Source organism: Ailuropoda melanoleuca, chromosome 19 (genome assembly GCF_002007445.2).
Source record: "Ailuropoda melanoleuca isolate Jingjing chromosome 19, ASM200744v2, whole genome shotgun sequence".
NCBI classification, from domain to species: Eukaryota; Metazoa; Chordata; class Mammalia; order Carnivora; family Ursidae; genus Ailuropoda; species Ailuropoda melanoleuca.
Window position 1 is genome coordinate 10,123,417 of NC_048236.1, and position 71,560 is coordinate 10,194,976.

The following is a 71,560-nucleotide window of genomic DNA, read 5'->3' on the forward strand; positions in this document are numbered from 1 at the left end:
ATGCCCACGTGCTCAGTCATTAGGCTGTGATCTCTGACACTGCTATGATGTCTGTACATTTTAAGAGAAGAGATGGCCATTTTGCAAGCAAGAATGTCTTCATGCTCAAATTGGAGTCATCCTTTTTTAAAAATGTAATCTTAGTTTCAACATATGTTCTCTTCACTGCTGAGAAAAATTCTCAAAATCGGCACCCACTAAGTGCTGTGAGTGAGGCAGTAGTACTTCAGAGTTTTCAAACATTTTAGGGTCAGGAGGAGCAGAGGGAGAGAGAGAATCTAAGCAGGCTCCATGGCCAGCATGGAGCCTGATGGAGACCTCGATCTCAGAACCCTGAGATCAAGAGTCAGAAATCAAAAGTCCAACGTTTAATCCACTGAGCCACCCAGGCGCCCCAGTACATCACAGTTTTTAAAGCACACACTTCACATAGTCCCTATTATAAAATTACAAGACCAAGTTCATGCATCTGGTACTAGTAAATAGATATGTGTTTCTGGAAAAGCAGTGAGTAGTGGATCTCCAATGTTCTCCGTAAATCAAAAGTTAATCTTGAGAACTTCCAGTGACCTATGTAAGAAACGTAATCATTCTTAATTTTTGACAGAAAAAATCCAGTGAAGGTGTAAGTACTTTGTAACTTACCCAACTTTACACAGGTGGACTCATGAGATGATCAGGCAATAGGGGGTCTTCAGTCCAAGAGATGCAAGTTTAAACTTTGAGTCTAATATTTACTAGCTCTTGTGAACTTGGGCAAGTAATTAATTCCTCAGTTGCCTCATCTGTAAAATGGGGACAATAATCTTTCCAAACTCATGCCATGTGAAGACCAAGATGCATATAAAACAGCACAGTGCCTGACACACATAGCCAACACTCAGTATGTATGAGCTGCTATCATTGTTATGGATCTGTCATTGAGTTTAGCTCCCAGGGCCACATTAGTACTCCAGACATGAAAAGTAAGGTTCCGTCAGGGCACCTGGGTGGCTTAGTTGGTTGAGCGTCCAACTTTTGGTTTTGGCTCAGGTCATGATCTCAGGATCATGAGACCAACCCCTACATTAGGCTCCATGCTCAGCGGGGAGTCTGCTTGAGATTCTCTCTCTCCCTCTCCCTCAGCGCCTCCCCCTGCTTGCACACGTACACCCGTACTCTCTGTAAATCTTTTTAAAAAACAAAAAAGAAAAGTGAGATTCTGTTGCAAATGCAATTTAATCCTACCACGAACATAAGAAGATGCAGAATTATGACTTGGTAAGTGCAACCTCCCTGATTGTCCTATTCATAAACAAAAGAAGCAAATGAAGGAAAATCCTCCACAGATAAATGTTTCTCCTCGCTACCATTGGGAAGACACCCTACATCTGATTTCTCTCTCTAACTGAAGGGATTCTGTCTTCTTGGGTGCTCAGTAAGGAGGAAGGACTGGGTTTTTTTAGTCTTTTATGACACTTGGAGAGGTACAAACAAGGTTCAGGAGCTATCACTTTTTCAGCAATTCTTTTGGCACCAAATAGGGTGCCAAAAAGAAAGTCTCAGTGTTGGATAAAATGTATGTTCTTTTGTACCCTGAAAGAAGTCCAGCAACGTGTACAACTCCTGGGGCTTATTGGACCAAAAAAACCGCTTTTCTTCTAATTTATATGGGTGTAGTAGGCTACAGTGAACATTTGGGGGCCAAGGGGAATTTTTTTAATGTCTTATATCTATAGCTTCCTCTATTCCTGTCAAATGAATTTAAAGTAGATTAAACAAAAGACCTATATAATAATATTAACAATGTATAGATCTTTTGTTTAAACCACCTTAAATTACATATGTGTGTATAGAGAGATTAAATGGAGAGCATAAACTTAATGACCATGAGGGATAATATAGCTGTGGTATTTAAGCAGAAAAGTTGGTTGTGAGTTTCCTGAGGCCAAGCAAATGGGAAACATAAGTTCTGTACCTCTTGGGATAAGGACTACCAGGTACTAAGTATCTATCATTTCCTGGGTACTGTATTAAGTCTTTATGTTTTATTTCAATTACTTTACACTCTACTCTTTAAAATAGATATCATTCCCCATTTAACATATGAAGAAGCTGAGTCTCAGAACAACTAAATTGCCTAAATTCATATAACTGGAAAATGGTAGAACCAGGATTCAAAGCCAAAAGCTGTTGAAGTATTAAATGCATTTTTTTCTACCACTTCTTCTATTAGAAAAGAAAAAAGAAAAGAAAATCAATTTCATAACCATTTTCCTCACTGTAAATTACAAGTGAAATTTCTCCTGTGGAGCATTACAACCATAGGTGATTTTTATCTGGATATGGGAATAGGGGAGAGAGGGAGAGAAGAAGAGGAAGGGGAAGACAGAGAGAGAGAGAATATATATTTCCCCTCAGCTGAGCTGCCATAAATAAACTGGATATCAAAAGAAAAGACTATATGCTTTCAAGTTCCATGTGGAAAGAGAAGTGCCTCTCTCTACACATTATGATGGCAATGCAGTATTCGAACATCTGGACTGCTCAACGTAGACAGTTTCTCCTGCATTCAAAATAAAGGACCTCTGAGTCCCAGGAAGCTAGGCTCAGCGCTGAAGAACACAGGTTGCTCCTTCCGCCTCAGCAGTGTCTCCAGTGGCTGCCAAAGACAGACTCCCGCTAAGGGAGCCATTTACCTATGGGCGCAGTGTGCCACCTTGTGAGCTGGAGACAATGTGCAATTTCCTGAACGACAGCCAGCCTTCAGAGCAAGCTGTAACTCGGGCCCCAGACGCCAGGGGGCACCACGTGCAACGTAGTTGGAGGTGTGGGATGTGCAGTTACTTCTGTACCTACTCCCAGGCTGCAAAGAGAAATAACTGATATGAATATTTACTGGAAACATTATCTAGTGCGGCAAATCCAACATAAAAAGTCATGAACTTGGAGTCATTAAGCCCCTTTCTGCCACAAACTACTTCACGCAACCTTGAGCAAGTCACCCCACTCCTCTGGGCCTCATCTGCAAATGCGAAAGTTCGACCAGGTGATCTGCAGGGACCCATCCAGCTCTAACAGTGTGAACCTACCACAAGAGAGAAACTGTCACCTCTCTGGTCTCCTAACTGGCCTCAGCTTTCTGATCCTGTTTGTTCACTACTGCCAAAAGGGTAAGATACAGCTATGGTTTTATCACATCTGTAATACAGCACACGAAACCATTCATAAGTGGGCCATTTGCCTACTGTTCTTTGCCTACCACCACATTCATTCATTCAATCGCTCTTTCAAGAAATATTTATTACATGTCCCCCGCCGTGTCCACGCTATCCCAGGCACATGGAACTACTCGCTGTTCCCCTAATATGCCAGGCTTCTTTGTGCCTCTGTGTTTGCTTACACTGTTCCCTGTGCTATGGATGTGGATGCCCTTCTCCCATTTTCCACTAGACCAACTCATCTTCATCTCAGCTCAAATCATTTCCTTTCTGAAATTTCCTGGATAGCTACCATCCTCTGTGGCTTCTTAACATTTCATACCTTGGTCATAGTATTTAGCATATTGTTTTGAGATGGCACGTGTACATGCGTAACAAGGTAATATCTTGATACCCTCAGAGGTGTAATTTTTCCCTCTACAATTTCCTTCCTCTGTGTACTTCTCCTGCTACTGACACAGAGGCTTTATATATGTACTATCCTCACGTTAGGGCAATTGCTGCCAACATCAATAGAGAAAGAAGGATTCATTACACAAATCTGAGCACCAAAATGGACTTGTGAGATTTATAGCAAACTTACGAAGCCGATAGCTACTACAGAAAATGTTTTCTAGATTTCAAGAGCTGACATTTAAATATCAATATTTATACCATAAGCAAAAGATTCTGCAGCCAAGAGATAAAGAGCCGGCCTACCCAGCTACACCATTCCCACTCCCACCTTGACTAGAAAAAAGTTTCCCACACTAGAGTTAAAAATGGGTGTTGGGCCTCTGCCAGCTGCCTCAAGCCAAGTGTCAGGTGGGAGTGAGAACCTATGCCCCACTTCCTCTCTTGGACCTGGAAACCAGCGGCAATGTAGAGGTATTCTGAGCCAGTGGTAGCATGAAGGAGAAAATGTGCTGTGCCATGTAGAAGCAAGGGAGAGATGAGAGAATCTCTGAGTTTTCCCCAGAGTGGCATGAAAACCAGAATCTGGAATCTCCTGTTCCCCCAAGAGGCATAAGATATTGATGAAAGACAACCAGTAACGCTAAAGGTCCCAGAAGTCAGAATGAGGCAGATACAAAGAGAATGCATGTCCCCATGACCAGGGACTCTGCAGATGGCCAGTCCCAACACTGCAGTCCTTCCATATGCATTTCTTACTTGTCTCTGTATCTCTAGCGGCTAGCACAGTGGCCAATAAATGTTCATTTTGTAATATAATAGAGCCAGGAACATGGAGCAGTAAAGAGTTAGCAGAGAACCTGAGTTCTGTTCACACCATTTTCTTTAATTCTTCATGTAACCCCCCCAAGTACCATTAATAAAAAAATAACTATCTCATAGAAACAGAGAATAGAATAGCAGTTGCCAGAAGCTGGGGGGGGCAGAGAATTGGGGAGATGTTGGTCAAAGGGTACAAAGTTATTTATAAGATGAATAAATCCTGGGCATTTAATGTATAGCATGGTGACTATAGTTACCAGTACCGTATTGTATACTTGAAACTTGCTGAGAATAGATCTTAAATGTTCTCACTACACACACAGGGGTAACAATGCGAGGTAATGGAAGTGTTAACTACCTTATTGTAGTAATCATTTCACTATATACGGAGAGACAGAGAAACAGTCATCATGCTGTATGCTATAAACTTACATAATATTGTCAATTTATCTCAATAAAGCTGAGGAAAAAAGTCCCCAAGATCACACACATGCAGTAGTAGTAGTAATAATTATTTTTTTAAAATAATGCTAACTAATCCTCAGATGAGGAACTGATGAGAAAATATGAAAAACAAATGACAAGTATTTACAATTTCGAAATCTTGAGAGCTCCAAGCTCTGTGAGTACAAGCCGAGACTGGAAACAAACACCAGAAGTATTTTTCAATCATTAACACTTTATTATATTAATACTCAATATATTAATTTTTCTCCTAAAACTTTATATAACAAACATCATAAATAGATGGACAGTTTCCTTACAAATAGGAGCATCAGGCCAACGTCTCTATTTAGCAAATCTTAATAAACATGTGTACTAGATTCTTATCCCCATCCTTGCCACCCCACCCCACCCTGCCCAGCACCTCCCACACGCTCATATTGTGGTTACATTTTCTACATTTTCATCCACATGGAAGAGAATCTACCAACAGAATTCCCCGGGAATGGCACCGAATCACAGTGACGGCAGGGCTAGAAAGTGGTCGTCACTGCACACAAACAAGCGGGCCAGCCATGCCTTCCTTCGCATCCATCCATTTTCAAGGGGTTAGGGGCAGTGGAACAGCTCAGGACTAGGTTATGATTCGGAAGCACCAGAAAGTTGACACTATATCTAATACAGAGCTTTGAGAATTCCGGACAGGTCTTATCAAGAGGCCGATGAAGTGGAGAGAAGTGGGACCACAGAGGACTTGCTGCAGAGCGCTGGGGAAGGAGTGGCATTTCGGGGTTTCTTCAGCCAAGCTGACGTTCAGGCGTGCACATAGCGGACAATAGGAGTGACACAGGTGCAGCCCACTGTCACCAGCACTTTCTCCAGCCGGAAGGAGCGAGAGCAGCCCTGGGGTTCCCTCCGCAGGACCAGGAACTCCTGCTGGATGGGTACCGAATTCATGGAGCTGTCTTCCTGCCCCTCAGCATTGATGCAGCCCGAGTACCTGCACTGGGCCTCCGCAATCTCCGAGGGGAACCGGTGGGGGTCCCGGGTGATGCTGCAGGGGGAGCGGGCAAAAGCAGATGGTGAGACAAGGGAGAGGGAGATAGACAAATGTGGGCGTCCCACCGCACTGGGCACTTACCTGTAGAGGGGCATTTCCCAGCAACCCAGGGCTGCAGCCAGATGGCCTGGGTTCAAACACTACCCTCTGGCAGGTGCTTAACTACCTAAGCCTCTTTCCTCCATTCTAAAATGCGGGTTCTCACAGGTCTCTTTCATCGGACTACTGAGGATATTCAGTGATACAAAGGCACATGAAACACTACATGTTGGCATTCAATAAATGTCAGATCTTTTATTTTTCATTACACTGTCATAATTATTATTCATCCTTTGCTAGATATATAAAATATCAGTAGAAGGTCTCCTAATTATCAGTCTACAAAGCCTGCTGCTTGGAAAGGAAAACCAAAGCCCCAGAGGTCTTTGAATCCAGCACATTCTCTCAGTTTCTTCCTTCATAGCCCCCTCTGCCAGGAGGCACAAAGGCAGCAAAGCCATGCCAGCCAACTTGCCACCATACACACTCCCTTCCTTGTAGGAAGCCATGCAGGAGCCCCAGAAACACTTCTAATTGCCCTGGAATCTGTTTTCATACTTCTATTTGGAGCATATAGATGAGTGCTTGGTATTCCCAGATCCGACACATCAGACAATATCACAGGACAGTACCCTGAACACCCCATCCCCATCTTGCATCCCCTCTCCAAACTGGCCTTCCTTGTCCACTCTGCCCTCCTCCCCATTCCTTGAAGACTGATGTCTAATCTGAGTGGATCACTCCACACTGACTTTTCTGGTTCCCACTTATCCCCATGCAGAGATCATTACGGGGGCTGCTTTAAAGAGCCCTCTTCCAACACAGAAAGGTTTGTCAATTCCAACCTAGGGCTTCAAGAAGCAGGAAAGCAAACTAGCAGGACCTCTGACCACATAGGAGGACCTAGCCCAAAACAGCAAGAAAAAAATGTGAGCTCCCGGGCAAAGTGGGATTTCTGTTTTTAAGGGTAAATATTAGGGCTTTAATTTTTTTCTATATTTCCTAAATTTTCTACTTTATGATTAGAATAAATTAACATATTTTTCAAAAGAATGTGAAGATCAGTCTCATTTACACTTACTTGTAATCCCAGGGGGAGCTGGAGCGGTTCTGGAAATCATTTGAGATGGGAATACCCTGGTTTTGCCTGAGGATACGGATGTCAACCCTCACACTATTATCCTCCAGAGGAGGGCACAGGGCAGCATCCCCTGCTTTTGGGTTTTTCCGAGCTGCCACCTCCCTCAGGAGGGTGAGCCCCAGCACCACCAGCAGCAGGGACTTGACCTAGAAAATAGAGAAGGTTGAGTTGGTTAGGGACTCTGGTGTCATTTGCTGGCAAGAAGCACCCCATGCGCTAGCTGAACTCAGAATCCCTGGTATTTTATGAGACCATGGCTTCTTTCTGAACCTCAGGTCCTCATCTGGAAATGGGAACAGTCACACATGAAGATATCAGGGTGCCAAACTGAGTAGTAAACTCAGTAGCCTCGTGATTGAGCCTCCCACGGTCTGACAGCTCCTCAACAGTGGGACAGAAAGGTATCAGGATCTGGGACTGGGTTTAAATCTTGAACTGGCCTCATCACTGAACCTCTGGTTTCTCTTCTTTCCAACTGGATTATAATACTTGCTTTATAATAATATTCCCAAGATTAAATGTTATATTCTATGGAAAGCACCTATAAATTTATCTAATAAAAATAAAGGATTAATAAATGATAGTTTTTGTTTTTATTTCCAACCTCATATTTCATGAAGTCTCCACAAAATCCTTCCTCCCAGCCATCCCTCCACCTAGAATACACTGCCCTACCTCTATCTATCCAAATCCTACCCTTCCATCAAGGACCCACACAAAGGTGGTCTTCTCCAGGAACTGTCTCTAAAGTCATTCAATTTGAAATATGTTCATTTTTCTTAAATCATAAAGCACTTGCCATTTGGCATTGAATACCATAGCATTCAAGTGCCATGTCTTTATTGTCTGGAAATGTACTATTTTTGTTCAGGTCTGACAGACACCTATTGGATTGTAAGTTCCTGCAGGAGAACATATCACAGAACAGGTGCTCCACAAATACTTTCTGGATGAATGGAAGAGCAGGTGAGTGAATGAATGAACAAAACAATACAGTTAAATTCAAAGCATTAAGAAAAACACTGCACAAAACCAACTACAGCAAAGTTCCAATTATCCATGCTCTTTGAAAGAAGCAGGGCCACTAATGACACACAATAACAGAGAATATGGAAACTGTCTTTAGCTCTGGAACATATATTTTTTATACTTACATCGATATATCGGTCTATCTGATGTTACGGGAATGCAAGAAGAAAGAAAGTTCTCTGTGAAGACCTAACTAAAAGAAGAACTAAAAATCTCTCCAGCTTCCCTTTGTCGCAACCGCGTTCTGCTCACCCCACCATCACCACCGGCCCTTACTGGGGACGGACAAGGCCCATCACCAACTCTCAACATAAAGCAGGACAAGAGCTGAAGTGCACTTACTTTCAATCTCTGGGTTCAATGCTGTTCAGGCTCACACCCTTCATGGGTTAAGGTAGGGGTGGCGATTTAAACGTGTCTGTTTAAAGGACCTCCTTTTTACATTCTACAGATGCTGGAGGCAAGCAGTGACAAGAGTATGCAGAAAGGTCACGGTGTCAGTTTGCTGTACTAAGGTAGCTGATACTAAAACGAAGTTGAAATCAAGATTGACTCTGATAAGCCTGAAGTAGGCTGATTTGTCTTCAGATAATCAGCACTTGTCTACTTTCATCTGCTACAATCATTCATTCATTCAACTCTGTTTTGACTCCATATGTGGTGACTCAGGACACACGCTCTGGAGTCAGATGTCCTGGGTCCGTAACTCAGTTTCAGGACTCTGACTAGCTGCGATTCAATTTCCTCCACCAGGAAATGTAAAGATTAAATGAAATGATCCACATAAGGCAGGAAAAGCACTGCCAGCACATGGTAAGGATTCAAAACAGGGGGCTATTAAGTCGACCTTGTCTGAAGACAAACAGTGGACAGGAAAGATGTGGAATTTGCCCTCATGCAGCTTCTGTCTAGACAGAGTGCTATGAAATAAGTTCTAAAAAGTTAAAAGATGCCTACTGTGACCACAGGGTCCTTGGCTTCCCAAGCCTACCAATCACTTCTTTGGTTTCTTAAGAAAATTCCTCCTGTGTATTTCCTCTTTCCTCTTCGGGATCAAATTCACTGAGTCACTTCTAGCTTTCATTATCAAAGCTTTGAAGTCACTGTATCTTTGGGTTATATGATTCAGCAATCATTTCCATGCTTCTAACAAATCATTATATTTGCTTATATTCTTGGAGTATTTTAGAACACACCTTCACATCTCATTGAAAACTGGATTCTCACAACCCCCTCACGAGGTAGGTAGAGCTAGTATTAATTATCCAGTGAGACTGGTGAAAAGAGTCATGCCTGAAAACTAACAAACAACTTGGTTGTGTTCACCAGCCTGTTGGTGCCAGTCTGGGGACTCAAACCTAGCAGTGGTCAGTAGTGTTGCCATTGAAGTCCGTTATTATTATCAATATATAGCCACTCATGGCGTTTAATCTTAGCTTTGTCCCACAGGAGGAGCCAAGCTTTGTAAGCAATGTGATAGCTGTGTCAGAACTGCATGAGCGTTGGAAGTCACAGAGCTCTTTATCAGGAAATCAGATGATGCCTGCAAATCACTCTAGTTTGTTCCACAAAGCTTTTGATCTGCAACTATAGATTTTAGTGGTTATGCACCAGGGGCTTTGATATGGCTCTTGCTGATTCTTAAGAATGACATACACAGCACTTCTTCTCTGAGAGGTTCAGAGCATCTTATAGATTTGAATTCTTATAGGTCACCTCTGAGGCAGATAAATAGATATCACTCCTACTCTGTACAACAGGAAACGGAGGCAAGAGAACACACCAGTGAAGGTGGGCAGTATCAGGACATTGACAGCCCAACTCTACTGCAAGCTCACCTGAGACCATCTGAGTATTTGTCTCCTGAACTTCTCTGTGATGTGCACTTACAGGAATGTTCTCCAGAGCCTGGCCAGTTCCTAGGTCCACAAGAATTTGCCTCAACTGCTTATTGAATATGTCCTACCTGCCTGTACCTCCCAGCTTCTAATCATATTCTAATGCCCCTTGTACCACCATGTTTCTTGCAGATGGCCCAACAGATTACTTCAAACAAACAAGAAATAGAAATGGCTTTGGAGCACAAAGCCATCTGACAGATTTGTTTAGACACAATGGCTTCAAATTTAGAAATATTGCCTCTGAACCATTCATGGAAAAATGTACTGTACTTGAGGCTGATAAACCTAGATTCATATGCCAGTTCTTATGTGTACAGTACCCAGTGATGTTGAATCACTTGGCTTAATTGAGCTGTTTTTCATCTGTATGATGGAGAAAGTGGTCCCAATCTACTTCCCTGGGCTGACAAGAGTTTCAGAGGTAAAAATAATAATATTATTGATATTAATATTTAACATATTGAATGCTTTCTCTATCTTTACTGGTTAATATATTAAAATGGCCAATTTAACTAAAATCTAAGCCATTTCAGAGTACAGATTAAGTCATTCTCAATGATATCAATTAATCTCCCAAGAAAACCTCTGAGGGAAATGCCATCATTATTCCCTTATACAGTTAAGGGAATAATTATGCACAGAGCAGCTAAGTCATTTACCCAAAATCCCACATTTAGTAAGTAGTGGAGCCTGGTCTGTCTGACTCCAAAGCCTATGCTCCCCAACTATTGCACTTTGCTGCATTTCTGGTATTCTCTAAAACAATACATAAATATAACATAGCATTTTCATCACCACATGCCATGACCTTTTATGAAATCCAAGCTTTTTTAAGTTACATGGCTTGTAAATGGAGAAAAAAGAAAAAGAGGGCTTATTTAAGCATTGGCTTATATGGCGTATAATTTCCCAAAACCTGTTTTCAAGTTCCTCTACATTATATTCTTCCCAGGTTTTACCTGACTAATGCCAGGCAAGACTGCAGACCCAGAAGAGGTGGATCTCCATCACACTAACATCTCTCTCTCCTCCATGAGGAATGAGGCAATGCAAAAATAATGAGCTAAGACATAGCAAATTCCCCTCCTCTGGGAGCTATCCAAAGTTCAATACTGAGTGGTTTCACTTCCTTCATCCTGGGCACTCTTTGTCTACTACAATTGTAGTCTTAGTGGAATCATTAAACCTTTTGGGCCCCCACTTGCCTTGGCTAAAATACGTGTGCACGTATCCTAAAAGGCTGGAAGTCCCCATGATGAGATAAGAGTTTTAGACCAATGTAACTCTATAATGGTGGCCACAGGGAAGGTCATGTTCAGCTGTCTGTGACACCAGAGGTGAGCAAGCTATCAACCACCTATGCAAAAGCCACCATATGAGAAGCTATGCTTTGCACCCCATTATAACTTCTAGTAATTTGTTCTTTTTCTCCACCAGACAGGGCTCAAAATTAAAATCAGTTCTGTTCTTAAGAAATATTCTCAATAAAGATGCCAATGAAGCCTAATTCCTTAGAAATCTGCTCTCCTGAAATCCTAGGGATGATGGCTACAAAAGAGGAATTATTTGTACTCACCATGGCCGTGTTGCGCAGGACAGTCATTGTCATTTTGCTCTGGTTGCCTGCTTTGCGTAGTAAATTCTTCCTGTGTGTGTGTCACCCTGTATATGCCTGTGCTGTGTCAATGAGAGTACCTGTCAATTTTATAGCAATCACTGTCCTTATTTCGATTGACCTCCTTACTGTCTTAGTTGTGGTTACCCCAGAGTTACTGACGAATGTAGTTTTTTTTTCTATTCCACTTCCTGAAGGGGAATCAGAGAGGGACCCTAAAAGGGGATGACGGAAAAAGGACCAAATCTTCCTTTTCTTCCACCCCCTTGCCCTCAAATTACAGCAAAATTCTTAACTAATTTACTACAGAGATGAACCAAATTACAAACTGCTGTCATGATCTTTTATGTTCTTCCCCAAACGGCTAACGATTCTTGTCACGCACCATATGTTCTACTTTCCAGTCATGCAATATGAACCATGATTTAAATGGGAGATATGTCATCCTTAGAGGGTCCTTGGTATTAAATGAGAGGACTCTCTTTAGCTCCATTTTATGAATGGGAAAACAAAACCAAAGAAATTAATGACATCAGTAAGAAATTCAGAATTATATCCACGGGTAGTTTCAGAGACTCCCTGAACAAATTCTATTTTAACCCAATGTTTAAAATCCTACTGATGCTTAATAAATAATCATTTTCATAAAACATATAATTGAACATTATCTTAGCTATCTCTCTCCTTTTTTTTTAAGATTTTATTCATTTATTTGACAGAGAGACAGAAAGCCAGTGAGAGAGGGAACACAAGCAGGGGGAGTGGGAGAGGAAGAAGCAGGCTCGCAGCAAAGCAGGGAGACTGATGCGGGGCTCAATCCCAGGACCCTGGGATCACGCCCTGAGCTGAAGGCAGATGCTTAACGACTAAGCCACCCAGGCACCCCTATCTTGGCCATCTCTGATTGAGGATTTCTTTTTTTACAAAAATGAGTTAGCAAGTAGAACTTTTAAATGCTCTAACATAATTTTAAATGACCTACAGAAAACTAATTTTTTCAGTTCCAATTCAAGTCAACAAACATTTATTAAGCACATACTATATTTCTGGTTTTGTATTCTAGGGATACACAGATATTTCTGAAATAACAGTAACTTACTTTTTTTTTTTCAATCTCCAGTAAGATCAGGGAAAATTACCCATGCTCTTTTAAAAAGGCAGGGTACACTCTAGCAGGCAAGCTACTTTTCTATCACAACATGTTTGAATAACTTTCCTCCATTTTCTTTAAATGAAGGAAATGAAAAGGAAGCAGCTCTTGGGTTCATTGGAAGCCCTCCAAGACTGATCAAAATTCTTCTGTGATTATGAGCCTTTCATCCATATTTCTCCTCCCTATGCCTGTGGATTCTTCTCTGCACCTCTCCTCTGGATCAACGAATTTAACTCCTGTAAGAAGGCTTCCTTGAATCATTCCCTCAGGAATCTTTCCCTTCCTCGTGACCTCTGTGCTCATATTTAGTCTATCTCATACTTGTGTGTATGTTTTAGGAGGGTTTTCTGAGGGCTTCATGGACTTAGGGTAACTTTAGTTTCTCCTCCCCAATGATCTCTACCAGCGTCCTTCTCTAAATATACATCCCCAAATCTACAACCTAAATTAAAAGAGTACATTTTCTATGCATATTCAGATTCAAGACAAGTCCCCTAGCTGACCCCTTCCAGCCAGACTAAAGCCCCTAGGCCACTGTATTAGAGAATTTTCAAGGCCGTGCCAGATATGTCCTTCCATAGATTCAGGGAAGTTAGCACATAAATCAAGAGCCATGTTTTCAAAGTTGCTAATTATCAGTCATGCTACCAAAGCAATATATGCAATAGACCCTTAAAAGCATATGAAATTGAGTGGGTTGAGTCACTTGCTTTCGTTGGTGGTCTCTTCTCTACTCAGAGCCAAATCTCAATGCATAGAAGACTACACCAGCCCTCTTGAAAGAAGGAACAAGTAAGTTACTTTGAATTAAGAGTGCCTGATTCAGGGCGCCTGGGTGGCTCAGTCGGTTAAGCATCCAACCCTTGATTTCAGCTCAGGTCATGATCTCAGGGTCGTGAGACTGAGCCCCACAACGGGATCTGTGCTCAGCATGGAATCTGCTTGAGATTCTCTCTCCCTCTCCCTCTGCCCCTTCTCCTACTCACACTCTTGATCTCTCTCTCTAAAATAAATAAATAGATTGATAGATAGATAGATAGATAGATAGATAAAATCTTTAAAGAGTGCCTGATTCAGTACAAGAGGATTTGCTGCTGCATTGCAGAGAATTAAATGGCCCTTTATATAAGAAGGAAACTGACCTTTTACACCCAGCAGTCACAAAGTCTTCCCTCATCAGGGTAAACATAAGTAAGTCATCAAGATATCAAACTAGTAACAAGATATCAAACTAGTAACCAGCTATCGCCAAGTTCAAACTGAATCAACAGATCCAGATCACCATTTCACCTAACATTTATTAAGCATGTCTTACATTGTAAATTATGTGCCAATACTAGGGACACAATAACAAATATATGATTAACACGCAGCTGGTTATGGTGGATGCCCTTCATTGAATACCCCTGTACCACCCATGACCCAAGCTGTTACCACCCTTTCAGAGTTTCAGTAATACACGTGGAACTGTCATTCAACTCACTGAATGCCAGGAAACTCTAAGCAGAAGTCCAAGAACCCACAAAAAGAGAGGGCAGAAGATGTAGTTCCAAGAACAAGTAACACACTGCCTCATGTGTGCTAAAATATTATAGCTGGTCAGACAGTCAAGTTAGCAAGATTTTTTTATGCCCTACTATGTGCTGGAAGCCATGCCACACGTTTGTTGGGGCTACTCTTACGGGAAATAGACTTTACTATTATAGTCTCTACCTTAATGAGTTTAAAATCTAGTTAGGGAAAGAAAGCAAATACATATATATTAATTGATAAGACGATAACATGAGACTGTTGGGGATATTGAGAGTTAAACATACACATTTAGTTTACATTGGAGAGATTTTATCCTCAAAAAAGGTATATCTGATCAAGATATGCAGTCATAATCTAGCAGTATGTGTGTGGATATAGAAATTGATGGCTAGAAGTGAGGAGTACCACAGCAAAAGGCTAAAATAGCAGCATGATTAATAATGGTCAGGCAGCAGGCTGCGATGACATGGCTATCGTAGGCTAGATTAATGATGACCCATGTTATGCAATGGCAAAATATTTAGTAAAATTATTACCTGCAATAACCTAGAGGTACAATAAGAGCTGTAGAGAAAGAGATTGGAAAACAGAAGGTTAGTTGTGTATGTTAGATGCTATTGTCTGCATTTGACAAGGTAATGCAAGGAAGCGTTGGCGAGTTTACAAACAAAATGAAAGAGAATGAAGAGAGTCCAAAAATTCAGAGCCATAAAAAAACCCTATTTCTATACTATTCTAACCCCTGTTTCTATACTATTCTATATCTATACTCTAAAAACAAAAGATAGATTGAAAAGCCTTCGAGGGAGAAATGTCCAGTAAAACCTTTCAACCAATAAACTTCCTACAGGCAAGAATCAAAATGAAGCATCTAGTAAATGCTCTTAATTCTGTAAAAGGACTCAGAATAAAGAGTGTAAGGGTATAGTTCTAGTAATCTACCACTAAATCAAGAGAGGGAGAGAGACTTACAGGAATGAAAAAGCAAAGCAATAGAGAGTTCTGGGAATTATACCATGAAAAGAACCAACTTAGATAAAAGTTCACTAAGTTTTTGAGAGTTCTCAAAGTTAGTCACAAACCAACTCTCAGTCCTGTAACCATCTAGGAGCAGGAAGCAAGGCCCCAAGGAAGGTATATTCGCCAACACTATTTCAGATGTGGCCAGAGATCACTGGGGGGGGGGCGGGGGAGAAAACTCCCAGGAGGTGGAGCCAGGGACCACATGAGTACTCAGGAGGTGAACCCCTCTCAAAAAACAGAATCAGGGTCTAATCAAAGAACATCCCACATGCCCTGGCTATGGGATCCCCACAATGTCAACCAAGCAGGATTTCAAAGTTGTTACAGACCAAAACTATTATGCACCTCCCACTCTCTCTCTTTCCAAGTCTAAGTGTTTTATCCCAGTCTAACCTGACTGATAGAAACATTAAGTAATCTTACAGGCTTTTCTGTTTATTTTCATTTTTTTAATCAGAGGTCTGACTCCTTATCAAAATGGCCAGTTGAATGATATCATCATATACAGGTCTAAAGAATACTTATAAGGAATTAAATGCAAAAAATAAACTGAGACTATCATTTACTATCTTATTCACTAAACACAAGCTATTAGTTTATAATCTAACCTCAGTCTTATCTCCAAATGATATTAAAACACTGCTTTCTAATTTCCCTGAAGCACTTCTTTATGTTAGAGTCAGACCTTTCTGAATGCGGGCTTTTAATGCCCATCTTCAAGCTTCTTGCAGCTCTTTTCCTTCTCAATCACAAAAATTCTTCCTCTGCTTAGGCTATTCAAACTAATCAAATACATGGCTTATTTGCCTTTTTAGTCCCTAGATCATTTAGAAAATCCACGTCTCATTCCCTTTAGAACCTTACCTCTCTGTCCCCTGTTGAAGAAAACCACAAAAGACCACATTTGTTACAGATGTAAAGCTACAGACCCCACAAACTCCACATAACCCTTTTTTCCTCCTTTTAATGCAAAAGGTTATTTCCTGTTCCAGGATTCTTTGTGCCTGTTAATTCAGTTTCACCTATTTTGTTTGAAGCTAAATTCAAACTCATTATGAGCTTTCTAGAATCTCCAGAAACTCACACTCCATAGCGACCAACCCCTCTTTTTTTAAGTTGAACACATTTTCACTGTGAAAAGATTTTCCAGAATAAACAACTCTCCTTTTGATTTAACCACTAGAAAGCGCTTATTACAATGATCATTTGTCAGTGAAAATATGATGACAGGATTCTCATACACTGATGTTTGTGGGCATAGGGATTACGTGTGGCTTAGGTCAACAGGGATAGAAAACACAGAAAAGGCCTCCTTCCCCTTCTCTCTGTAAGTGTCTCAATATGTGTGTGTGTGTGTGTGTGTGTGTGTGTGTGTGTTCTGTCTGTCTGTCTAAAAAAAGAGTACAATTCCTGATCATCTGATGAAAAAATGAATCTGTGTGAAGAGTTGCAGTGAAGAGAGATGAAGGAAGAGGACTGGAGACAAAAACTGACAAAGAAGAAAAGTAAAGGGGAAGGGAAAGACTTAACAAAGGAATTTCCCCAGGGTGCTGTGTGAGAATCCTGGATGAAACAGGGTTGAGGTCACTGCAGAAAATTCCAGATCAAATGAGGGACCCCTCAATTCTGAATCTATTCTCTGGACTGTGGAAGCTTTCTGCACCAGAGTTTTATCTCCTTGTTAACAAAAACACCATTTATTAAGTGCTCACTCTGTGCCAGTCACTGTGCTGGGCACCTAAACTAACATGGATAAGAAGAAAAATAAAAGTACTGTCCAAAAAAAAGAAGGAAATCACCAGGACAGTTTCCTCCACACAGGAGAGCCGTGAATTTTATCTTAGACCAGATGGCACCTCTGTTTTGGAGAAAACTTACTGTGGGCCTTTTGGGAAGTGCAATGATAGAGACTTTCTCTATCCAGAGTAAATACAGGGAGGAAAATACTGTTCTTCCAGGGCAGAAACTGAGAGCGAAGGTGCTACACATACAAATAACAGGAATCTGAGTTACCCCCGGAGGGAAGAGAAATGAGGGATGCCGGTGAGAAAAGTGTGGTAGCTGACAGAGCAGGAGAACTTTAAAGAGTCAGGAGCCTAGTCTTCAAAGTGTTTCCATGCCTACATTGTACATTAATTGTCTTCCATTAATTCCAGGTCTAAAATCGTTTACACACAAGAGTCCCACAATGTTGACATAGATGCAAAGTGAGGCGGAGAGAGGACACAGTCTCAGAAACAGAGGCAGCAGGAGTGGAGCAAACAAACATTTGCAGTGATAGAGTAAACACCGCCCCCACACCCCCACCATTCAGGAGGGTGTTGCTGCTCAGCGTGATCCTGGGAACTTGTTAAAAAGGTAGAATCTTGGGGCCCCTGGGTGGCTCAGTCAGTTTAGTGTCTGCCTTCAGCTCAGGTCATGATCTAGGGGTCCTGGGATTGAGCCCTGCCTCGGGCTCTCCACTCAGCAGAGTGTTTGCTTCTCTCTCACACTCTCCCTCTGTGCTCTCTCTCTCAAATTAAAAAAAAAAAAGGTAGAATTTCATGGTGCCTAGATGGCTCAGTTGGTTGAGCTTTTGACTCTTGGTTTTGGCTCAGGTCGGGAGTCTGCTTGAAATTCTCTTTCTCCCTCTCCCTCTGCCCCTCATCCCTGCACACTCTCTCTCCCTCAAATAATAAATAAGTAAATCTTAAAAAAAAAAGAAAAGGCAGAATCTCTGTTGACAGATATTAACTAGACTTATTGTGGTAATCATTTTGTAATGTATACAAATATCAATCACGCACTTGAAACAAATATAATGTCATGTATCAATTATATCTCAATTAAAAAAGAAAAACAAAGGAAGCGGTGTACACTAAAAGAAATTAAAATAGAAAATGTATGAAAAAACAGTTTAACCTCAAGAGTAATCAAAGTAATGCAAATTAAACTAAGATAGCATATTTAGCCTATCAAACTGGCATAGTTTTTTTTAAGATTTATTTATTTATTTATTTATTTATCAGAGAGAGCGCACAAGCAGGGGGAGCAGCAGGCAGAGGGAGAAGCAGGCTCCCCACTGAGCAAGGAGCACTCGATCCCAGGACTCTGGGATCACAGCATGAGCCAAAGGCAGACACTTAACTGACTATGCCACCCAGGTGTCTCAAATAGGCATAGATTTTTAAACATGCAATATGAATAGGAGAATAGGGAAAAGGGGCACTTTCAGGTATTACAGATAGGAGTGTTTTGGTACAATTTTGTGTAGGTCATTTAATAATATGGAGCAAAAACCTATAAAAAGGTCCACCCCTGGGAATTGTTCTAGATAAATACAGATGCACTCATATATCCACATACAAGGATATTTAGTGGGGAAAATTGAAAGTGCCCTAGATTTCCAACAGTAGAGTAATGGTTAAGTAAATGTCAGCATGCAGAATTATAGAACTTTTATAGCCATTAGAAATTGTTTTCCAAGAAAATTTAATAACTTTAAAAATACCTCTGTTGTAACATTTGTTGAAAATATCAAGACATAGTTCATATAATGCATGACTTTGTATGTATAGATACATACATACTAGGTATATGCATACATGTATATATGTGTATATGTAAATGGACACTCATAGAAAAGTGCCTGAAAATATATACAAAAAAAAAAAGTAGAATCTCTGGTCCCCACCCCAAACCTATTGAATCGGACTCTGCATTTTCACGGGAGTCCCATCACATGAAAGTCTGGGATGCTTTACGGAACCTTTAAAAAGTGTTGAGATTTCCGGTAAAATCACAGCGGGGCTCACTTGATGCATTACATTCTCTGAAGCAGAAATGGAGAGTCAAGTTCCCTGGAAAAGTGACTGGGACAGGAAAACCTGAGCATTAAATCTCAAAGCTGTACGCCCTCATAGCTAAGAACCATAAGATTCCTCGGTGAGGGCAGGATGAAGGGAATAATAGGACAGTGAGGTTGTTCCGTGTCATAATTCAGCAATAGCTGCTTTGGGGTGGCCTAACCAAGCTACCCGCAGGCTAGCTGCAAGCAACTCGGGTTTCGTGCAGGCTTTCACTTACTCAGCAGCCAAGCTGATTTCCTGCATCGAGGTGGATGGAATTAGTCAACATAAGACCCGAGTGCCGATGCTTGGGGAAAGCCCGAGTGAGTATCTGTCAAATGCTGTCGAATTTTCCTGGCTTCCTCCCACTAAAATTTCTCCTGTTTGTTTCTACCAGGGTCATACAGGAACCAGGGATCAGCAATGTTTGCTCCTGGATTTCCCCACCATTGTCATACTGACAACCAGCAAAGTTCTGGGGTGGAGAATTGGGATGGCCAGTCTAGCCCCAGAAAGATGACCTTGCACTCCAGGTTAAATTGCCAATTCTTTACATATTGGCTCTAGTCTAATGTGTGGTCCCAGGCCAGTTCATTAAAGAAAGTCACCTTCCCAAACTTGCCACATGAGAGAAACTCATTTTTCAGCTTCTGCTCCACAAAATGTTTTCCGAGCCCTTGCTCTCTCTGGGCCAGTTCCTTTTTCCTGGACTGACCCTTTCAGTTCTTTCTGCTCATTTAGGTTCGCCACAAATTCTTAGCCTCTTCCTCAAAATCCATCTCCTCTGACTGGTAACCCACTTGTATCTTTCCCTTTTCTGATCTCTCAACTTACTCTCATGCCATTTCACTAAGCATTTACTTAGAGACAAATTGTATACTGTCCACTTGAAAAGCTATTTGTGCATGCTTTCGCTTTTTAAGTTTTCAAGTGTTTATTCCTACTGTGTTCTCTGGATCTTACACTCTTTAAAGGAGACAACTGTGACTTCTGTTTTATGTTACCACCACTCCTACACCCCCAGCAAAATATCCTATTCATACCTAGTACTCTGAATATTTACTCACTTGATTTAATTTGATGTTGACACTAGTTTATTGTTTCTTCCACCTAGTTTCTTGCTGATGAAGGGGATCAAAATATGCAGGAAAAGCTCTCTGCCTACACACCCCCCGACCCAGTCTTTCTGTCTAAAAGCAGGGCATAAATTTCCCTTTGTAAAGGTGTGTCCTTCTCCCATTACGAAGAGGAGGATAACATACTCACGGGAGGTAACTCCTATCAATGGTGAAGTCCCAACTGGAGTCTGCATAACAAATCCTACTAAATATCCTTATCTTTTATTAGTTTCCCCCACATACCTACCTTCCCATAATTTACTTCCCCTAGAAGTCCAACTCTTTGTCTAGTTACTTTTACATAGCTTATCACTCTTTGTTAAAACAGAATATGATTCCCCACATCTAACCACTTTTTTGGTCCTTCCTACCTCTTCCATGAAGACTTCCAGATACATATGTAATAAACTCTTTTTCCTGTTAATCTGTCTTTTGTCAGTTTAATTTATAGGGCCTGGATGGATAACCTAAGAGGGTGCAGGAGAAAGTTTTCCTCCCCTACATTACTTTCAATTCCTAATAGATCAGATGGGCTGCCCCAAAAATTATTAAAGAGGGTTATTTTGAACAAGAGAAAATTTACACACACATACTATTGTTTTCAAGTATTTGGAAGTTTTGTAAAATGGAGGGAGATTAGACTGTCCACCAGAAGGTCACACCAAGATGTTGGAGAATATCAGGTAGTGACATTCCAGAGGGCAATTATACATCAGGGGTCTCTTTAGACTGGACCTCCTTGAAGGTCTCTTCAACTTTGGGATCTATGAAAACCAAAAACAAAACAAAACAACAAAAAAAGTATTGATATTTTAATTAAACCCGCAATCTCAGTCTTGGGAGTAGGGTATTTATGAGTGTGTACATGTGGGTGGATACAGTTATGTATCTTCTGCCCTTTTCTTCAGTTTTTTCCTCTTTCTAAGGAAAACGATCACATGACTCCAAATGCTAAAAATTCTGCGTACGTTTCCCACAAAGATCCAGGTTAAGAAGAGAATAACTTGGGGGTGGGGGGAAGACCAGAGAAAGAGCACCGAAACAACCACCCTTCTGAGAAATGTGTTACTTTCACTCCTGCATGGGACTGACTCACAGTGATGACTCTGGGGCTCCCCTCATTTGCGTAGCAATACCGTAGAGTAGCAGGATGAAATGCATTTCCTGCAAGGGGCAGTTCATCCTTGCAGAGGTGAGGGACTGAAGGGGATACAAGGGAGAAGGGTGGGAGAGGAGGAAAGGAGAGTGGAAGGGATGTGGGAAGGAAAAGTGGAGCCCGTGGGAGCAGAGAGCAAGTGCTCCCCAGTTAGCAGGCTTGTTCCACAGCTCCCTCCGTTGCATTTGACCCAAGAGGAAATCAGAAGAAGGTGGATGGGGAAAGACATCAGGGAAAAAACAGGCGTACTTATTTAAGCTGGGGAGAAAGCTTCCTGTAGATTGCACGTTTATGTCCATTACCCAGGTTTTATGCTAAGCAAATAACCCAGAGAACACCACTGTTGACTCTCTTATTGCATGACACCTCTCATACCCTACAAATGCAAGTGTCCAGAGCACCCCTTCACCTGGTCCCCAACTCACAGTAGCCATTAAGGCAGGAAGGTACCTCTTTACTTTTGCTGTTGGCCTCCATCACAGATGTCTGGAGCTGCACAGGTCTTTGGGGGTAATCTGGTTCAACCCCCTCAGCTGATGATGGAGGTTGGATGGCTTTCCCAAAGACTACCTCTGGGGGAGGAGCCAGGCTTGGACAGAGGCCTCTTAACTCCCTCTAGTATCCATCTTCAAATAAATGGGCTCTTCTCTCCAACTCTTCCAGGGCCATTTTTCTCTTTAACAAAGTGCTGTCAAGGAAGGAAAGTGATTCTAATATTAATAGCTTTACATGGTAGGGAAAGCCCTACAGCTCACAAAGCATTTTCATAGACTTGATTTTATTTGCCTCTCACAATTGCACGAGGAAAAGATGATAAATCTCTCCGTTTCGCAAGTTAAGAAATTGAGACCTAAAAAGTGCATGGCAACTGTCCAAAGCCATGCAGTTTTCAAATAACAGAGTTTGCAATCCAAAACAGGGCTTCTGACCCCAAGAACAGAGAGGTAGTGCAGATGCAGGCTGGAGAAAAGTTTACAACACAGATGCCCAGGACACGGTGGAAAGGAGAACCAAGTCAAAGGATCAGCCCTGAAGAATGAGCAGCATCTTCTAAGTAATGTCTGGACTAGAGTCAGGACACCTGAGTGACTCTGCCTGTTCTCTGAAGATGAGGAGAAATATAACCAGCCTTTTACTTGTTTTATTCTTAACCCTTTTTAGCCTTTGCACATTGGTTTACACACATTTATCTGGGTGCCAACAAGATAAATGGAAACAAGAGCAGGCCAGATGGTTTCAGTGACAGCTCTTACAATGTCTTGCTCTACTGACTTTTCATCTCCAGTTCTCGAAGATTATATAGCTAGCGGTGGGAAGTTGCCTTCTCTGCACTTGCTGTTTGTAATGATAGAATTTTTAAAGCAATTCCGTTAAGTCTGAATTGCAAGTACTACGGAAGGTATTATATGGGAAGTACATAGTTTGAGATCTTAAAAATTAACCAAATCCTAACCAGAGTAAATTTGGCAATTTAAAAAAGGTGTGGGTGGGGGTAAGCAACATATCTAATGTCAGCAAGGATGTTGGACAAAGGGCATCCCTCATACATATGTGTGGGGATATAAATCAGTAATTTAGTGAAACACGTCTATAACTTTAATAATGTTCATATTTTGTCCATTATGTTTTATTAGTCATAGTAACATTTTTAAAAAGTAGAACTATGCACATGGTTCATCTCCAACTTTAGGCTATGTTTTTGGAGATTTTATCCACTTTATTATACCTCTCACTCAGGACTCCATCCACTTAAATTAATAGAATAGCAGCACACATATGTAAGATGGCATGAGCCAACCTTTCTATGCCAAGGTTAAATGTTGGTACTTAAAGGTAGGAAGGCTTAGTTTGCCACCAAAAGTACCTGCTGGGAAAATGATTATCAGAATGGTAGATCTCAGCAGAGGCTAATAACCTCCTACAGGCTGTGGGAACATACTCAGGGTTTAATAGTAAAAATATTTCACAAACAAATTTAGAATCTTAATTCTCTCCCTTGAGGAAAGACTGAATAGAATGAGCTAGGATTACATGCTGGTTAGTATCGGACCAGACAGAAACCAGCACTCATCACTGAGGCATCAGACCTGACAAAGAAAGTGAACTAGGTTTATATTTCAGCAAACTAAAACGAAATTAAACAAAAACAAATTTCATTCTAAAATTTTTTCAGGAATTAAATGAAACCCCTTGAGATAAATGGAAACATCCCAGAGTTCTACCCACAAAACAGGAAGCCCCAAAATCACTACCCTCAAAAAGGCTTTTTAACAAGATGCTAGAAGATTCATTCCGATCTGCTTCCAAGTGGTGCCAGGACCAACAACATGTCTTGTGGGTAGAACTGACACTGGGTGCTAAGAGTCATATGCATTACCAGAAGGGACTTCAGATCACCTATTTCAACCACCTCCCTTCCCAGATAAAGAAACCAAGCATTTCCCTCTGAGGAAGTGGGTTGCCCAGGCTGGCTCGCTAACTCAGCCACATACTGCCAGAAAACGGAGGGGAGGGGGGTGGGGGAATGGGATAGGCTGGTGGTAGGTATTAAGGAGGGCACGTATTACATGGTGCACTGGGTGATATACGCAAGTAATGAATCATGGAACTTTACATCAAAAACTAGGGATGTAATGTATGGTGACTAACATAATAAAAAAATTATTATAAAAAAAAAAAGGAACTCAAAGGCAGTGCCCTTGCTTCCCAGTGCGGGGCTCATTTCCTCTGCCAACTCTGGGCTCTCTGAAGAGATTTCCTTCCTGTGCAACCCGTGCACAGCACTTCACCTCCCCTCTTCCCTACTCTGAAGCTCGAGTGGTGATACCTGGCTCCTGGGAGGGGAGCGACCATGGCAGGGAAGATGGAGAACTCCCACAGAGCTCTTGCCAGGAGGGAGTAGTGAGGTGACCTGCCTTATTCCACTGACCAAACCCTTTGGGGAAACCTGACCTTAGGAACTTTGGAATCATCAGGATCACTGGGGATTGAAAACTCAGGAAAAATGAGAAGGGCATAACTGATTCTTTGGTTTCTGTGAGCCTTTCTCCTTATTACCTTCGTCCTCTGTGTTTTCCTAACGACCATACCTCACAGGGCTGTTGTGAGGACTGAGGTAACAGTGCCCACACCGCGCAGATCCCAGTCCCTGGGAGAAAGCTGACGAGCCCAGTGCCATGAGCTAGAGATAAGGGTCATTTCTGTGAGAAGCACTTGAGCCACACTGACCAAAGGGCAGGAACCATCAGGAAGTGGAAAGGCAGGGAAAAAAACAAAACTCAGGAACTCAACTAGGGGAAAATTGTCTCAAATGGCTTTGGTCAAAGGATCACTTTTTTTGTAAACACACCAAAATCAAACATTTCGTTTTCGTGAAACTTGGACTTTGCAGTAGTAACGGAAGTATCATGGAGTATTTCTGTGCTGGCAGGCACTTCTCACTTGCTCTTAGTTATGCCTCACAAGCACCCTCCAGGCAGTGAGTATCCCCACTTTACAGACCAAATAACAAGCAGCTCAACACTTACCCTAAGTTATTTGGTAAGTGGCAGAGGAGAGACCCCATTCCAGCAACTCTTACCAAATTGTCTTTTTTGACAGCTATCTTTTCATATTGACACTTCATTTATCTAGGAGAGTTAAGGAATAAGGTAGCATAAAATTTTCCAAGATAGGACATATTTCTCTAAGGCCCACAAACTATCTTAACTATTTCTATGGCAAAATTAAATGTAAACAGACTTCTCTTTTTGAGTGAACTATATAGATAATGTGTATTTTTTTGTCCTGGTAAATCTGGGCCATCACGGATCTTAGCGCTGTATGGCAGTGACACCCTCAAGGGAGAATGACCTCCAGAGAGGTCACCCCTACATGAGCGGCCTGTCAGTGCCTACAGCAGGAAGAGGAACATAAGGACACTGAGCAGGAACATATCCTTTAAATGCTTACCAACTTCTTTAATGTTACTGTAAGTTGGGAAATTACACACACACGCATTTTTAAAACACTGATGTAAAGACTCACTGAGTTCCTAACAGTAAATTTAACACAATTAGCATCTATCGTGGCTGCAGGATACATGGTCTTCTCCCTTCAATTCTTTTGCTTAGCTTGTAGAGCGCTGAAATGTCAGCAAGGTAAACTTGGCTTTACAGCTATTACAGACTGCTAGATCTGCCTACTCCTCTATTCTGCCTCAGTTTCTACAGGTGTGAAGGATAGTGAGTCCTACTGACAAAATGCTGGACCTTTATGGAAATGATCATTTGAGGAGACACCCCCTTTTCTTCATATCAGTACCCCATGGTAGACCACACCCCTTTTTGATACTCTCATGGCCCCCTCAATTCCTATAGTTCTTATTGTATATGCCCTCATTGTATTTTAAAATTTCTCATTGACACATTAGATATAAATCCCCAACTAGGAGGCCTCAAACGTGTGCAGTCCTATATTTGCACCCACTGCTGAGCAGAGCACAATACAGGACTCACTGCCAGTGCTCAGTTCATGTCAGATTCCACCCTGATGCCATTGCCCTCTCCTGACTCTAGATTATTTCCAATAGAACTTGGATCTCACATCTGGCGGAAAAAAAAAATCAAAGATGAAACTAGAATTCCCCATCTTCTGCCCCATGGTTTCACGGTAAGGTGTTCCCCTCATCAAAAAGGGAGAAGGAAGTACTTCACCAATCTTAGACCAACACAACCTCCTTTACAGAACAGCTTCCAGTTCATGTGACACAGGCCCCCATAAAGTCACTTTTTTTTTTGGTTTTTGGTTTTGTTTTTTTTATTAAGTAAACTTAAAAGTTCTTGGGAAGCTACTCAGAGCATTACAGCAGGAAAGAAGCCACCTGGGCACCTCCACAAACTTCCACGCAAAAAGATGAAGAGCTGCACATCCAGGTACAAGTGGTTTCACAAGGATCCTGTAAGGGGATCTCTTTATGGGCCAGAACTCACAGTATTGAGATGTCAGATATACCAGGTATTACATCGCCATGAAAGGGCTTTGATTCAGGCTCAAAAAGGCAGACAAAGGGTCAACTCTCCTGGACTTTCACTCACTGGCCTCCTGCGGCCACTTAGCTATTCCAAATTGGCAAAGTTTGGCTTGCACAACTTTAACTGATAAATGCTGGTGTCACTGAGGAAGAAAACTGCCTAAAGTCCTAAGCCCCAAGGACAGCACAGCAGCCTGCTGCCACCCTGTGGTGACTTGGTGAAAACGTGGAAGCAGCAAATTCTGCAGGGCAGGGCTTTCAAGGAAAACAAAATTAAAAGTGTCCACAAAAGCACACAGTATTGAGGCCATGTGTATAATATAAAAATAGGTAAGTTTATTCATTGTCTCCGATATTTAGGTCAGAAGTATGTATTAGTTTTAATTGGTGCTACAGAAAAGAAAGCTTTCTTGGCCTTCATGACTTGCTTCAGAGCTTCACTCTACCAGCACAGAACAACCCAAAGACTATTCCAGATCGATGTACTCAGGAGAGAAAAGACAGCCAACAAACAAGGAAAGGATGAGCAGAAACCAGCTGTGCTCCCCCCAGATTCTCAGAAGTTATATGTTATTTGCCGCGAATAATGGTTTGGTTTGTTCTGGGTGGGAGATAAGGAGAATGAATGAAGACAGAACAGTCTTAGTCCTTGCCCACTTTCTTTTCTTTACCCCACGCCAGCTTTCATTACCCATTCCCAAAGCTCAGCGTCGTCACGTGTCCCTCAACTTCGGTTCAATTAACACTGTTATTCAGGAAATGAAGGCAAAGGCTGGCAGAAGCAGGGAGAGGAAATATATTAGAAATGTTCTTGGCAGAGCCCCAAACTTCAGAAATGAGTTCTCCTCAGATGAGGAAGATGATGCCCTCGGAGACCATGACCTGGTTATCGTCCTGCATTTTGCTCAGTGCAGCCTGGATCTCTGCTGAAGAGAAGGGCTCTTCTCTGTCCTGGTTGATGGATTCTGTGAGGCGATTCATGCCCACGGACTGTGCATGAGCTTCCCGGAACACATCCAAGAGGGCCACCTTGAATTCCTTCAACCTGCCCAAGTCAGGAAGAGACAGGTGAAGGAGAAGTAAACAAACCCAAAAGCTCTCAGGCAAGATCTATGTAAGTATTAATACAGTATAGGCATCCCCCAACATTCTATTATAGAGAGCCACCTTTCTGCTCACCTGGATTCACTCAATTCCACCTTCTGGGACTCCTTGGTCTCCTGTGAATCTGTCGTCTTTGGAGTGTGCACTTTAAAGGATAAATGGTTGCAGATAAAGGGAAGACAACACGGTGAAGCCATTTCCACAGACACCGGAGAGGTAATCTTCTCCACTCCCCCCACCTCACTGAGCCTACTGAACACCCACTTCCTAGATTCTTATGGAACCAGCCAAGGTAAAGAAACTGAGTCAGGCAAGAGACCCTCAACATATATTATCTGAGATGCTTACACCAGGCGTGGCAAAGAATACAGTTCCTCGGGAAGGAAGCAAACAACTGAGCAAAACCCAGCTTCCAAAGTTTTGACTGGGTTTCCCAAGGTTCTCTTGGAACAAATCTCTTGGACACAGGGCCCTGAGCACAGGGAACCAAACTGCAACCCACCAGAAAATGTAGTTCACAGAGCAACTAAAGTTACCAGTCAAAAGAACCACCTCTTTATCAATAGGAGACATTCACTCACCTTGAGGCATTTCCTCCTCTGTGTCACTGAAGTCATAGGGGTCATAGGAGCCCCCATCCTTGGCATCAGAGTGACGAGTCCTCCTCCTAAAATACCCATAGCAGTTAAGAGAAAGGCTTTGGGGAAAACCATCCTGTGCCTCTGACCAGAGAAAAAGAACTAGAACGATCTACAATCAAAGCAAAATGCTAGGCCCAGGCATGTACAAACTGTTACTTTTTCTTGAAAAAGACCAAAAGTCTCTGGACTAGAACACAAACAGGCCCTGCTTCCCAATGCTCTTTTTCTCTATCAACCACCTTAGACATTCAGTCACAGGCATGAAAGGGAAAAGTTACCATGAGGAAAGGATTCTGGAAGATACACTCAAAAACCTGTTTGAGTTAGTGTGCTCCTGCTACTTAGCGTTTCCTTAGCAGGGAAGAGGTCAAAAGCATCCTACCAGGGGTGCCTGAGTGGCACAGTCGGTTAGGCGTCCAACTCTTAGTTTCCACTCAGGTCATGATCTCAGGGCCCTGATCTCAGGGTTAGGGGATCGAGCCCTTCATCAGGCTCCATGCTCAGCATGGAAGTCTACTGAAGTGTCTCTCTCTTCCCCCACCCACCCCCTGCCGTGCACACAGACGGTCTCTCTTTCTCTCTCTAAAATAAATAAAGCTTTAAAAAAAAAAAAGGCATCATACGAAAGAATAGCTGGCTAAGCTCTCTACTTTGCCTAGGTTGTCTTTAGCCGCCAACCCTACAGATTTAGGCACCCTTTCCCCCCAAAAAACTTGATGGCAACCAGCAGTACTGATCCACCTCCCTCCCCTCTCCCCAGCCCCAACTCATGTCTCTGTCTCCTTTCTCTTTGCTCTGCCTTACCTCTTGCTCTTCTGCTCTTGGTCCTCCTGGCTTTTCTCCTCTTCATCCTCTGTCTCTGATTCATCCTCATTTCGCTTCTTTCGTTTCTTCTCCTTCTCTAGAACCTAAGACCAAGCCAAGCATGGGTGGGTGGGAAGGGTCACTGATGCTGGGAAACTGAATGAAGAACTCTGAGTAAGAGTCCCTTCTATACCATCAGCAGAAATAACTTCCATAGGTCTAATGACTGAGCCTCTTTCATCCCTGAGTCCCAGAGCCAGGGGAAAAATAGGCTGCTACCTATCTTAAAAATGCTGAGAGGTAGGGCGCCTGAGTGGCTCAGTCAGTTAAGTGTCCAACTCTTGGTGTCAGTTCAAGTCATGATCTTAGGATCATGGGACCGAGCCCCACATCGGGCTCCTCGTTCAGCAGGGAGTCTGCTTGAGATTTTCTCTCCCTATCCCTCTGCCCCTCCTCCCATGCTCTCTCTAAAATAAATAAGACTTAAAAAAAATGCTGACAGATATGTTCAATTCCTTTGACATAGTAGATACTTAATGAGTATTTAAGGAACAAAGAAATGAATAAAAAGAAGTCCAGCCATAATGGTTAAGTGGAAAACAATTCATTTCTTTATAGATCAGGTGGTTAATTTAACTTAACGACAACTCCCACCCTAGCAAAAAGAGTAAGCAAAGAAAAGCCTATCAGACCCACAACTAAACCCCAGAGGGCTACAATTCACTCAACTGGAGAGGGGGTGGACAACAAGGAAAAGATAATGAAGTCTTCAAGGCTCGGTGTCTTAAAATGACAGAAACACAATGTTAAAAGCAGACACAGAGAAACAGAATGACAGGCCCAAGTTTGAGAATTCAACTTCTGATGCGAGTTTTTGAGACGCCAATGGGATACCTGAAGAGACTGGCAAGGGAAAAGGTATAGAGGGAAGAGGAAGATCACCACTGTTAATCCTTTGGAAACCTCTACTTTTTTAAGAGACTAAGGAAGTATGAAAAGGCAGAGAAGCAGTCGATTGATGGTACAGCACTTCAATGAAACCAGAATCTCTGGGGCCTCTAGGGGTTCTGGCATCAGTATTTTAAAGCTTCCCAGCTAGATGCTACCTTCCACTAATGACTTAAATGCACGTGTCAACATGGAGGGCTGGGCAGCCCAAGCACCAACACTTACTCAGGAGGAGCTCTCAGGCCGAAGTACGTGAACCCTCACCTTCTTGAAGTAAGCGTACTGGACCAGCTCCACAGCTTCCTCTGCGTCCTGCAGGTCCACGGTCTTGCTCATGCGGGCCTTGGCATGGGCTGTGGCCAATCGAATCAGAGTTTCCAGTGTCCGGGCTGTAACTGGGGATGTCTGGGGAAGAGCACAAGGGAGGATTACTTGTCCAGAATTCCTTAGGCATGCCCATCATTCCCACAGTACAGAAAAGGATAAAGATACTACTGGAATGACTGTAGGAAGTAAAAGGAAAGGATTCAGAGCTCTGCATTCTGTATAAACACCACATAAAATTCAGAAAATTAAAAACAGCCAAGGAAATATGAATGTTGAGGGAGAAAGGGGTAGGTGAACAGGGAAGAAGAAAATGAGGCACCTAAGAGGTGGGAAGAAAAAAGGCTAGAAAGACTACAGTAGTGAAGGAGGAAAAATAATCCTTCACTGCCGACCTGCAATGCTCCAGGAACTTTGCTTTTATATCAACTGCATCGTTTAACACTCTCATTAACTTCTCCAAGTTTTACAGATGAGGTCAGGGCTTCAAGTAACTTAAGCAAGGTCACACTAAAGGAGGGGTATGAAAGAGGTCATCTGAGGACAAGTGTTTAAAGTTGGGTAAATTCAAGGTCAAAGTAGGAACAGAATTCTGGCATGTTCTCATCAAGTGGTTATCAAGGGGGGCTGGCGGTGTATATACCAATCTGGTGTACTCCTATCTTTTTTAAATGCTATTGGCAGAGAATGGCATCTCTGACCTAATGAGTCAGAATATCTATGTTTAGGACTGGACATGCATTCTTTTTAAGTTTCTGGTGATTAAGATATGCCCGCCTAGTTAAGCATCCCTGACATTACCCAACCTTCTCATTTTATGGATAAAAAAACTATGAGCTGAGATGTGAAGAGATTAGTGCAAGGCCCAAAAATTAGCTGAAGACCTGGATTTAGAACAGAGGCCTAGTTCTTTCTGTCACACCCCCACATCTCCCATTGTATGATCCTTGATCTGGTCACTTCTACTTTCACGTTTCCCAAATTATCATGGGATGGGGTATTATTTATACCCCATGGAACGGTATAAACAATACTTCATCACATGTTCAAAAACAAATATATTCATTTTTAAATAAATTCACCAAATCTTTTAATGATTTAGAAGCTATCAGAGGGTGGAGATTACACACTCCATTATAAGCTCCAATTCTTGGATAACCTAAAAAGCAAGAGAAATCCTAGCTTACATTAGCAGAACTACAGAATCCAAATTGAGAGATTTACCAGACCCACTAAGACCACAACTAAAATGGTGTTTTGTTCAATGAGAAGGTTTTTGACACACTGGAATATGTTCACGCGAGGGAAATAATTAAAAAGAAAAGGGTCTGCTTAATCTGAAGAAGACAAATCATACACAATCCCCAGAAAACAAAATTAAGACCCATGGGTCTAAGTCATGAGGAAGCAAGTTTAAGCCCAATAAGCAGAAAAATATTCTAACATTTCAACAGGCATGTTGCCGCTGGAGGTGTCAAGGAAGACAGCAGAAGTTTCAGAATATGGAATGGCCTGTCTGGGTGTGAGGCTGGAATAGGCTCTAAATCCACGAGTCTATGTCTATAGCACATAACAGTCTTGGACTTAGGTCTTTCTGCCATGAAATCCTGTATAAACTCTACTGCCCCACAAAGTTTAGATAAATTCACAGGCAGATTTCTTGAAATAGCTTTGTATAACAATTATGGTTATCCCACTAATCATTTGTCAAAGTTCAGCTCAAATACCACACTCTCTTCCCTCAAATTCATACCCCTTCTAAGGAAAAACTAGTAACTTCTTCATCTATACTCACTCCAATCATCTTTCACATTCATTCCCTTTTAAGTACTATACTGTGGCAGTTACTTATAAATATGCATATATGATCTTTCCATCTACCTTCCTACCTCCAGATCTGAGTTCTCTGAGGATATTTCCTCCTATTTTAACCCTGCATGTAAGAACAGACACCAGTTCAGTTCCCAAAAGTGGCTCCTTATGTTCGCAGAATGAACCATAACTTCTGGAAGCCAATGTCATCTGAACTAATGAGATATAGGTGTTCTCACTTCATTTTCCTTTTGTAAAAGGAAACGATTAGAATTGTAGAACAGGAAGCCCTTCAGACCAGACAGAAAAAGGTAAGTAATCGCTAAGTAAAATGCTTTCAGAGCTCCCAGATAATAGGGACTGCCCAGCCTTCTACTTCAGGAATTCCCAGGTCCATCTTCCTTGTGGGGACTCACCCTGGCAGTGTCCGAGCTCATGCTGTCTTGGCTACGCAGGCGTGAGTACTCTTCTGCAATGTAGGCGGCTGACTCCTGAGTTAGGATGGGCTTGATGATTTTGGCCACGTGGATGTACTTCCTCATGAACGCTGCACTCACCATCTTCTCCCTGGATGCACACACAGTGAATTCTTCTTCTCTGCCACACCCTGGCACCTGACTGGGGTGGGGGCTTGGCCTCTCCTCAGAGAAGTCAAGGTCAAGTAGCAGAGATACAATCTAGAATCCACTATCATAAATCCCATTTACATAGAATGAGTACGAAACCCTTTCATATATGTTTATTGAATTCTGTAGCTATTACTTAGATATTTGTGAGGTAAACAGTACAGGTAGAAGTTAAGGTATTATTTGCCCTATTTAATAGGTTAAAAACTACAGCTCACGGAAAACTTAAATTGACTTTTCTGACTCTAAATTCTATGTTCTAAAATGACAGGTTTGAATCTACATGCTTCCTACTGCACCACAGCCCTAGAGGTATAAGATTTCATATTTCATGCTTTGAACACCTGAACCCCAGTCTCCTTTATCCAATTCCACCTGCACAGCACCCAGGGCTTGCCTATCTACTGTCCCTTCAACATTAGCTTGTCACAAAGGCTACAGGATTTGTGCAGTACTTCATGTACGAGGATAACATCATATACCTACCATCAGTTGAGCCTGTTGTCAAAGCCTTCCATTTTAGAAAGATTAGAACCTAAGCCTATCACCATAAACACTTACAAGGCAACCGGCCAAGAAAAGAGGTATGTAAGTGTAGGATCCAGAAAAGAAAACAGGGCCACATGGCTACGAATCCAAGCATGATCTGGCATGGGCAGCGCATGAAAACTTGCTAACATGACAGAAATCGCAGGTTCACTCCAGGAGGAAGTATGAAGAACACTCACTTTTTCTTCTTGGTCCCATGCAGAAGGTTGTCATGCTTATCATAAATCTGGGTGTCCTGCTGGTCTTCCTGGTTAAAATTGGGATCGTCTGTGGCCAGGTTATCCACGGCACTACCCAAAGGCATAGCTGGAAAACCCAAGTTGGGAGAAAGGAGAGTAAGAAATTGCTTCTTCTGAAGAGAGAAAAGACTAACAAAGCAAAGACACACAGAAACGTGGAGCCCACAATAAGAAAGGTGGAATCACCTGGCTCACAGAAGATGCTCAAAGGTGTTCCTACACCCAGAAATGGACAAAAGACACATCTTAGGATAACACCCAGTGAGCAAGAAGGGAGTGGTCACACAGGCAAGGGCACCTGCAACTTCAACCCAGAAACGGAAACACCTACCACAACCTGGGCCAGGTCTGAGATAACCATGTCTGTTTAGGTCCCCCTCCATTAGTCAGTCTGACTCTTCCCGTGGCCTCACCATCGCCATCCTGTTCCCCAGGTGCCCTGTAACGGTGCATCCTAAGGACGTGGTCCGAGATCTCCCGATCCTGCTCAGGGTCCATCTGATCCAGCATGATGAAGAGTAAGTCAAACCGGGATAGCAGTGAGTCCTGCAGTCCAATGTTCTCCATGGGGGTCTTATACTGATCATACTGTGGAACGGAAGGAAAAAGGAAAGTGGAGGCAACATCAATGGGAAGAAAGGACAAGGAGGCTATTTAAAGCTATTAAAGTACTTAATTCAGTTCCTCCACCTGCAACCCTTCTCCCACTGAAGCTCAGGAGACCTGAGCAAACTCAGAGCCCCACCTCCTAGCTGATGTGCCTCTAATAAGCTTACTGTAGGTCTCAAAACCAGCTTCCTCCTTCCCAAGTTTATTCTGCTCCCGCCATTCCCAGGGCAGGACCAATCCTGAAAGATGATTCTTTCTCTCCTACCTGTTATAAAGTTGACAAGCTGGCTAAGCCAAAATCACTTGGAAACTTTGGAGTCCCTACTCAGAAGGTAGTAAGTGAAACCGCAACAAAAATGGTCAATAATCTATAAATCATAATGTCTTAAGGAACAAGGGAGATCTTCCCTGGGACTCAAGGACCTCTATACTTTTTTATCTTTCAATCCGGGGCCTAGGAGGCTACCCACCCATAGATACTTCACAGTCAGAGGGTCTAACAACCTTGTGGGTAATATCACTAATGATTCTGACCACATTCCCATTTCAGGACCTGCCGTTTTCTCCCTACATTTCCCAATATAATTCTTCAGAACGACATAAACATATGTTACCATTAATCTAAAAATCAAGGTTCTCAACCCAAGCTATGCATTATCAGCAACCTATGGAGCCTTCTAAACCATAGCTACCAAGAGCCCCAACCCAAAGATTTGAATTCAGAAACCCTGAACTGGGGGCCAGGCACCTGCATGTTTAAAAAACTCCACCAAAACAGGTAACCCCATACACTGTGTAACTGTAAATTGCCAGAGCACAGTATAGGCTCTGGGTTCAAATCTGGACTCTGCCATTTTCTAGCTTGTGACTCCGGAGTAAATTACTTAATTTTTTACTCCTCTATTTCCTCACCTGTAAGACAAGGATAATAACTACCTACCCATGAGGTTATTGTAAAGATAAAAGCAAATTATTTGTAAGTCTTAGTTAACAGTATTGTTATGGTACAATCTTTAAAGAGAGCAATTTGGCAATCTCTACCAAAATGAAAATTCATACAACTCTTTAATCCAGTGATTCCATTATGAGGTATTTATCATACAGATATGTGTTACAAAATACACATAAAGGGATATTCACTGCAACTTCATTTCATAATCGCAGGAGGGAAAAGGGAAAATGCCAAATGCCCATCAAATGGAGACTAAGCAAATTACTATAAATCCCTACAATGGAATATAAGACAGCTGCCCCCCCCAAAAAAAGAAAAAAATAAAGGCAAAATTCGGCAAACCCCAAGCTAGATAAATATAAAAGATACACCTTAGCACATCATCATCATAGTAAAATACAAAGATAAACAGACTAATTTGGTAACAAGGAGCCAGTATAGTTGTTGGTACACGCTTAAGTTTTTGTTTCCCCAAACGCTCAAGAGTTGTTAGTGGTTATCTCTTGGAGAAGGGATCGGAGAGAAAAGAAAGGCTTTTAATGTCCATACTGCACTCTCTGTTCTGTTTATACATCCTACCATCTGCATGTGGTACTTTTGTTGTAACAGTAATACAAGTTACTGGGTTGTGAGACCGCAGGTCACTTTGGTTTTCTTCTTTGTATTTTTAGTTACTTTAAACAAATAACTTTCCAGGAGTTTCTGAAGTAGATGAAAAGGTGAGGAACCATTGCCCTAAATCAAGGACAATAGCAAAATGATGGATGAGCTTAACTTTAGTCTTTGGCCTAGTATTCCTCTGGGATACCAAGAATCAACTTCATGGCCCAGCTATTCAGCAAAACTAAACAAAGGTGAGGCCAACTGTAAAGTGCCTGATTCCACTCACCCTGCCATAGACAGGGTTGGCAGCTGCCAAAACACTGCAGCGGGCATTCAGCCGAGCATGGATGCCAGCCTTGGCGATGGTGACTCGACCCTGCTCCATCACTTCGTGGATGGCTGTGCGGTCCATGTCGGACATCTTGTCAAATTCATCGATGCAAACCACACCTCGGTCAGCAAGGACCATGGCCCCTGCTTCCAGACGGCGCTCCCCTGGGAAATGAGGAGGTAAAGATACATTTTACTATCCAGGTTGTAGAAGACGAGGGGAGATTTCAATCTCCTTCTTAAGCACTCAATGTCGCTCATGAGAATATAGTGAGGAGCGGTCAGTTCTTAGAGACAGAGAAAAACCCTCACAGGTCAACCTTTTTAGCTCCAATCTGAATGATCCCCAAGCAGCCAGCCTCCAACAAACTTCTTTCATGGATTCTCTATCTTCATCCTCGATTCCCCAACTAGATCTCTGCTCTCTTTTCACTGGTCTTCATATACCTTCCTCTAATTTATAAAATAGCACAATCTTCATTTTTATTTCCCTTCCAATTTATAAAGCTTTCTCCTTCAAAAACTGTCTTCTAGGAGACATTCTTATCCATAGAGGACCACCCAAAGACTTAAATAATTTACCCCCTATTGCCAAAGGATACTCAGTCCTCTACAACCCGGCTCAAACTAACCTTTCTAGTGTATCTTCCCAATACAAGCGTCCCGAGAGCAAACTCAAAGAAGCTATGCTTGAACTCACTGCAGGACCTTTGCTAAAGACTCTTATACCCTTACCGGTTTCCTGGTCTGTGGTAACAGCAGCCGTCAGACCCACTCCAGAGGAACCCCGGCCAGTGGTGGGTATAGCCCGGGGAGCAGTGCACAGAACATAGCGTAGAAGCTGAGACTTGGCAACCGATGGGTCCCCTGTAATTGGGTGGGGGCAGTGGTGACTTCCTAGGAAAATCTTCCCCCTACCCCAGGAAGTTCTACCTTTCTAGCACAGCTCTTAGCATAACAGAAATTTACAGTAATTGGTTGTAAATAATATTCCTTTCACTTTCCCTTTACCGTTCACAGAAGAATTTATTTTAGACATAAATCAGGAAACACAAAAATTGAGAATAGTAAGAAAAGATTCATTTTAGTCTTTTGCCCTTTGATGGAACTGAAATACACCAGGTAGAGAATACACAATCATACAGATTATAGATTCCCACAAGCATACTCCACAAGCGAAGACCAAGAGTCTGATACAAATACCCAATGCCATACCGATCAGGAGGACATTGATGTCCCCACGGATGTGGCTGCCATTTTCAAGGTCTCGTTCCACCCCTCCCAAGAGCAAGCAGAGAATTGCCTTCTTAACATAGTCATGCCCATGGATGCTAGGGGCCAACGACCTGGCCAGCTGGTCAAAGATATCCTACAGGAGGAATAACCAAAAGCGTGAAAAGCCTAGTGAGATTCAATGGGGTTTTGCTGAGCTCTGCTTTATACTTCAGCCTATAAAAATGCTTGAAAAACTCCATAAATGTAGATACTATTTCTAACTGTAAAAGCTTTTCTTAAGAAAAATCACACTGATCAGACCACTGTCAGAACACATAAAGAGAAAGCCTGGATTCCAAAACCTGCTTAGAGGTTTAATCTTTAAGAAAAAAGTATTTCCAGGTTCAAAACACTTTAGGTTTAATAAAAATGTTTGTTGTGATTCCAGTAACCTTTTGTTTTGGTTTGGTTTGGGTTTGTTTTCTCGGTAACCTTTATCACACAGGCATATACAGATAACCCTTGAACAATGCAGAAGTTAGGGGTACCAACCCCCTGTGCAGTTGAAAATACATGTAAAACTTTTGATCCCCTAAAAATTTTACTAATACCCTACTGCTGACCTCGCCTTACCAGTAACATAAAAACAGTCAATTGACACATTTTTGTGTATGATATGTACTATATGATGTATTCATACAATAAGTAAGCTAGAGAAAGGAAAACGTCATAAAGAAAATCATAAGGAAGAAAAACACATTTATAGTACTGTACTGTATCAGAAAAAAAACCACAAGCAAGCAAACCCACACAGTTCAAACTCATGTTGTTCAAGGTCAACTGTAATTTCTTCAATTCTACCTGTGGACATTCTGTCTTTAAAAAGAAAAACAAATTAGAGAACTAAAACAAAAATAACCTATTTTAAACTTAAGTAACAATGCATCACTATTGTCTTCCATATAGACTTATTGGTACACTGATATTCTCTTATTCCAGTACTTGTATTAGGTTCAAATAGCAGCCCAGCAGGTAACAAAACAGAAATATTAAACAGCAAAAACACCCTTTTACTTGCTGACTGGGTCAAAACTAAAAGCTAACACCACATCCTATGGAGACAAAACCTTAACCCTCCTCATGATCCAATACAAAGACGAAAGGTGGCCCATGCGAAACGCAACCCTAATAAATCCATCCCCACCCTTAAATCCCTAAAAGATGCTCAGACCTTGGAGCGAGTTTTACTGAACTTCTTTATCTTGGCTATATCCTCAGCAGAGAATGAAGGCTGAACGTCCTTGCTCATTTGCTTCACATTACAGGCAATCAGGATAGTCCTGGGACAAAGAGGGGAATAAGAAGCAGCCTGTGGTTTTCAATTTCTAGCATCAGAGCCAACAGCAAATCAGAAAACAATAAAGAAAAAAAGGTAAGTTGTTCTGAAATCAACAACTGATTTTCTCTTAGTCTATGACACAAATAGGCTGATGATTCTTCACCTCAGGAATCTATCCTCTGCTGCCCCACAGATCTTTCTTCAGACAGAAGTGTGGATGAGAAGGAGGTGGGAATACGTGAGAAACTCACGTAAGTCATGAGGCTATAACCATGTTACCAGTAACTCCCACTTTTAGCATAAGACAGTATTACCAGTTTTATCTGATAGAAAAGACGTATGTCATCTCCCAGGCAGCTAGACTGCTCCACCTGTCTGATATATTCTCCAGAATATGTCAAACTAGAGCAAGAATACTACCAGAAATGCAAGCTACCAGCAGCATGCCAAATACCTCACAACTGCCTCTTTACCTGAAGGTCCCTGAGGTGTAGCCTCCCTTCTTTCCCGGAAGGCAACGGTAGGTCCCCACCACCTGGACTCGGTCACCAGGCTTCACTTTATCTACCAAGTCATCATCCAGAATGACATCCACAGAACGGGGAAGTTGGCCAGCTGGGGCCTTCTCTGGCATCTCCTGGATGGTGATGGTCTGGTGGTCCTTGTAGACAGAAAGGCCATATTCCGTCTCAAGGGGATTGTTTTCCTCATCCTGAAAAAGACACACAGAAAAGCATTGTTATCTCGTCCTGGTCTTAGAAATGCCACACTCATTTTCTGTAGGAAACAAATATAATCTGTAAATGACCTCATGAGATTTTAGTATCTAAGAAACAAAAAAAGCCAAATGTCTTCTCCAATTGTTCCATTCCCATCTGTTCTAGTAACAAATCATCTAATGAAAGGGACAACTATAGTCTGATGGAACCATGGCTATGTTAATATCTAAATTAGGATTCTTATTTCCCCTGTACTATGACACAGTATTTCCACTCCTAGGTAATACCCAACAGAAACATTCATCCAAAGCCACATATACAATGTTCACAGCAGCATTACTCCCAATAGCCAAAATCAGAAAACAGCCAAATGCTATCAACAGAATGATTAAATAAATGTGGTATATCCACCCAAGCAAACACTATACAGCGATGAAAATACATAAAATATACCTACACACAACATGGATGAATCTCAAAAACATCTGTTGAACAAAAGAAGCCTAACACAGGAGTATTTAGATAAAATATAAAAACAGGCAGAAGTACTCTGTGTTGCTAGATATCAGGATAGGATTAACCTTGGGGAGTGTGGGCCCTCAAATACTTCTGAGTGCTAAGAAGGTTCTGTTTCCTGGTTTGGATGCTCATTTTACAGGTATTTTCAGCTTGTGAAATTGCAGTAAGCTGCATACTTATATAAACTTTCCTGTATATATATTAAACTTTAGTAAAAACATTTTAAACTTTTACTTCCTTGCTATTTGAATTTTCTAAAATCACAACAGTTACTGTTTACTGAGTGCTTATTATGTACAAGGTATTGTGCTATTATCGTATGAGATGATCTCAGGTAATCATCCTAACAACTCAGTAAAGCAGGTATTTTTCACGTGTAACAAATAAGGAAACCGAGGCTGGAGAGGTTAAATTAGCTCCCCAAGTCACACAGGAAATTGCAGAGCCAGGACTTGAGGCAAGTGTAACTCCAAAGTCATATTCCTCAGTACCATACTAGATGACCTCCAGGAATCCAATGTATTTCAGGTTTTGAGCAAAGCTTGGCCCTAGTAATCAGCAGAAGAGTATTTCCTGAGCAATTACTGAAGACATTCTAAAAGGAGGGATCTTAATGAAGAAGACAGCAGGATGACTTAGAAAACGCAACTGGCCTGAAAGCAAAAGGACATGGGTCCTAGTCCTTGGGGTCATCACTAACTGGGACCACGTGCAAGTCACTTAACCTCTCCGAATCTCAGCATTTCACCTGGAGACAGACTAAATGATTCTAAAGTATGCCTCAGTTATAATTCTAAGATACTCATTCTTGTTTTATGTTAAGATTCCTGCACCAATTGAGTTGAAAATAAGAATTGGGTCTCATTCATATCTGTATCCTCCTTAATAATTCTTTGGATACAGTGGCTCTCAATTAAAATTTGATGGCAGGGGCAGGTACTCTTTGATAGAATGAATTCAGACATCAAGTAACCAACATTAATCATTAAGAGAGCCTCACATTGTCCTCAGTTCAGATCAATCTGAACACTAAGTATGAAGCCATTTCCAATGCCATTCTCCTCCCAACCCAAAGTAAAATATTTGCAAAGATTTCATGGTAACATTATAGCATAAGTATTCTCCCATATTACTTTAAGTATATTATAAAGTTATATATAACTTTGCTAAAAGATCTATGTAGATTAATGACTTTTTTCAATCCTCCCATAATTTGCCAAATTTTCTAAAGTGAATATTTACTCTTTTTTAAAAAAATTAGGATTGAAGATGTTCATATTAAACTTTGGCTAGCAATCAATCTTTCCTTTAGATTAATCCTTACTTTTCATCTGATTTATTTTAGAAGACTTCAGATATCACTCAATTATTTGCATTAAAACAGACATCTTTGACTCCAACCTCCCAAGAAGCCCAATTAATTCATTCCCCTCACCTTGGTGGGATAGACAGAGCTGGAAGGAAAAGCCACCAGGGTGGTGAGATCAGAATAACGTCGCTCTATAGTCTTCTTGGTAGCAGGGCAGTAATGGACACTGCGGACGACTTTGGGACGAACTAGAGAGCCTGGCAATGCAAAAAATATGCATATAAAGTCATGCAACTAAACAATGACAGAGGTGGAATCTGACCCAGGCAAGTCTATCATGACTGTAAACACTGTGTTCTTCTAACTAGTTTAAGCTACTTCAATAATACTTGTCATTTATTCATTTTTATATTTATATTTAGAACATCAACATATCTATATAAAACTTCAAGTACAACTGATCCTGACCAAGAAATAATAGGAGTTCAGAGTTAGAATGAGGAGATTCCCAAGAGCCAAGACTCCCCTACGCTCCGCAGAATTCAGCATTCTGGACCCCCTAATCATTGTGCACACCACAGCTCCTTCTAGCTTCACCCTGTTAAGTTCAATGCTATATGCTACCCAGCTCTACTCAGCCTCTCCTGCTTCCCCAGTCCCTCTTAAGTCTATCCCACTTCCATTCCCTTAGCCCCCACTTGAAGCCACTCACACTTAGTGACAATGCCCTCCACGCAGACTACACAGCTGAGAAAGCAGGAGGTAAGAGTCCGGGGAGAGACATGCTTGGAGCCAAAGCTGCCCTCCAATCCTATGTAGAACTCCTCATACTGCTTGGCATAGGTAGCATCAATGGAGGCCACAAAATCCTTTAAAGCCCGCTGGAAGGCAACCAGCTCCTCAAAGGCATTGCTCAGGAGGCTGTAAATGGGCAAGAGAGAGAATAATTAGGCAGAGAGAAAAAAACTCGAAAAAATTGACCCTCAAAAATAAAAGCGGTGTGAAAATCTAGTGCCTGCTTTCTCCTGCTGTCCTAGAAGACTCAGTAAAATACATCAGAACTGACAGCTAATTTGAATTCAACTTCTCAAAGATGCAAAAATGGTACCTCAGTTAAACATGGAAGGAGGAGCTCTTAAAGGAAAATGCCCACCACCTACTTTGGGAAGAAGAAAAAAACACAGAAGAGAGTGAGGCAATGAGGGTCAAAAACATTTCATCCAGGTCCTCTCCTAGGAAGCCTGTTCCAATCGGGGGAAGAGAAAGGGGAGCCATTGTCACTCAGAGCCAGGATATCCTCTTGGGAACCCTTACCACTTACCGGTTAGCCCTCTTCTCATTTTTCCTGCGCAGGTCATTCACATTGACAATCAATCGGTGTTGGTTGTCACTGATCAGCTCCCGAACTTTGCTCTGATAAATTCCTTGGTCTTCCTGCAAAATAACCACCACATATCACAACAGCCACAAACTCAAAATAGGACTGTTATTTAAACAGAGGCAGTTCTCACAGCAAGATAAATCAATCTCTGCAGCAGAACTGACCTCCAATTTCTCCACATTTTCACTCACTAGCCTGAGACTCCAAATACACCCTAAGAGGCCATTGCAGGAGTTATAATGATTTATTCAACATCCATGCTATTATTTCTATTATCATCTGCAGCTTTTCTGTATGCAGTCATTTCTCAACTTCTAATGGGGAATTAAAACAAGCTCATAGAAAGTCTAAAAGGACACATAAAAATCTTGTCAAAACGTCAAACAGCATATTAAAATGACTTCATTTAAGAATTACACAGGGAATTAAAATACTGTAATAGGGAAAGAGTTCTCTCAAAACCGGACCTAAAGGAAGAGGGAGCTTTACTATTTGTTTACAGACCCGGCATTATCAACCCTTTAAGATGCTTTACCAATATTCTATGGCTTCCGATCTTGAGTGGCATACAACCCCTCCCCAGCATGGCAAACACTTCTCTTCTGCATCTCCTTTGGCACTGAAAGATGCGACCAAGCTAAGAAGTCTTTTCCGCCCTGTAAGAAGTCAGTCCTTAAAACCTGCAGGTTTATAAGGCAGCGGGTCACTACCTTTCTACAGCATTCTTTCAGGATCTCCACACTCCCTCCAAATTCAGAGAGCGGGGAGTTATTTCCGAAAGGTCAAAGGGAGCTGTGCCATTTTGTGTGCGCTTAAAAGAAACCCGTCGCCTTTCGCGAGACCCCGCCATCATTTGCCCTGAGGAGGGTCACAGGATTGCTCTCTCAAGGCTGCACGTACAGGAGACCAACCAACTGAGGACTCCACCGCGAAAAACGTTACGAGATCGGGGATGGAAGCCTCCTGAGGGCGCCGGCTCGGCCGCAACAGTCCGCGTGGAGCAGCTTCTGCCGCGGCCTCCCTCGGCCTGTCAGCGTCCCCAGGGGCTCCAAGCGCCAGAGTCTCGGGCCCCCGCGCCTCCCTCACCTCGTCATCCAAGAAGTCCAGGTAATCTCTCTGCGCCTCTCGCAGCTCTACGTCGTCCAATACCACTGTCCCCGCCATGCTCCAGTTCCGCGCGGAGGGTCGTCAGATGACCCCGCCTCGGCGCGAAAACTTCCGAACGTTTCCCGCCACCAAGGGCTACGCCGAGAAGGGGCGGGGTTTTCCGGAAGAATATACACATTCTGATTGGCCGATTCCTCTTACGCGAGAATAGCGAGTATCCAATCGAGAACTGGTTCTTCTTCGTCTTTCCAGAGCGGCGCCTCGCGGTGGCGGGAAATGTGACATCCGGAGCCCTCTGTTTCTCCCCTCACTGACAGAAAAGCTGACCAACGGGGACGGAAGGAGGCTCGTGGAGTCTGATCTTTGCACAGCTGGGCGAGACGAGACGCGCTGCATTCTGGGAGTCGTAGTCTTCCCCCTTTTACCGGATGTTTTGTAGGGTTTTATTTTTTTTCAAGCTGCGTTGCCTTGACCTGCAGCTGAGTGAGAAGACAGCCTGGCGGTTGTGCTAAAAGTAGCCTAGACGTCAGAGAATGGGAGTTTATACGCAAGGAGATAAAAACATAAAAGCAAATCGTTTTTTAAAATGTATTCAAATCAGGTGTGCTGGGTATGTTTCTCAAGCAATTGCCTTCAAGTGGCATTCCGAGAAAAAAAAAAGTGAGTTTTGAGAATCTGTGGGATGGGAATAGAATAATAGTATCTTTGGGAAAGGTTCTTTAGTTCAGCGACCCGTTTGCTCTCTGAATACCATTGCCCGAAAGTACCCTGTAAAAATAGGCGGCGGAAGAGGGCGAAATGAAAGAAACGTTTTCAGTATTGAATTCCGCCCCCTAGAGATGGCCTGATGTGTTATTCTACAAAATTCAACACATAATTACTACACCATCTTACTTGCAAATGGTAAGTTAAAGCCTTTCTCGCCTTATAAGGAGATCCCAAGATCTTTTAAAATAACTTAGTTTATTGAAAGATAATTAAATAGAAGAAAAAAAAAGTATTTCAAGCCACTCTTTAAGTATCAATCGTAATTAAGATATAGCAAATATGAAATTACAAATAACTAGAAGATCAATTGCATGTTTGCAACCTTTGCAAAAACGGGGTTTTTTTTTTGCTTGTTTTTAGTCTTTTGTGGTTTATACTTTTTAGTTTTATTCTTGAGGTATAATTTATATACAGTAAAATGCACAAACCTTAAGTGTACAGCTCAATGAATTTTTATTATGTGTATACCCATGTAACCACCCAGTGCACAGTCAAGAACAGTCCCATTGCCCCAGCATGTGTTTTTTATTTTTCTGAAAAGGACTAGACACCTATTAATTATATATCTGAAATTTCAGCCAATTAATTATTAGCTTATGTTCAAAGGTCTCCAGGACTCACTTTGCCCTAATAAGTATTCTAAGTATAATCTGCCTAAACAAGATATATATGCCATCTGTTTGTATGTGAATATGTATTTTTAGTTAGTACACAGTTTACAGTTTCTTTGTGTTTGGTGTCATCCTAATGGGTAGATACATTGATCCTTAGTCAAGGAAAAAAGGTGGCCATCTGACTGCTTGCTTTTGTTTATATTAACAGGCAAAATGTTTTTAAAAATAGAAAGAAATTCTACATGAGGATCCTGTTTGCAATTATACAGTGAGAGATAATTACTTATTAACTTAAGAGTACCTTTAACCCTTGATCATAGCTATCATTTTATGACTATACTGAAGGCACTACTGACAATATTCTCAGCTCTGGAAACAAGCTGAAATTGATACTAAAAGAACCAGGAAGCTTTGTTCAAGCAAGCAAATTAAGCAAATAATTTCATTTGCAAAGGAAAAGTTCAAAGGAGTGGGAGTATGAAAACCAACTCTAACACACTTTTGTGTGGGCTTCAGTTTCCTCATATAAAAGACGAGGAAATTAGAAAATTCCTAATAATTTATCCCATTCTAACATTCCATGAGCCCATGGCAAATATGGAAACGGTGTAAAGACAATTTCATTTAAAATTAATCATGCTGCGGTTCTTGATAAAGGCTTAATTTGCCTTAATGTCATAATCTTCAGTCATGGAAGACATGTGGATATTTAATTGGTGTTTCTCCCTTTCATTAGGGCATGAGATCTTTGAGCAAAGAAAGTGTTTTGTTATTCCCTACTCCAAACCACCCAGAAAAAAAAATCAATCCGGTTGTTATTTAAAAAAAAAAAAATGCTAGGGGTATTTGTATACATCTCATACCGTCTGTATAGAGTCTACCTGAGCTTAGCCAATGGCCTTCTACTTCTTGTTCAGAATGAAGAGGCAGGTGTAACCCGATGAAGTAGCAGATCAGTGGTTTCCACTGTTGCTCACATTCTTGCTTTCCCTCTGTGTCCATTTTCTCTCCACCCTATGCCTTGATGGACCTAAGCAAGTCTCCAAGGCTAAAGAAACACTAGGGGGCTCCCTGGAGAGCAGAAGCATGCAGGAAGATGGTGGAAAATAAAAGATTGCAAAGTATATGTAGTACTTCCATTTTCCATGTTCTTAGGGACCAAAAAATACCCAAAACACCACAATAAAAACGATTTATTCCCACTAAATGATACATATCTCTCTTCAAACCAATGAACAAGATTACGTGTTGCAAAACTTGAAACAATACTCCGTGATTAAGAATGAGATTTAGGCACTCAGGAAAATGCCGTATGCCATTATAGACCTTTGGCCCTCACTCAGAGGCCACAAAAGATTGGAAGTCAAAAACTCTACACCTCTAGGTGCCAGAGCAGCCTAAGGAATAACCTATAGGACCAGGCTTGCCCTGGCTAAGCTGATCTGTTTTCTTATGTTCTACAGACTTGCCGGAATCTTCTCTACATGCTGTAGTCTGGGGTCTTGAGTACCAAGATCAGCAGGCTCATTTCTCTTTCTGGCTGCTCTAATTATTAGTTGTGCGACTGTGGGCAACTTACTTAACTACTCTGTACCTCAGTTTCCTCATCTTGAAAATTAGGAGTGGTATCTAGTTTAAAGAATGGTTTGAGTATTCAGTGAGGTAATAACAGATAAAAAACATTGAGAAAAGTGCCTGGGGGCGCCTGGGTGGCTCAGTCGGTTGAGCGTCTGCCTTCAACTCGGGTTGTGATCCCAGGGTCCTGGGATCAAGTCCCAAGTCGGGCTCCTTGTTCAGTGGGGAGCCTGCTTCTCCTTCTGCCTGCTTCTCCCTCTGCCTGCCACCCCTCCCACTTGTGTGCTTTCTCTCGCACTCTCTCTGACAAATAAATAAATAAAATCTTAAAAAAAAAAAAAATAAACATGCCTGGCATATAGTAGCATGTAGTAAGCACTAAATAAATGTTAACCACTGGTGGTGGTGGTGAGGTGGTGGTGGAGGTTTTGAGTGGTTGGAGAAGTGTCAGCAGATGTTGGGGAAAAAAGGGAGGAAGCTCCCTGGTGCATTCTGGAATAATCAAACAATCATATCCAAGCCTCCTTCCCCCTTCCACCAAAAGCTTAGAATAGAACCAATCCAGATATTTCTTTCAGTGAGATCTTGTTTGGTGCAAATCCAACTGGCTAAAGGAGTAATACATTCAGAGAGTATTATCTGGCTCCAGTTCTGCCTGTGTTGAAAACCATCAGAGGCATTTGCTCCATGCCTAAGGAACATTATGGAAGAAGACCAAATGGTCTCTGGAGTTAGCCAGCATGTCTTGCACTGACAGGAGAGTGTCATAGCATCTGCCCCCATCCGTTGCTTCCCAGAATCCTTCCAGTTAGATACGCTATAAAGATCAGGAAAATGCAGGAGCCAGAGGGCATCAAGTAATCCTGATTTGCCCATTAGATTTGACAACATAGCTGGCCTGCAGACAATTTGTGATTCATTGTCATTTGCCAAAGTTAATTTCAGCAATTGGGTTTCTTAGTCCCGGAAAGGTCATCTCCATTCTTTTCTGGGTTTTGGGGGTTTTTTTCAGCTTTACCAAGGTATTATTGACAAATAAAAGGTCATTCCCATTCTTAACTGCATAAATTTCACTAAAGCTCTGTTTGAATAGTTTTGTTTCAGTGCTTAAAGATTTGCAGGAGAAAATCACCAAAAACTTACTGAGTAAATAACTCATTTACACATGAGATACTCTATTAATAACCAATCTGTAAATCTGTCTTGATTTGTGACTTAAAAAAACAGTCTCTATGCTTTTAATTGTGCCAATGTAATGAAGTGTTGAAGAGATTTAGCCATATCAACCAACCAAATATTAGTGGAACATCTGTATACCTAATTCTGTCCTTGACCAGAGACTTTAGCTTAGTGCTGCCAAATAGTAATACAATGCAAGACTCATATATAATGTAGTTTTCTAGTACCTACATTTTAAAAAGTAAAAACAGTTTTTACTTTTGAGAGGTGAAAATTAATTTGGCGATACATTTTATTTAACCCAATTTATCTAAAATATCAATTCAATATGTAATTGATATAAAAGAAGTATTTATGAGGTATTTTACTTTTTTTATACTGAGTCTTTAAAAATCCAGGGTGATTTCTATACTTACCCAAATCCCAATTCAGACTAGCCACATTTCAATTGCTCAATTACCACATGTGGGTAGCATCTACCATATTAGACAACACAACTTTAGAATACAAAAATCTATCTCTTGAAATAGGTTACAATTTAACTTGAAAAAATAGCAAACATTTATTGAATGTGTACTATATGCCAGACACTGTGCTAAGCATTTTACCATATAATCTCATTTAATCCTTAAAATAGTTTGTGATCTGGTTATTTTTAATCCTTATTTTACAGGTGAGAAGACTAGAGCTTTAAAGATCCCAAAATCCCATACCAGTAAGGGACAGAGGCAGTGTATGAACCCAGGTCTGTATGGCTATGTATTATATACTCAAATAAGAACAAATGAGTATGTTAAGATCCAAATGCAGAATCTGACCCAACACACTCAGTAGAATTTACTTAAATATTAAGGAAACAGATATTTTATATTTTAAAATACTTTGAGTTAAAAAAGACAGCGTATTGTATTTTTACCCAGCACAGTACAATTTTTCTTTTTCATTTTACTGTTTAAAGTATAAAGAGACTTTTCTCTGGACATGATGAATACCTTCTGCTAGTTTACAGATGGGCTAGTGTCTGTATTTGTCCTATAACATTTGTTTATTCATTCATTTAATCAATTATGTGTGAGTTATGTATGGTACAGTAAATTAGATATTATTTGTCATCAGTTTTTATTTTGTCTTATCCTTCAAGTAAACTGTATATCATAATTTGGAAGTTTCAAAATCATTTAAGTGCCTGTTTTTATTCAGCCAACAGAGCTTTGAGATGTGAATATTTATTCGTACTACAAATAGTACTACCAGTATTTTATTATATTATATGCAAGGTATTTAGGAGGATACCAAGATGAATAAGATGAAAAGTTTACAGTCTAGTGTGGAACATAAGGCACAAACATAAATTGCCATGAGAAAAGGCAACATGTGTTCTAGGCATGGTACAAAGTGCCATAGGAGTTCAAAAATGGCAGATATAAATTTGCATAGGAGTGATGATAGAAAGCTAAAGAAAGGGATAGTATTTGATTTGAGGATCAACAGGTGGGCAATATTTCCTGTAGGGAGATGTGACAGCAATGACATTCTAAGCAAAATATAAAGGCAAGTGAGTACACAGTACGACTAGAAGCAGGGGTGCATTGGTCATGACTGTGGAGGACACTGACTGGCAGAGTAAGGCTGTGCTTGATTTAGTAGGCAGAAGGGAGCCCTTGATAGCCTTTGAGAAAAGGAGAGACAGTACGAAGTGCTTTAGGAAGATTAATCTGGCTAGAGAATAGGTAGAATGGATTGTTCTCATCAAAAGAAATGAGGCCTGGAAAGGGTGTTCAAAGAAGGAAAAGAAGAAAAGGATGAGAGTGAAACATTTCAGAGGAAATATGGACAGATCTAAAAGCTATTTAGATGGAAGTAGGAATGAAGGAGAGAGACATAAAAATTATGAATAAACACCTGTGGTTCACACACAATGCCTCAAGGGCTTACAAAAAGCATCTAGTTGATAATGATCTTTATTTAGATCTCTGTTTAGAATGAAAAATTGTTTTGCAGTTACAACACAGAGGAAAAGAAATTTAAGAGGCAACCACATCTTTCAAAACACCAGTAGTCAGGAGAGGAATACAACTTTAACATTTAGTTCCAAAACTTTGTCTAGAGCACGGAAAAGGAAGGAAATTATATTTTGTTGAATTTTAAAACAAAGTATATATAAACTATACATCAATAAAGCAAAGCGTACATAAATTATGCCTCAATCAACTTTATTCTAAAAATCAAAGCAAAGAAAATAAATCATGAAAGCGGCACGACTGCATCTGGTCAAGTGGAGGAGGATGTTGGGGAAAGCCAATGACCTTTGAAGTAAGCTGAATATCCATTTTAATTGGCTCCGTGCCATTTGCCGAAGAACCTATATAGGCCCTGTCCACAGCGTTCACAATCAGTTTGATAGACCGAAGCCAGGATTTGGGAAGACTGAATCTCATTGCATCCTCTTCTCACTGAACATTTGACATCATAGGAGCAAAATTTGAAAGATGCTTGTGAGGCACTTTGAGATACAAGCTGCAGAGATGGTTGTATTGATCACTCACCTCCCCTTTATAGAAATATATTAAGATCATGTCCTACATTCTTCACCCCCAGCTTCTAAGCCACAGTTCACTTCCAGCATCTTCTTATATTCTTCTAGCTCAATTGTGGTAATCCTTAGATAAAAAGAAATACAGGCCTTTGTTATCCTTCTTCCAGCCCTCCAGTATTCCAGAGAGTGTAGAGAAACCATTAACACTCTAATTTTATATTTTAAGAGCTACAACAATCAATCCAAAAATCTCTGAAAAGCTAAGAGGTTTAGTGTTTACCTCTTTTCCCCAGCCTTTCAACTGGATTCTTTGATGAGCCTCCAAAAAAATAGCTCTGATCTGAAACCAAACCCAGATGGATATTTTTCCTGGCCTGTTTTCATCTGGTTAGCCACCTGTTTCTTTCTGTGCTAGGACAGGAAGGGGAGATGAGAAAATGGAAGATGTTGGCTTAAAGCCCTAGAGGTCTGGGGAAGGTGGCTTTTAAAATAATCATTCTTTATTCACTGCCAGACTCCAATGCCACCTTCATTGCCTGGAAATGCAAAGTAGCCAGCAGTGTTTATAAAAAAATAAATGAATAACAGGGTGCATACTAGAATTTCGGAGGTGGAAGTCATTGTAGAGGCCATTTAATTTAAAGCCACAGTTCATAATCTGGACAACCAAAGTCCAGAGAAATTCAATTAGATTCTAAAATCAATATACTTAAAATAAATCAGTAAAGAAATAGTATACAACAAGACTTGAAAGAAAGGTAGTTTTGAGCAAATCAAACTCTTAGAATTGCAAAATGTAGTTATTGAAGGAATAAATTAATGGATGGGTTAAAAGCAAAATAGACACATTTGAAAAGAGAATTAGTAAACCAGAAGATGGAGCTAAGATAATTGCCATAATGCAGCAGAGTAGAGGAAATGAAAAATACAAAGAGGAGTTAAGGGAAATGAATGATAGAATGAAAAGTTTCAATATATTTAATGGGAATTCTAGATGGAGAAAAATTAAGGAAATAAATAATATGTAAATATTTTCCAGAATTGGTTAAAGACAAGAATCCTCAGATTAAAGAATCATAATGAACCCAAAGCAAGGAATATGAAATCACACCTTCACTTAGACACACTGCAATGAAACCCAAAAATATGGGGGAAATATTAAAAGCAATCCAAAAAAAAGAACAACATTTAGGATAGCCACAAATTCCTCGATTACAACAACAAAGGCTAAAAAACCATGGAATAATATTTTCAATTCCCAAAGAAAATAACTGACAGCCTAGAATCCTATACCTTGCTAAACTATTATTAAAGAATAACACTTGAGACTTCGTATTTGTTAGGGCTGCCATAACAAAATACTACAGGCTAAATGGCTTGAACAATAGAGACTTATTTCTCATAGTTCTGGAGGCTGGTAGTACCAGATGAAAGTCTGGCAGGGTTCAGTTTCTGGTGAGAGCTTTCTTTCTGGTTTGCAGATGCCCACCTTCTTGCTGAGTCCTCACATGGTCTTTCCTATGGGCATATTCAGATAGAGAGTGAGAGATTGAGAGAGAGAAAAGGAAAGAAGGGTCTCTCTGCCTCTCCTGTTCTAAACAAAGATTCACAACAGCTGTGGTTGGTTTCAAAAAGGAAAGAAAACTTTATTATTATTATAGAAACCTAGTAGAAACAGAAGAGGAAAGGAATCTACACATAGGTGAAGGTAATAGCAGGCAAGAAATGAGAATAAGGCAAAGTTACATCAAATCGGGTACTTACAACATCCAACATCATTAGCTGGGGAAGCCCCATGGAAATAGCCAGGCTGGAGTCCTGAATGAGAGGCCTGGGCAAAGCATCCTCCCCTCAGGTGGGACTTCCAACTGACCATCCCCATAAGGGTTATATTTATATGGCAAATAACAGGGTTTGAAATTAAACATTTGTTCACCTACATGCTGTTTGGAGCGAGCTGTATTTCTATGTTATCACGCGTCTATATTTTCAAGAAATCTGGGCCATGTGTATCTGCCTACCCTCCCAGATTCCATTCTGGGGGGCCAGCCCAGCCTGGAGCAGGAAGGGATGTGACAAGATTTGTAGTTCTTGGCATCCAGAACAGAAGAGCCAGTTCTGACCTGGAGGCCAGATAATGTATTTCAAACAACTAGGCTCCCAAGGTTATTCAGAGCAGGAGTCTCACAAACAACATTCCTTAGCCTGCCTGTGTATATGCAGGTCCAGGTGGTCGTCTATGCAGGACAAATCACAAAAACATCTACCCCTACAGAACATCTTCTAATAAGGCCACCAGTCCTGTTGGGTTAGGGCCCCACCCTTATGACTTCATTTCACCTTAATTATCTCCTAAAGACCTTATCTCCAGATCCAATCCCATTGAGGGTTGGGGCTTCAGCATATGAATTGTGGGAAGGACACAATTCAGTCCATAGCAGACTCCTATAGGATAATTTCAGAAGGAAGGAAATTGAATATAAAAGTAAGGGGAAAAAACAAAGATGAGCAAAGAAATTGGTAAACACAAAGGTAAATCTAAAGGAATATTGACTCTAAAAATCATTACTACTAATGACAACTAATTTGGAGAGGACTAAAATTAGATGTAAATAACTAGCATTGTCCAATACTACTTTCTATAATGATTGGAATGTTCTATATCTGCTCTGTCCAATATGGTAGCCATTAGCCACATATGGCTATGAAGCACTAAAAATGTGTCTATGCAACCAAGAAAATTTTTAATTATATTTAATATTAATTAATTTCAACTTAAGTAGCTGCATGTGGGTAATGGCTACCATGTTAGATAGCACAGCATTACACAATAACAACGTGGCAAGTGGCTAGAGCAGATCAAAGTTAAATAGTCTAAGGTCTGTTTGTTTGGAAGGAGAAGAGACATTTTGGAGGCAGTTATTCATATTAAAAATTTAAGAATAGAGGCTAGAAAAATTGAGATAGAATGTATCATTTCCAAAGTAGTAGAAGGAAAGAAGAAGAAAGAAAACACTGTTGATACACAGAAGGCAGGAAAAAGAGATGGAAAAAAGAAATCAAAGAAAAGCATGATAAATAGAAAGCATAAGAAATACAATAGAAATAAATAAGAAATATACCAGTTTCTTCTTAAAATGAAATACAGAATTTTATTGGAACCTCATATATCAAAGGCATATTGAGTAAAAAAGAAAAAATCAGGTAGCAAAAGATATGTATAGTATTAAACCTTTTATGTAAAGTTTCAAAACATATAAACTACTAGTATTTATTTTTATTGACACATAAATGTGTTAACTATTAACAATATGCATGGGAATGAATGACACAACCCAACTTCAGGAGAGTGGTTTCTTCTGGAGGAGGTGCAAGGGAAGGGGAGTAGATCTTTAGTTGAATCTAAATATTTTTAAGAAAAGATCTGAAGCAAATATGTTAGTGTTAACCTATAAAATGTGGGTGGTGAGTACCCGGATTTCATACTATATTGTTTGAAACTGATAATAGTTTCAAACTCTTATTTTTTCATAAATAAAAACTCAAGTTCAAAAGAAACACATCCATCCAGATACTTTCCTCTTTTCTCTGTATTAGATTGTTTCTATCTGACTGGTTTAGATCTTAGGACTTGAACTTGATTTTTTGTCACTTAGGAAACTTCCATCCACAAAATAATAATCTAACATAATGAGTCCTCCTCACACGAGAGGACTAAGGAGCTAGATAACCCAATTCCACTGGAAAGTTCTGTTTCCTTAGGACAGGGGTCAGCAACTTATTTAACATTGTTTCTATTAGTGGGATGAGTGAGTGCTGTTGGGTACCATTAGATGCTGTGGGGAAGGAAGAAAGAAGAGAGAGAAGAAAAAGAAAAGAATGGGGGAGGGAATAGGGGAGGAGAAAGTTATGGTAGAAGGCTACCAATCCACTTTGCTCACGTGGGAGCCACCCCCCACATAACCTATGAAGAAAGTAGGATGGGGGCACCTGGGTGGCTCAGTCAAGTTGAGCGCCTGACTTTGGTTCAGGTCGTGATCTCAGGGTCCTGCGATGGAGCCCCAGGTTGAGCTTCCTGCTCAGTGGGGAGTCTGCTTCTCCCCCTCTCCGCTCATGCTCCCTCTCTGTCTCTCTCAAATAAATAAATAAAATCTTTTAAAAAAAGAAAAAAGAAAGAAAGAAAGCAGGATGGAATGACCTCACCTCATTGCTTTGGCATTTTTCTGTTAGTCCTCCTTTCATTGTATTGCAATTACAGTTTACATAGCTATCTCCCCCACTGGACCATGTCTTATTCCACTTCTTACCTTGAGTGCTTAGCACATGTGTGGCAGAGTAGGTCTTAATGAATGTCTGTTGAAATAACGTTGAATACACAACTTCAGATCATAAGTGATTTCCTGGCTTCTTATTTAAGCCTTCCAAACCTTTCTCTTTTGCTTTACTACCTTCTTGGGTCCTCTTTCAGGCTCTCAAAATTTGAAACCTTTAAGCTTCTGTCGAGCTCTAAGCTGGGACATTCAGAACAACTTCTAGGTGGCTCACAGAGTGCTTTGGCAGGAAGACAAGGGAGATAGACTGAGAGCAATGTCTGAAAATGCGGATGTTCTGAAGGTGTCTCAGGAGTGCCACCGAGTCCTGAACCTGACTTGTTTCCTTTGTAGGAACTGTGACAGGGAGCCATGGTCAAAAGGATAAAGATGAGGGATGTGGCAGTTCCTAACACCTAGTGTTCATGTCCTTCCTCCCCTGGTCCCAGGCAGAAGTATGGGTCCCCCAACCACCTTCTCACGCCCAGCCCAGCCCTGGCTTCCCAAAGCCAGCCCTAGTCTTCATGATAACAATCCTCTCTTTTCAAGACAAATCAGCTGTTCCTCACAGCTGTGGGTGGTACTATCTTAACAGAGACAGCAGCCTGGCCGGCAAGATATTTCTGTCATCTGTGCTGTGGGAATAGGTCTATTCTGCTTGGTTGCCATTGAAGGGATTTTCCTACAAAGATGTTTGCGCAAACAGTCTATTGGAGGATAACTGGCCCTGTTTTGGGCCTGCTTGCTTATTGGCCAGCCAGTGTCTTTCAGCAGTGAGATGTTCAGGAGCCAGGGTGAAGCAGAGGCAAATAAGCAAGAAGGCTAACTGTAGCTCAGATAATTGCACACTGCAGTGAGACAGACACTGGGCAGCACACCCCTGACTTATTTAGAGGAAGCCTGCTGTTTGCTTCAACAGGGCCCAAGACAGCAGTTGCATACTTACCTTTCCCCTTCAACAGATTGGGGTGGCTGTGGCTGGCCAAGGAAACTCCTCAACTCACATCCAGTCTTGTTCTGTCCTGGGCAGGTCTGGGGCCTCTGGTTCATCTGGGTGAATGAACCCTCTCTGTAGGTTCTGTCCATCCCTGCCATAGGCTCTAACCCGAGCAAAGCAGGGCAGAGTACAAGGGCCTACAACATTAGCAAGCTCTATCTTGAAACCTCCACAGCATCATCTGTTGTACCAGGCACAGCCCTGATAATCTCCCTGGAGATTATCAGGTAAGGAACACAAAAAGCAGCAGCCATAGCAAATTCTACAGCAGTGGGGGCTTCTCTGGGAGTTCTTTCCTCAATCACATTGTCCCTCACCTATTGCCATTCCAGCCACTTTCTGCAATAGAGGTAACAGAAACAGAGTACGGGGCCTTTCATGTTAGCTAGCCTCAGTGTGGCCCACCCTGACTGTCCCATCACCCACTGGGGGTTGTAAAGAAAGAAAAGGGATCCCAGCCTACTGCCCCCATAGCCTCCAAATTGCTCCAATAGGGATGCTATGCCCTGGGAGGGAAAAGTGAACTCTGAACTCCCACACAGCACAGATTTGCCTGAACACTGTGCTAGGAAACTTGACCAAACTTTAGCCTGGTTCTGCCTACATTAGGCTCAACATAGGTGACCCCAGCCCCTGTGTGTCTTTGCTCAAGAAAACAAAGTTCTATCAAACTTCAAAAAGTACTTTGTCCCAACCCATATTGCCAAACTTTTTTCAATCATTTTCCACTTACCCCCTTCAGAAATTTTCCAATTCCCCATGGCCCCTTTATTAGTTCCTCATAGTTGTCCCTAGTCCCTTTTTGTTCCCCCCTTTTTTATTACCCAGTAGCCCCTTTTAATTACCTTTATGGGGTGAATTCCCTGTAACCCCTTAAAAAACCTCAGTCTTAGTTGGTGTTGAGCTCACTTTATATTGAAGTCTCTCTTCCCTGTTGCAGTAGTCTGAACAAAATCTGTCTTGCCACCTTTAACAAGTGTCCAGTGCTGTTTCTTTTTGGTAAGATCAGGCCAGAACTTCCACTGATGGCTTCAACCCTCATGATCCCAGGCCAGGAGCCACTGGAACCATCCCAGACACCACAGCGGGATCCATCTGGTCCACTGGCTCCAGCAGAGACCCAGCAGCTGTTCACCATCATAAAGGAGCCTGCCATCAAGAGGTGCCTGAAGATGTTTCACCGCAACACTTCAGTCTTTGAAGATGTGGCCGGGTGCCTTCAGGAGCAGGGATGTGTCTGGCATGCACACCAGTGCTCCAAAGGCCCCTAGATGGCCTACAAGAAGGCCCACATAGCATTCTGCACTACAAAGTGATAGGTCGAGTGGTGCAGATCACGGGCAACAGCAGCCTGACAAACCTCAAGGAGCACACCTGTCCATGGGCTCTCAGCCACTACCAGGGCAACACAGGGGAGGAGAAGAGGTAATGAGCGGAAATATGGATGAGCAGAAGGATACTCCCCTGGGCAGGAGCAGCTGGAGGCACCAGAGCACAGATGGAGACAGAGACAGAGTATCAGTTTAAGCTGGAAGTAGAAGTGTTCGAGCTGTCCAGTGACCTCAGCCCTGCAAGTTCAGCCGGTACCCAGACCAGTAAGACAACTGAGATGAAGGATACCCAAGAGATGATTAAGGGACTGGGCACATAAGTAGCCGAGTGTGTTCTACCAGAGCCCCAGTGACATGAGACTGGGTGGAGAAGGAAGTCATAAATGATAAAAGTTGGGATCCCCCCAAAGGAGTCAGAGGTCCTGAAAATTTAAGAAAGCATGGTGTCACTACAGGTGTTGGAGTCAGCATATTAAAGTGAAAGGGGTGGCTGGAGACTATCGTCAACCCTAGCATTTTACAGATAAGGACACCTAGCCGGAGGAAAGTACTTCGCAGAAGGTGCCACTGCCAGTCAATGTTAAGCCTGACACTAGAACTCAAGCCCAGTGATCCTGCCACTGGCTTTTAACTGGCTCTTGCCTTAATGTAGTTGATAATTGGTCATCATGGTAATCTTCTACAGTCTTAAAGCTGAGGCCTGGAAAGAATGGGATGAGGAGAGCAGCTATAATTTCTCTTTCTCTAGCAGAACTCCAGAGGAGGCCAGAGTCTCCAGACAGAAACCAGCCTCCCAAAAAGCCTTCATCAGCAGCCCCAAATATCCCAGGGGTGTCTACAGTATACCCTGGAGCACAGGTGGGCTAAGAACACAAGCTGCAGCACAGCCAGTACCCTCAGGCACCATCAGACTGTTGTTGCCACAGCTGTAGATGAAATGGCAGTACGCGGGTTCCTGGTCAGAGAACTGGCCTAGGAGTCAGCTACTTAGCTAGAACAGCACAATACCCACTTGGCAGCCCTGGTCCAGCGGGCCGGAGAGAGTCACACCTTGCACCAGGAGGGTGACCTCCTAAGGTCATCTCTAGGCCACTTGGGCCAGGAAGGAGACTCACAGACCACAGCTTCTTCCATACCCAGATACTTGGGACTTTGGGAGGGTTTCTCTACTGGGACTTGGATTCTTGCTTCTTTTTTCTCCTCCTTTTTCTTTCAGAAGAAATTTAAAAATTAAATGGAGGAAAGGGGTAGATAAAAAGATGAATAAGAAGCAAAGAAACTTGGGATTTTANTACTGGGACTTGGATTCTTGCTTCTTTTTTCTCCTCCTTTTTCTTTCAGAAGAAATTTAAAAATTAAATGGAAGAAAGGGGTAGATAAAAAGATGAATAAGAAGCAAAGAAACTTGGGATTTTATAAAAAGATCTTGATTTGAAAGCAGTTAGTGTTTTAGGTTTTTTCCTTATGTTTTATTCTTTCTCAGCCACACAGCAAAGAGCGGACAAGCCTCAGGATCAGGGCTTCTAATGATTATAATCAGGCCTTAGCTAAGAGAGGCCATGGTGGTGAGGCTTAGGCCTGTTTTCTTGTTAACCCCAAGTCCCTTTTGTTATCATTCATATATTCAAGAGACATTTGAACATCTACTTTTTGCCCAGGCATTACCTTAAGTATGGGGTATGGTATATATTAGTGATAAAAATGTATATCATCTTGGAAAAACAGTATGGCAGTTTTAAAAAATTAAAACAAACTACCATATGATGTAGCAATCCTACTTCTAGGTATAGATCCAAAAGAATTGAAAGCAGGGTATCAAAGAGATATTTACATACCCATGTTCATTGCAGCATTATTCACAGTAGCCATGAGGTTGGGACAAAATAGATGCCCATCAGTGGATGAGTAGATAAACAGTATGTGGTGCATATGTGCAATGGAATCCAATGTAGCCTTGAAAAGGAAGGAAATCCTGTCACGTGCCATAGCATGGATGAACCTGGAGGACATTGTGCTAAGTGAAATAAGCCAGTTACCAAAGGACAACTGCCATATGTAGTCAGATTCACACATACAGAAAGCAGAATAGTGGTGACCAGGGGCTGAGGGGAGTGGTAGGGGAGTTCTTGTTTGAAGGGTATAGAGTTTCAGTTCTGCCAGATGAAAAGGTTCTGGAGATCTATTTCATAACAATATAGATATACTTAACACTACTGAACTGTACATTTTGTAATAATGAAGATGGGAGATTTTATGATCTTTTTTTTTTACAATAAAGAATACACATTNGATATACTTAACACTACTGAACTGTACATTTTGTAATAATGAAGATGGGAGATTTTATGATCTTTTTTTTTTTACCACAATAAAGAATACACATCATCCTTGCCCTCATGGACCTTATTATTTAAAGGGGAAGATAGTCATTAAATAAAGCTACAAATGAATAATTACCATTACAAAGAAAACGAACAGGAAGAGTTATCAGGCAAGGCTAGAGATCACCTCAGTGTGATCCAGGAAGGCCTCTCTGATTCTGGCACAAATTTAGTTATCAGTAGGCTCTTTAGAGAAAGCCATGCTCCCCATTCCCTTGTCCAAATGTAGAATAGTCCTGGAAATGAGTCTCTGCCAACCCAACTGCGGCCCCCTGCCCTGGGCACTGCAGGTGACATATGGTGGTGGTAACAAGAGTCTCCCACCAGCAAATACAGGCCAACTCCTCTTCCTTTCTAAAGCACAGAGTGGGCTGACAAGGGCAATTGCTTGAGCCTATACTGGAGCATTCTTTTTTGTGTGGTATTGTGATAAGCCTGTGTATATGACTTTTTTTTTTTATCGTTACAAGCAGGAATACAGCCTATTTTAGGCCTAGTGTCTCAAAGCATCTTTAGTATCTCATTTACAGTTATTGTGCAGAGAGTAGGAGCTCCACACACACACTTAACTCATAAATGTTCCTCTCCAGCCATCTCAACTAATCCTTGGAGGTGGGTGTTTTTGTGGATATTTTCAAACTCCCTGAAAAGACATGTCTTTTTTCCTGGAGGAAAGAGGGTTACCTTTGATGATTTTTCACCACATGATGGTAAAACCATTGGTGAAACTTCTCTCCTTCTGTATCTTTGATGATCTCAGCCTCTGCTGAATTGCTGTACTCCATCCTCTGCCCAGGGCCATGCTGTCACTATGACCCAGATCTCTGGGTAGGTACCTACCTTCCTTGGTTCCAGAAAGTTAAGAATAGCAGGGGACAGGAGAAGCAGGCCCCCTTTCCACTTCCTTTCCTGCCACCTAGCTGGAAAGTCTTCACCCAGGAACTGGAACCAACTCTCATCATCATAAACTTGTCTGAGGCCTCAGAGAATGCTGCTGGGTCTACAATGAGCAAGGACAATGACATTTTCACACTAGAAGTGATACAATGATAGAGCTACAAGCAGACTTGGTGATTTTAGTGAGGCTCTCTCATGTTACAGAGAAAGAAGTTGAGACCTGAAGGAGGTTCCAAGACCATGGGGTCCCAGGAGATGGACTTCCCAGTCTAGAACTTTTCCAAGTTTAGGCTTCACCCAAAGCTTACCTTGATCTCAACAGACCCCCAACCACTATTTTCCCAGTGGTAATCTCTTGGTAGAGTGCAGTGGCAAGTGAAAGATGGGCCTGAAGTGTGATTTTACTCTTCTCATCCAATGTTTGAGTGCCACCCCCTCTCCACTGCTCACTGCTTCCAGTTGCTTGGCATTCTTGGGGCCCTAAGACCAGCCTTCCTCTTACCTCAAGCCTGAAACAGCTCAGGAACAAGTCATTCCTCTTCCTTCTCACCCCGAAATTAGCAAATACTTAACTTCTGCCCTATCTCCTCATGTCCCCCAACCAAAACAAAGGCTTCCTGTCTGCCTTATTATCATCATTAATATTAAAAAGCATTTATAAATTACCTATCACCTACCCTCAAGGTGACCTGTCTTAAGAGATTTTTTTTTAAAGACTATTCAAAACTTTGTTTTAAATTACACTTTTTAACTAGTAGAGCTTTCTCATATACTCATGGTATACTCATGGTCCACCCTAAAATCCTCTCCACCCACCTCCCCACCCACCTCCCCACCCTCCATACAGACACCTGTGAGGTTTTTCACTTGCCAAAATTATGTGAGGGAAGGAGAGAAAAATGGAGAAGGGTGGGGAGCAGCACAGGGTAAACACAAGCAAAATCACAGCTCCGTTTGGGATTGTTTGGCTACATTTCTAAAGATGGAGGAGAAGAGGCTCCTCTTCCAGCTCTACAGAATTCCAGTCCACAGTTTGCCTCTCACTCTTGCCAGCTCCAGCCTCTGTGGGTGGGTGAGCCTAAGCCGGTAGAAAGGGCTCTGGGAGGGGAGGGAAGATACTTGCCTTTAGAAAACTGCCTGAAATGTCAGGGCAGCTGCAGAAACTGTATCTATAGAGTCCCTCAATTTAACCCAACCCAGAGAATGGACAGATCCATCATCCAGTAAGCTACAATGGCCAATCATAAGTAGAAGAGGGTGGATGCTTAACACAGTAGAACTCTATGGGTAATCTGATAAAGTGCCCTACACCCCACCCCTACACACACACACACACACACAGTTGTACAGTTCAGCCTCCAGCTTTCAGATATTCCCCACTGATACCCTAGCTGATTCTCCTGCCCTCTTTCTTCTCCCTCTAATTCATCCCTCTGTGCTACTAAGGATTATCTTTTAAATTCAGTTAGCCAACGTATAGTGCATCATTAGTTTTTGATGTACTGTTCAACGATTTATTAGTTGAATATAACTAAGGATTACCTTTTTCAAAGGCTAAACTGAGGGGGGCCTGGGTGGCTCAGTTGGTTAAACATCTGACTCTTGATTTTGGCTCAGGTCATGATCTCAGGGTCATGAGAGCAGGCCCGAGCTGGGCTGTTGGCTCAGCAGAGTTGGCTTGAGATTTTTTATCCCTCTTCCTCTGCCTCTTTCCTCACTCTATTTCTCTCTGAAATAAATAAATAGGGATGCCTGTGTGGCTCAGTCAGTTAAGCATCTGCTTTTGGCTCAGGTCATGATCCAAGGGTCCTGGGATAGAGTCCTACACTGGGCTCCTTGCTTAGCAGGGAGCCTGTTTCTCCCTCTGCTTGCTGCTCCCCTTGCTTGTGCACTCTCTCGCTCTCTGTTTCTCTGACAAATAAATAAATAAAATCTTTTTTAAAATAAATAAATAAATAACATCTTTTTAAAAAAAAAAAAAAAGACTGATCATGTCACCCCTTGCTTAATTCCATCAGTGATTCCTTTTGGCCCACCGGAAGTTCAACCTCCTTAGCATGGCACGCAGGCCCTCTGCCTGCTCTGCTGCCCCACACTTCCACCCTACTCTGGCCTCTAGCTTGCAGAACTACCTGTAGTGCTCCTGGAGCACCACACTTCACCCCTGTGCCTTCTGCAGGCCTCACTTTCTGGAGCGCCTTCTAGCCATGCTTGCCCTTTACCACTCAGCTCAAGGGCAAACTCTTACAGGTCTACTCGTATGCTGCTCCTCTTCTGTAGCCACGTGCCCAGGTCTTATCTCCTCATGACAGCTCTTACTGTGTGTCAACTGTCCAGTTGCTTGGCTTTTTATCCCACTGGAATTCTTGAAGGCGAGGATTGGATCTTTTTCCCTTTTGCAGACCTAGTGGCCAGTACATAGTAGGCACATAAAACTTGTAGTGAACGAATGATCTCAACAGTACGTGCACTGCCCAGCAGGGAGTGATTGGGAGATGACTTCATGCCTTGAAGGATCCCTGGGCAACTTTAGCGCACCTCCGTCCTCTCCTAGTTGTAAGCATTTTCTCTGATTTGGGGAACATGGAATCATCAACTGTTAGACATAGAAGGGACTTCAGAGCTCAGAAGAAGCAGGATGGAGATGTGACAACAAGCAGAGGTCAGAAAAGAGAGAAGATGCTCTGCGGCTGGTTTTGAAGATGGAGAAAGGGGCCACAAGCCAAGGAATACAGGTGGTTTCCAGAAGCTGCAAAAAACAAGAAATAAACTCTCCCCCAGAGCCTTCAGAAGGAGCATAGCCATGCCTACACCCTGACTTCAGCACACTGAGGCTGATTTTGGACTTCTGACCTCCAGAACTACAAGATAAAAAATTTGTGTATTGTAAGCCACCAAGATTGTGGCAATGTGTTGCAGCAGCAATAAGAAATTAATACAGATTATTATTATTCGAACAGGATTGGTTTATTATTATTTGAACAGTTATTATTACAATAGGCGTGTGTGTACAACTGTAAATGTATATGAAAATGCATTATGACTTTATGGATGACAAAAGCAGCACTAAGGAAATTTTAAGCAGGACCAGCAGGTGAGCAGATCTGGCACTATAAACCGCTCAGGCTGTAAGGCAGCCACACACCTGAAACAGGTTTCTTTGACATGACAGTGCCACTTTGACTGTGCAGGCAATTTGTTCCTCTCCCCTGGAGATGACCAGCCTGCATGCCCTTTCCACGCACTTTATAGAAAGATACAGCACCTTTGGAGGATTGCAAACATTAATGGCACTGCTTTATCCTCTGGGAGAGGGGAAGCTTAACATGGAAAGAAGAAAGAGGGCCTAAAGGAGAAATTCAAGTGAAAAAGCAGGGTGGAGAGTTATCACCTTGAACTGGCCGGGTTTGGACTACCAGGTGCCATCTGATGACCTGACACACCTGGGCTCCAGCTGCCTTTGGGCCTCATTGTTTGCACGGCAGCTTCCTTGCCACAGCAAGGGCGGAGGCTCTGGGCCCACTCCAGACAGAAGACCTCTCCTCAGTGGATACACAGATTATGGACCCAGCAGCAGCCAGTGACCACATCATAGATGTGCTGGGCCTGATGTAATGCCTTACCCTGCCACTGTCACCAGCCTCCCAACTGCCTGAAGGCTTGCTCCATGGTGCCCCAGAACATTGAAACACAGCTCCTAGGGAGTGATGATTTGGTGTTAGGAGGCTGTCAGCCACTGATGGATGGAGAAGGTATGCTCTACTCACTCAAGAGGACAAGCTTTATGACTAAGGCTTTCCCCATTTCTTTTTGGATAGGGGGTAAGAGAATGCCTGCATCTCCCCTAGGGCAAAAATGACTTACCTGCAATACATGGGAATTATGGCTGGATCCTGGGCAGCCAACAAACGCTTGGCTGAAATGAAGATCAAGACCAGCCACAGCTTAAAGAATTACTGAAAAGTACTGTACTGATGCCTGTTTGGGGTAGTTCTTTTCCTACCCTTTGGGGCAGGACACCTCAATATGTGTGCCTCCAGTAGCCCCAACACACATCAGGAAGCCATATTTGGTCCAGAACTTCTCCATGACCTCCTCCAGGTCAGGCTGGTTTTCCTGGAGTGCTGAAAGGTAGCACAGATGGCATCTACAACCTTGTGGGAGGCCCACCCAGCACTAGATCTGCCCACTTCAAAGAGCTCAGCCACACAGCCTGGAGGCACCAGGGAGGCCAGCAGAGACATTCCAATGGCTACTTTCTGAGGCATGGAGGAAGGTAGTTTCCTGTGGGAGGCTTCTCTTTGACGATTTGGGACCAAGTTTTTGCAGACACAGTAAAATGCCTCCTGAAACATCTAGAAGGCTTGCCTCCATCTGCAAAGGCTAAGTCTGTCTGCTTGGAGTTCCTGCCAAAGATGAGATTATGTAGGGAGAGCCCCAGTCCTGTGTGCTCTTCTTCCAAGGGACTAGGACACAGCAGGCATCTGTGGCTTTCTGAACAGACAGTGGATGACTGTGTGGGTTCTCCAGGTATGGAGGACGGCCTCATTCAGGTGGACCTGGGCCAGGACAGCCTTCTTGTCAGCCCCTTCACTCTCAGCCACAAGCATGGCAACAATGGCTCCCATTTGCAGGGTGGCTTGTATAACAAGTTAGGGCACCCACTGGCCTGGATTCATGGAGCATGCTTTGGGGGTTGTGGGTACCACTGAGCTGAGTCAGGCAGAGTGATGTGTAGGTGTGTATGCCTTTCCTAATGATGGTCAATGAAATTCTTATCCCCCAAGTAGGTGTGGGCACTAGGAAGCTCAGGGTTGAGTTAGCTGATGAATATCAGGCCTGCCATTATGAACTGGATGTAATGAATGTAATTTCATCTGTGTAACCACACATCAGCAACTTCTGTTTATTTCCTTGCAGATTGAGTCAGCAATACAGGAGCCAGGATAAAAGAACTCAAGAGCAAATGAGACTAGGTTCTTCGTGTGGCTATAGGTTTGCCTTCTTTTCTTCACAGACAGACTTCTTCTTAATGACTCCTCCTAGAGGACTTTTCCTTTCTCTTGGCCTTCTGAATCTCTTCACAAAGCAAACACATTGGTGAAATTCTACAGGAAGTCCCCTCCCACACACGAAAATCAAGGGTTACCCTGAAAATACAAAAGACTTCACCAGTTTTACTTGCCCTGATCATCTGGTGCTCCCACCAGGAAGCACCTGAAGAGCTGATTAGTTAATATTCTGGTTAATATTCTGGAGTGCAAGATGATAAGATCGTTTGCAATCTCGGGCACCTGGCTTTTAGTTAAAAATTTCACCCTGGATTTCAACTTCTTTATTATGAAGAAGGATCTGCTTCACAGAAGCACAGAAAAAGATCAGTTATTCCTTAGAGTTTTCAGAATGAACAACAAAGCAGAAAAGGCTTTAACATTAGCACTTATAGTTCTAGACCTGAGAGTTCCACATTGCCGAGTCACTCACAGTGACCCTGAGTTGCCTAACGCTAGAACTGAGAAGCTGCTAAGGACTTCACACACCACTGCAATGACTTTCCTGATATTTTTTTCCTAATGAAAATCTACTTCTATATCACATGTCCTCTGGGCCGATCTATTTCTAAGAGCTGGTGGCCATCCTAGGCTAGACTAGGAGTGTTCATATCCTAGCTCCATAGGCTGTGTGAGCCTAGGAAAGTTACCTCCTCTCAGTGTGTCTCAAGTGTTCTCCTTGTAAAGCAAATAGGGCGTACTTACCTAGCCCGAAGGTCCCTTGCCGCTCTGACATCCTTGGGCTAATTTAAAAGGCCAGATTCCATAAGATGTCAGCGAAGATGGCTGAAACTGCATCTCAGAGCTTGTTTCTAAGAAAGTTTAATAAATAATGTAGTACACATTATGAATTCAGCAATGCATTCCACAAATATTTATTGAGACTTATTATGTGCTAGGAATTCCGACAGGCACAGGGGATTACATTTCACCTAGGTTATTAGATCAGCAGCTTAGAAAAAATGCAGTGATTACTCATCCCTTTCTAGGTGGCTGTCTGTAAATGGAAAGTCTGTGCTTGCTATTGGTGGCTAATTCTTGACTTGGGCAAGACTGAACATTCTGGCACTTGGGCCTTTATGACTTAGATGAATCCTTACATGTAGTAATTAAACCTATCTTCTATCTGGGTGGGAAGGAGTTTATTAGTTACTGTCACAACCTTGGGGCTCACTGTAATCTCATGTTAATAGTATAGTCCCTGTCCACCTGTCTGGAAAATTGCTCTCTTACTAAACTTTCTGGCATCTTCTACTTGGAAATGACAGCTTAGCCAGCCCCCACTGATCAACAGGAAATGTGAGTTTCTATTCTGCCTTCTCTGCCTTACCATTTCCTTTGATATAAGACATCTTCACAATCAGTCTTTAGTAATACCTCCTCCTAACATGTTAAAAACTGAGTGCCTAGTGAGTTTGCTTCCTCCTTAGTTATATTAACTCAGCTCACCATCTTAGAGGTGGGGGCTTTTCACAAATCATTTAAAGTTCCCCTTAGCAGTCATGGGCTGGACCCACTGGACCCCATGAGGAGAGACAGAGGCAAGAGGAGTTTTCAGCTGATTTTCTCTACATCCCATTGCCTACCTTTGAGCAAGTCCTTCTGTTGCTAATAAGTTGCTATTAATTGGTTGGTGGGAAATGGAAAGGAAGAAAACTGAGTGCTCACAACGCCCTTCTTCCCCCAGCAACACACCCCTTAAAAAAAAAAAAAGACGGTATATGGATGAGGACAGTTTAAGAACTTTCTTTTTCCCATTCTGGTTTGAAGCTTTTATCAGACACTGCCCCCAGATCACTTTAACTAACTGCTCTACTTGGTCCCTTTTCCCAAGGTTTGCTTTCCCTCTCCGCCAGCACCGCCCATGTTACCGCCTCCGGGCAATCTCTAGACGAAAGGGGGTTTGTTAAATCTGAAAACCTTGCAGCGCAGATGCAACGAACCGAGGACTGATCAGACTCCCTGGTTCACCTCGGAGCAGGGATCTGTTCACCCAACCTGAACTTCGGCTTCCAGGCGGAGGCAGGTGAGAACGCACCGGCACCAGCCCTGGCCGAGGGCACGGGCAACCGGGGGCCGCCGAGCTGTCCAGCCCCAGTCCGCGCTCATCATGTAGCCCTGCTGGCGGGACAGTCCGGCGAACCTACGCGCAGCCGGATCAGGCGCCCGCGGGAGGTGGAGCCCGGAATCCGGGCCGGGCGCGCCTCGCAGTCGCCGCCGCGCAGGTCTCCAGCTTGCGCTCGCCCTCCGCCCGCCATCCGCCCCCTCCTCCCTCGCTCTTTTCGGCCTTTCCCTCCTCCCCGCTTCCTCCAAGCCGCCTCTACTTGCTTTTTCAAAGTGTATATTGACAACTTATGGAAAAGTTTCAAAAATAGTGGGAGGGACTCCTGTCTGCCATTTACTGAAAATCCCCAATTGTCTTTTGCCGGATTGGCCACGCTTTAAATAAGGTGGGAAGATGTTCTCTCTCAGGTCATCTCGAAAGATCCCTCCCAGCCGTCTGTCGTCTGTCGAAGGGCCGGCCCTTAAAGGGATGGAAAACTGACTTTGAAGTTAAAGAGTATTCAACGCAAAAACCCTCCAGAGGAGATAACAGGTGGCTGCGAGGTGTTATTCTTAACAGAGACCTGGGCCTTGCTGCTGCTAACGCTTGCAGTGAGTGAATTTACCAGACTTCTCCCAGGCAAACTCTTAGCTGGCAGCAGATCCTTGCCACAGAGGAGAGTTGGTAAGCAGGGACAGGTGCGCCGCGGGGGTGACCACCTGAATTGGATTCTGCAGTTTGGGAACTTGGCTGTCAGAACGAAGAAGAGAGGCAAGAGTGAGAGGAGAGAGAAAGAAATCTAAAAATCCTCAAAATAAAAACAAAAACTCAAAACAAAACCTAGAAGCTCTGGTTTCCTCCTTCCGCTCTCTGCAGTAAAGACTCTGGCCAGTGATTACAGAGCAAGGCTCACAGAAGTTGGCTCTCTGGTGGAAGAAGCTGGCCACCGGAGGATTTTGACTGATAGAGAAATAAATGCTTAAATTCAACCTGTAACAAGACGTTACTCTGGCTCCGTCAGCATGGTCCTAGTCCCTGAGCTTCTACAAATACCTCTGTGGCTTCCAGAGTCCCTTTCCTCTCTGACTGGGGAGGGTGTTTGCTCCCCTATTGCTGAACACTCTCAGAAGCCAACCTCATGTCCAGTGGGCTGACTCCTGGTCCTCAGGCTGGTTTTGTTTTGTTTTTACATTAGTTGCTAACATTAAAATACTAGGAGATTTCTCATAAAAATCTGGATTTCGATCTTTAAAAAAAAAAAGATTCATACACACCATCAACACTGGACCTATATTTTGCACATATCAACAAAAGACAGTTACTAGATACAGTCTTTACCAAGCCAGATTCACACATTGCTACCTGCCAGGTGCCGGTGGGTATTTGAGTGTTGGCCTGTGCTCTACTCCAAGTCTAAGCCCAGGTTAACAATCCTTCCCAGGAGGTCAATGCTCATTTCTCCACTTAGTCTACTCTTGTACATCGTAGCACCACTCCAGGGCCTTGGTCTGCCTCTCCCAATCACGAGGAAATATTCTAGGAAGCCAAGTCGAAGCTCTCAATTGATATAAAACCTACGGAAATGGACCAGAAAAGGAAGTGAGTTTAGCCTGCAAAATTAAATTACTTCATCAACATAAATACGAAGAACTGATAAAAGACTATGGAAAGACTTAGGAAAGGATGTGGTCATGATTAACACTGGGATCCTGTACTTCTTGCTTTCCCTCTAAGTGCCATAACTTATAACTGTTTATTGAAAATAATAACAGCTATTATTGAATGCTTACTGTACACAAGGCAACCTGATGAAGTTAGTACTGTTATTATTCCCATTTTGTGAATGAGGAAGCTGAGACTTACAGAGGTCAGGTTATTTCCATGGGTCACAAAGCTAGTGAGCTGGTAGAGGTGGGATTTGAACCCAGGGTTTGAATCAAGAGTGGGAACACTAGTGTCTTGGAACACCTTGAAGTGAGGGGACTGAGTCTGCCTTTTTGTAGCTCTCCAGAGAGACACAGAGGCTCACAAACTATTGAATGACAGAAATAAGGAAGGGAGGGAGGGAGGAAGAAAGAAAGAGAAAAAAAAGAAAAAAAATGAATACCCCCAAATTTTTATTTTTCATGGAAACAATGAAATTGAAAAAAATAGATTTTAACTTGTTATGAATCCGTTTATCTATCCTCCAGTCTGTACATTTCTAACTTGCTCATTAGAATGAGCAAAATACATTGTCTAAATAAAAACATAGCATTTTTTAACCTTTATCACAATGGAAGCAAGGTTTGTCTAGAATGATTTCTTCTCACTGAAAACTCGCTGGCACCTAGTAATTATTTCCTTCCTTTTTTATATGTTCCCAGCTTGCCCTTCAAGAACTTTGCCCAGAACTGGCATCTACGGTTTGCAGAATCAACTCTCTTCCCCTTTCCACAAATTGGAACAGTGTGTACCCATCCACAGCCTTTGGCACACCTCCCTGGCTCCCCAGTCCCTGAACAACAGCCAACAGTCTTCTCATATATAAATTCTCTTGGTCCCCCAAACGGAATTTGTTCAACCTTGGCGACATAAGCCCTTTCAAAGCCAGGCATTCTCTTACAATATCCCATTCATTTTGTGCTCCAGTGTCTTCCTACCGATATTTGTATGATGAATGTTCAACTTCACGAAGGTCAGAGCAGGAAAGCTGGTGTTCTGAGATGGAAACCAGGAAATCCTGGATGCAAATCCAGATTCTGTTACTCTCCGGCAGTCTGATCTTAGGCTGAGTTATCCAAGTCCTTGAGCTTCAGTTTGTACCTCTGTAAAATAGAAATGACAATGGCTACTATTATTAGGTGGTCAGATCATAAAGAAGATTGAAAGTCTTTGTAAGAGTGCTGAGACAACTGATTGAGAATCACAACAACGGAGATGAGACGAATAGAGCTGCCTCCTCTCAGCTGTGTGGATGTGTGGGACTCCGGAGTTGGAGGGTACTAGAGAAGCTGCGCAGTCCTGCCTTGCACTCACTAGAACTGGTACTCGTGAACAGCGCCTTTCAGCGTTCCACGGCTTCTCTCTGTCCCGCGTTACCCACACAGCTCCCACTCCTGAGCCAGGCACCTGTGCCTTCCATGCTCCATCCAGAGCTCCACAAGGCCTATTCTCTGTGCCAGGCACTCTAAACCCGCAGTCCCCTAATTCTTAACACAACCCTATACTGTATGCACTCTTATCTTCACTTTACAGCTGTGGAAACTGAGATGTTAAGTAACTGGTCCAAGGCTACACAGGTAATAAATGGGATTCAGCCAGGTCTGTCTGGATCTGAAGCCCCTGCTCTTTTCTGCATGATTACACTGCCTTTAAAAAAAACACAAACAGAATTGTGCTTATTTTTCTCAAGTCTCAGCTCATCCCTTTGCTCCTCTTATAGGTGTACCTTCTGCTAATGGACTGAAATTATGTCACTCGAAATTCCCATGTTAAAGCCCACCCCGCCCGCCCTGGTCCTAAATGCGGTCGGAGCCCTTGGGAGATACTCAGGGTTAGATGAGGTTGTGAGAGGGGAGCACTCATGATGGGATTAGTGCCCTTATAAGAAGAGGCCCCAGAAGGCTTGTTCTCCACCCCGTCCCTGCCCCCATGCCCACAAAGAGGAGGTCATGTGAGCACACCTCTCAGGGTCAAAGGAGAGGCCTCAGAACCACACCTACCTTGTGGGCACCGTCATCCTAAACTTCCAGTCTCCAGAACTGAGAAATAAATGTCTGTTGTGTAAGCCACCCAGTCAATGGTGTTATGTTCTGTCAGTCTGAACAAAGACATTGTGTTTGCATCTATGCTTTCCCTTTCCCACTTGGTTTTTTCCAAATCTGACCTCAATGAGCTTGCATTTCAACCTGCAGAGCGTCTCCGGCTCTCAGCTTCCTGACACCCCCATTGTTCATTGTATTCTCAGTGTTGGGTTTTTGACAGCTCTCTCACCTTCTGGAGACATCTTTTTGTTCAGTGTCTCAGGCCAGGTAATCAGACCAACAGTTTTTTCCTGAATGGTTTGATGTTGCCTTCATAAAATCTGACTGTGTCTGTCCTTGGGAACTCCGAAATTTTAAAAAGACATGGTTACTTCTTACCAACACTCCTAGTGCTTTCAATTGACCTGCTAGTGTCTGCTTTGGGGTCCAAGTTAGGCCCAGACTAGCAGTGCCGTCTTACTTCCTGTTTCCTAGGAGCTGCAGTATTGGCCAGGCAATCAGCAGCTTACCAGGTAGAGCGTGTGAGCCTTCCTGCT

General features: G+C 42.3%; 2 protein-coding genes and 1 long non-coding RNA gene across 7 annotated transcripts; all 3 read right to left on the minus strand.

Moving 5' to 3' along the window:
* Positions 1–5,150: 5,150 nt before the first annotated feature.
* Positions 5,151–26,632, minus strand: IL17F (interleukin 17F). Of its 2 annotated transcripts, XM_019795509.2 has the most exons (4): positions 21,905–26,632; positions 11,606–11,706; positions 7,040–7,245; positions 5,151–5,913 (listed from the first exon to the last, which is right to left on the minus strand). In XM_019795509.2, the coding sequence occupies exons 2-4, from the start codon at positions 11,636–11,638 to the stop codon at positions 5,673–5,675; spliced, it is 480 nt and encodes a 159-aa protein (XP_019651068.1). In that variant the 5' UTR covers positions 11,639–11,706; positions 21,905–26,632; the 3' UTR covers positions 5,151–5,672. The 2 variants fall into 2 exon arrangements, with proteins under 2 accessions (XP_019651068.1, XP_011218293.1); XM_011219991.3 differs by lacking the exon at positions 11,606–11,706.
* Positions 26,633–26,779: 147 nt separating this feature from the next.
* On the minus strand, positions 26,780–43,741 carry MCM3 (minichromosome maintenance complex component 3). The gene is made up of 17 exons (XM_002915418.4): positions 43,575–43,741; positions 42,429–42,541; positions 41,820–42,028; positions 41,234–41,364; positions 39,034–39,272; positions 38,453–38,561; positions 37,222–37,375; positions 36,742–36,873; positions 35,963–36,171; positions 33,926–34,100; positions 33,453–33,579; positions 32,515–32,665; positions 30,227–30,367; positions 29,015–29,118; positions 28,151–28,236; positions 27,645–27,714; positions 26,780–27,510 (listed from the first exon to the last, which is right to left on the minus strand). Exons 1-17 carry the CDS (start codon positions 43,650–43,652, stop codon positions 27,312–27,314), a joined length of 2,427 nt encoding a protein of 808 aa, XP_002915464.1. The 5' UTR covers positions 43,653–43,741; the 3' UTR covers positions 26,780–27,311.
* Positions 43,742–63,148: 19,407 nt separating this feature from the next.
* LOC117797151 lies at positions 63,149–67,948 on the minus strand. Of its 4 annotated transcripts, none has more exons than XR_004622045.1 (4): positions 67,178–67,948; positions 66,821–66,931; positions 65,940–66,046; positions 63,149–65,333 (listed from the first exon to the last, which is right to left on the minus strand). It is a non-coding gene; the product is annotated as an uncharacterized LOC117797151 (long non-coding RNA). The 4 variants fall into 4 exon arrangements; XR_004622044.1 differs by having other exon boundaries at positions 67,155–67,948; XR_004622047.1 differs by having other exon boundaries at positions 63,149–65,349; positions 67,155–67,948.
* Positions 67,949–71,560: the final 3,612 nt, after the last annotated feature.

Excerpts from the sequence above, each read along its gene's own strand:
- IL17F (XM_019795509.2), bottom strand. The coding sequence starts at position 11,638 with ATGACAATGACTGTCCTGCGCAACACGGCCATG. Across the intron at positions 7,246-11,605 it reads TCCTGCGCAACACGGCCATG|GTCAAGTCCCTGCTGCTGGT; the intron begins GTGAGTACAAAT and ends TCTATTTTCTAG. Across the intron at positions 5,914-7,039 it reads AGCTCCCCCTGGGATTACAA|CATCACCCGGGACCCCCACC; the intron begins GTAAGTGTAAAT and ends CTCCCCCTGCAG.
- MCM3 (XM_002915418.4), bottom strand. The coding sequence starts at position 43,652 with ATGGCGGGGACAGTGGTATTGGACGACGTAGAGCTGCGAGAGGCGCAG. Across the intron at positions 29,119-30,226 it reads AGTACGCTTACTTCAAGAAG|GTTCTAGAGAAGGAGAAGAA; the intron begins GTGAGGGTTCAC and ends GCTTGGTCTTAG. Across the intron at positions 28,237-29,014 it reads CAAGAGCAGAAGAGCAAGAG|GAGGAGGACTCGTCACTCTG; the intron begins GTAAGGCAGAGC and ends TGGGTATTTTAG.